General features: G+C 45.7%; 1 protein-coding gene across 1 annotated transcript; it reads left to right on the forward strand.

Annotated features, from left to right (window-relative positions):
- The first annotated feature begins 16,374 nt into the window (after positions 1–16,374).
- Positions 16,375–51,075, forward strand: ANKDD1A (ankyrin repeat and death domain containing 1A). Its single transcript, XM_007450712.1, is given in 18 exon segments — positions 16,375–16,408; positions 19,859–19,962; positions 22,626–22,754; positions 27,034–27,073; positions 27,076–27,131; positions 31,549–31,653; positions 32,323–32,421; positions 35,237–35,335; positions 35,877–35,975; positions 38,858–38,956; positions 42,052–42,078; positions 42,080–42,151; positions 43,567–43,662; positions 44,735–44,830; positions 47,791–47,995; positions 49,925–49,954; positions 49,957–50,028; positions 51,014–51,075. Coding segments are annotated over 18 exon segments (1,524 nt in total).
- Positions 51,076–61,308: the final 10,233 nt, after the last annotated feature.

Here is a 61,308-nt window from a genome sequence, read left to right on the forward strand (position 1 = left end):
GTTGAATAAGCCACATGCCTGGAGGACTCTGAGGCTGCAAAAGGAATAAGAAAGAGCTTGTACTACTGCAGAGAGATGGCTGAGGTGAGCTGTTCTGTAAATAAAGCAAGGTAGGTGTCCAGAATAGGTAAATCTGTAGAGACAGAAAGTAGATTAGTGGGTGCCTGGGGCTATGGGGGGATGGGAATACTGGGGAGGGAAAGGAAAACTGTAGGGTTATGTGGGTATGAGGTTTCTTTTTTTTGGGTAATGAAAATGTTCTAAAGTTTACTGGTGATGATTACACATGAAAACCATTGCATTGTACACTTAAATGAGTGAATTGTACAATATGTAGCTTATACCTCCATAAAGCTGTTACTAAAAAAAGACAATGTGAGAAAAGTGTGTATAGTGTGCTACTGTAGGAAAGGGAGAAAAAATTATATACATATGATTGAATTAAACAATATAAAGGGTAAGCAACAACAACAAAAAAGGTTTTATCAGTCAAGTGTCAGTCAGAATTCAGTTGGGGAACAGAATCACTTTGAGGTTGTGGTATGGAGGCTTTTTAAAAAAATTTAATTAATTAATTAATTTGGGCTGCGCTGGATCTTCATTGCTGCGCACAGGCTTCCTCTAGTTGCGGTGAGCGGGGGCTACTCTTCGTTGTGGAGCGCGGGCTTCTCTTGTTGTGGAGCACGGTCTCTAGGCGTGCATGCTTCAGTAGTTGCAGTGAGTGGGCTCAGTAGTTGTGGCTCACGGGCTCCAGAGCGCAGGCTCAGTAGTTGTGGCGCATGGACTTAGTTGCCCCATGGCATGTGGGATCTTCCTGGACCAGGGCTTGAACCCATCTCCCCTGTATTAGTAGGCAGATTCTTAACCACTGGACCACCAGGGAAGTCCAGGATGGAGGCTTTTTGATGGTAATTCGCTTTGCACAATTGTGGAAGGAGCTGGGAAAGACAGAGACCAGAAGGAGAGTAAGAGCATCAGAGGAGGCACTAGCCACTCTGAGAAACCAAGTTGGTCCAGCTGTGAAATGCAACCACAGGTGAAGCTGCAGGAGGTCTGTGGGAAGCTGTTTCCTCTGTGTAGAGGATGCCACTGGGTCTGCCGTTGAGCATCTATGGTGGCAGGAGGCCACTATTGGTCAACTGTGTCATCAGCTGGGAATAAAAGCTGGATATGGAGTGAAGGAGAGAGAGAATAAGGTGGAAGCTGCAGGTCTTAGACAACTGACTATGACAACCTTCAGAGACTTGACTTTGAAACTTGTAAACATTTTACATAATTCTAAAACGAAATTAATGTTAAAAAATATCTAAAGGGCTTCCCTCGTGGCGCAGTGGTTGAGAGTCCGCCTGCCGATGCAGGGGACACGGGTTCGTGCCGCGGTCTGGGAAGATCCCACATGCCGCGGAGCGGCTGGGCCCGTGAGCCATGGCCGCTGAGCCTGCGCGTCCGGAGCCTGTGCTCTGCAACAGGAGAGGCCACAACAGTGAGAGGCCCGTGTAACGCAAAAAAAAAAAAAAAAAAAACCTAAAGAGTCACTGCTGTATGTTATATATCCTAAGACTTCTCATCACATGGAAAAAAAATTTTTTTTCTATTTCTTTAATGTTGTATCTACTTGAGATGATGGATGTTCACTAAACTTATTATGGTGATCACTTCATAATGTATGTAAGTCACATCATTATGCCATACACCTTAAAGCTACACAGTGCTGTATGTCAATTATAGCACAATTATAGCTCAATAAAACTGGAAGGAAGAAAAATCTAAAAAGCAAAATGAAACAAATAAACCTATGCCTGTTGAGTTAGTAGCATAATCACATAGAGAGGAACTATTCCAAGTGGCTTTAAAACAGTAGTGTGACTATACAGTTATCCCTCGGTATCCTGGAAGGATTGGTTCCAGGACCCCTGATACCAAAATCTGCAGATGCTTAAGTTCCTTATAGAGTGGCATAGTGAAACAGGAGGGAAGGGGACAGGGCACAACCTTTAAAAGAATGACATAGCCATAGGACATGACAAAAACTTGTTAGAACCGATTAGGTCCAAGATGGCAGAAGATTCAACTTCCAGTGGACTTTGAGCCTCATTATATGCTCCTTGTAATACGTTAGCATCTAAATAACATACCCACCAGCAGCATGACAGTTCTGAGGCTAACCATAAAAGGCCAAGAAGTGGGCAGTGGTCCACTTTCTGGAAATCCCCGCCCCTTCCTCAAAATAGTTGTAATAATCCTCCCACTCATTAGCCTATGAAATTACCCAGTCCATAAAAACTAACCACGCCATATTTCAGGGCCTCTTGCCTTCTGAGATGGCCCACGCTGTCTGTGGAGTGTGTTTCTCTCTAAATAAATCCACTTCTTGTCTATCCCTTTGTCTCTCACTGAATTCTTTCTTCGAGGAGACATCAAGAAGCTGAGCTTCATTAAGTCCTGAAACCAGATGTGTGATCTCAATTAAAAGACCGTGGGTTCAAGCCCCAATCTGGGTTTTGGCAGGGTTCGAGTCCAGGTACATGGGTTCAAGTCCCAATATGAGTTGCACGGTTTCAATAGTATTTGCATATAGCCTACCCACATCCTCCCACATACTTTAAATCATCTCTAGATTACTTGTAATACCTAATACAGTGTAATGCTATGTAGATAGTTGCCAGTATGCAGCAAATTCAAGTTTTCTTTTTTGCTGGAATTTTTTTCCAAATATTTTCCATCTGGGGTTGATTGAATCCTTGGATGCAGGTCTTGCAGATATGAGGGCCAACTGTATGCCCCTAGTGGGATATATCCAAACGACCAGACAAACTTTAAAAACAGTTTTCAGGAATCATGTTATTGGTTATTATGTTGAAATTGTTATTCCGAGACTGCTGTGAGTAGATTACAGGGTAAAGTGAATGCAGGATTTCCAACATGGTCCCAGGTCCCAGAAATAAGACCGACCCAGTAGCAGTTATCATCCCTATGTTTACCAATGTATTATAAAAGGATATAACCCAGGAACAGCCAGAGGGAAGAGATGCACAGGGCAAGTATGGGAAGAGGGTGTGGAGCTTCCCCATCCACTCCGGGGTCGTTGCTCTCCTGGAATCTCCACGTGTTCACCAACCTGGAAGCTCTCCGAACACCCTCCTTTTGGATTTTTATGGAGGCTTCATTACATAGGAATGATTGATGAAATAACTGACTACTGTTGACTGATTCAAACTCCAGCCCCTCTCCCCTCCTCAGAGGTTGGGGAGGGGAGAGGACTGAAAGTTCCCACTGTCTAATCTCAATTGGTTCCCCAGGCAACCAGACCCCAATCTTAGGTCACCTAGAGGCTTCCCAAATCACCTCACTAGCATAACAAAAGACACCTTTCTCGCTCTCCACACGTGGGAGATTCCTAGGGTTTTAGGAGCTCTGCTTCAGGAACAGGGACAAAGACCAAATATATAGTTCTTATTATGAATCACAATATCAGAGTGGTTTAAAAAATGGATTTAGGAAATCATCAACGGCCGCTAACATCACACAAAGAGGGACAAGACGTTGTGTATTTTCTGATGGAAAGGAGCCTCTCCAAAACTCTGTTTACAAAGCTTTGATCAATCTACCAGTTTATAGGAGACACAGGCGACAGAGGAACGTGTTAAATGACATCCTAGGGAAGTCATCAGCAAAACAGAGACTGTGGGAATCTCTACAGGATATACGACCCAGTACAGTGAATCAACAAATAAATTGTGAGAGGGAGGGAGGGAGGGTGGGAAGGAGAGAGAAAGAGAGGGCGGGAGAGGGAGGGAGAGAGAGGGAGTAAGAGACAAATCAGCCAATTTCAGTGTATGGAGCTTGTTGGAATTCTGATTCGAATGAACTACAGTTGGAGAAAGTTGAACACCGACTGAATAGTTGATGATATTAAGGAATTACTGTTAATTTTTAGGTGTGAAAATGGTATTTTTATTACGTTTTAAAATGAGGCTTTACTTATAAAGATACTCACATTTATGAATAAAGTGGTATTTATGAATCTGCTTCAAAATAATTCAGGAGGAGGAGAAAGTTCATCATGGATTGTTAATTGTTGAAACTGGATGATAGATAGGTATGTGGGGTTCATTATATTATTCTCTCTATCTTTGAGTATATTTAAAAATTTCCGTAGTATTTACAAGACTCATATCTCTTAGATAAGATAAATATGGCAAAATATTAATATGTGGTACTATTCTTTCAACTTTTGTGTAGGTTTAAATTTTTCTAAACAAAACATTAGGAGAAAAGAAATAGTTGCTTTGTCTTGATCCTTTTGCCCCAGCAGGAGTCCTCACAACCCAGACCTTGCGCCCCCAGGGGCCCTTCTGAACAGTCCTTTGGGCTTGGAAGAAGTCTTATGGTCACCGGCTACCACCTGGAGCAGCCCCCAGACCCAGCAAGGTCAGAGCTAGGAATAAAATCCAGGCATTTCTGGACTCCTCCCAAATGTTGCCTGGGGCACCTGGAACTTCAGACCTTCTCCTTCAGGGCTCCCATGAACTTAGAGAGTCCTGTACAGTTGAGACTTGCCCTCCACCGTCCCTCCCTGTGATTTAATGGTGAACAAAAGTGCTTAAAGGGAAGTAGGGGAGGTAGCTAACAAGCCAGTAAACAAACATTCACGTGACATATTCAAAAGTATTAAGCTAGGAGTCTTCACAGCCTCTGAAGCAGGAGACTGGCTGCTTGGGGGCACCCCACAGGGCTGTTGGGGCAGTGGAGGAGATCCCAGTGGCAGGAAGAGGTGCGCGGTGCGCGGGCCTCTCTCGTTGCGGAGCACAGGCTCCAGACACGCAGGCTCAGAGCAGACAAAACTGTTCTATATGAAAAGCAAGGATGCGCAGAGAACATTCAGGTGTTACAAACAGTCTGGTTAAGGAGAAGAGCGGCAGAGGAGATTTGGAAGAAGTAGGGGCCCTACTGGGATGAGTGGACCTTTGGGGAAAGAGATATTGAAATACGGTTTTTAGGACATTTTTCAGTGTCTGAATTTCCCTGAAATCCTTGCCACTTGTGTATTGGTTTGATATGATTTCAAACCCACTTGTTTATGACTTACGTGCAGCTGTTTTAATCTACTTGTTTGTGTCAAAGACAAACAAAAGAGTTGTTTTTAGAAGTAAAGTTGTTTTGATATGAGTGAAGTAAGCTGTGTCAGGATGTCTTCATCTCATCTGTTGCTCTTGATAAGCACTTAGTAGCTCAGCTGCTGAGGGGCCCCAATGGGGGCTTATCAATAAGAATGTGTGGAGAAGCCACTATGGCAAGGGGCATTTAAACTATAAATACCGAGAGTTTTGGCGGGGGGGATATATGAGAGTTTCGGTCTGGGCAAAGCTACCTTTTGCTGACCTAGCTCTCCGAAGATCTTGGGGCATTAGCTCCTGCCCTGGTAAAGACTACTCCTTTATCAGCGGTGGTGACAAACCTTGCAGCCTAGAAGGACACCTGCCTGCCAGATAATACAGGTGCCATCGTTGCCTAGCAACATGCTCTAGCAACAAGGGACTTTTATTTTTGCGTTGATAGCTGAATGTAGCTGTCTGTTGGCAAAGATGTCTCTCCTGAGAAACCACAACTGGTAGAAAGGGTACACCTCAATTGAATTTGGGCTTTGTGCTCGACCTCTGCCCCTGCCTGGAACAATGGTGTAATTAATCTATCGTTTGTTTGGAGTATGTTATTTCTTTTTTTTTTTTTTGCGGTATGCGGGCCTCTCACTGTTGTGGCCTCTCCCATTACAGAGCACACGCTCAGCGGCCATGGCTCACGGGCCCAGCCGTTCCACGGCATGTGGGATCTTCCCTGACCGGGCCACGAACTGTGCCCCCTGCATCGGCAGGCGGACTCTCAACCACTGCACCACCAGGGAAGCCCTGTTATTTCTTTATTGGCTTTTTTTTCTAGAAGATGTTGGGGGTAGGAGTTTATTAATTAATTTATTTATTTTTGCTGTGTTGGGTCTTCGTTTCTGTGCGAGGGCTTTCTCTAGTTGTGGCAAGCGGGGGCCACTCTTCATAGCGGTGCGCTGGCCTCTCACTATCGCGGCCTCTCTTGTTGCGGAGCACAGGCTCCAAACGCGCAGGCTCAGTAGTTGTGGCTCACGGGCCTAGTTGCTCCGCGGCATGTGGGATCCTCCCAGACCAGGGCTCGAACCTGTGTCCCCTGCATTAGCAGGCAGACTCTCAACCACTGCGCCACCAGGGAAGCCCGGCTTTTTTTTTATAAAACATCTTTATTGGAGTATAATTGCTTTACAATGGTGTGTTACTTTCTGCTTTATAACAAAGTGAATCAGCTATACATATACATATATCCCCATATCTCCTCCCTCTTGCATCTCCCTCCCACCCTCCTTCCCACCCCTCTAGGGGGTCGCAAGACACTGAGCTGATCTCCCTGTGCTATGCGGCTGCTTCCCATTAGCTATCTATTTTACATTTGGTAGTATATATAAGTCCATGCTACTCTCTCACTTTGTCCCAGCTTACCCTTCCCCCTCCCTGGGTCCTCAAGTCCATTCTCTAGTAGGTCTGTGTCTTTTTTCCTGTCCTGCCCCTAGGTTCTTCAGAATCAATTTTTTTTTTTTTTAGATTCCATATATATGTGTTAGCGTACAGTATTTGTTTTTCTCTTTCTGACTTACTTCACTCTGTATGACAGACTCTAGGTCCATCCACCTCACTACAAATAACTCAATTTCGTTTCTTTTTATGGCTGGGTAATATTCCATTGTATATATGTGCCACATCTTCTTTATCCATTCATCTGTCAGTGGACACTTAGGTTACTTCCATGTCCTGGCTGTTGTAAATAGAGCTGCAATAAACACTTTGGTACATGACTCTTTTTGAATTATGGTTTTCTCAGGGTATATGCCCAGTAGTGGGATTGCTGGGTCATATGGTAGTTCTATTTTTAGTTGTTTAAGGAACCTCCATACTGTTCTACATAGTGGCTGTATCAATTTACATTCCCACCAGCGGTGCAAGAGGGTTCCCTTTTCTCTACACTCTCTCCAGCATTTATTGTTTGTAGAGTTTTTGATGATGGCCATTCTGATAGGTGTGAGATGGTACCTCATTGTAGTTTTGATTTGCATTTCTCTAATGATTAGTGAAGTTGAGCACTCTTTCATATGTGTGTTGGCTATCTGTTGTATATCTTCTTTGGAGAAATGTCTAGTTTTTCTACCCATTTTTGGATTAGGTTGTTTGTTTTTTTGATATTGAGCTGCATGAGCTGCTTGTAAATTTTGGAAATTAATCCTTTGTCAGTTGCTTCATTTACAAGTATTTTCTCCCATTCTGAGAGTTGTCTTTTCGCCTTGTTTATGGTTTCCTTTGCTGTGCAAAAGTTTTAAGTTTCATTAGGTCCCACTTGTTTATTTTTGTTTTTATTTCCATTACTCTAGGAGGTGGGTCAAAAAGGATCTTGCTGTGATTTATGTCATCGAGTGTTCTGCCTATGTTTTCCTCTAAGAGTTTTATAGTGTCTGGCCTTACATTTAGGTCTTTAATCCATTTTGATTTTATATTTGTGTATGGTGTTAGGGAGTGTTCTAATTTCATTCTTTTACATGTAGCTGTCCAGTTTCCTGCACCACTTATTGAAGAGGCTGTCTTTTCTCCATTGTATATTCTTGCCTCCTTTATCAAAGATAAGGTGACCATATGTGCATGGGTTTATCCCTGGGCTTTCTATCCTGTTCCATTGATCTCTCTTTCTGTTTTTGTGCCAGTACCATACTGTCTTGATTACTGTAGCTTTGTAGTATAGTCTGAAGTCAGGGAGCCTGACTCCTCCAGCTCTGTTTTTCTGTCTCAGGATTGCTTTGGCTTTTCGGGGTCTTTTGTGTCTCCATACAAATCTTAAGATTTTTTGTTCTAGTTCTGTAGAAAATGCCATTGGTAATTTGATAGGGATTGCACTGAATCCCTGTCAATTTAGGGATTAGCAATTTGTAGATTGCTTTGGGTAGTGTAGTCATTTTCACAATGTTGATTCTTCCAATCCAAGAACATGGTGTATCTCTCCATGTGTTTATATCATCTTTAATTTCTTTCATTGGTGTCTTATAGTTTTCTGCATACAGGTCTTTTGTCTCCTTAGGTAGGTTTATTCCTAGGTATTTTATTCTTTTTGTTGCAATGGTAAATGGGAGTGTTTTCTTAATTTCTCTTTCAGATTTTTCTTCATTAGTGTATAGAAATGCAAGAGATTTCTGTGCATTAATTTTGTATCCTGCTACTTTACCAAATTCATTGATTAGCTCTAGTAGTTTTCTGGTAGCATCTTTAGGATTCTCTATGTATAGTATCATGTCATCTGCAAACAGTGACAGCTTTACTTCTTCTTTTCCGATTTGGATTCCTTTTATTTCCTTTTCTTCTCTGATTGCTGTGGCTAAAACTTCCAAAACTATGTTGAATAAGAGTGGTGAGAGTGGGCAACCTTGTCTTGTTCCTGACCTTAGTGGAAATGCTTTCAGTTTTTCGCCATTGAGGATGATGTTGGCTGTGGGCTTGTCATATACGGCCTTTATTATATTGAGGAAAGTTCCCTCTACACCTACTTTCTGCAGGGTTTTTATCATAAATGGGTGTTGAATTTTGTCAAAAGCTTTCTCTGCATCTATTGAGATGATCATATGGTTTTTCTCCTTCAGTTTGTTAACATGGTGTATCACGTTGATTGATTTGCGTATATTGAAGAATTCTTGCATCCCTGGGATAAACCCCACTTGATCATAGTGTATGATCCTTTTAATGTGCTGTTTGATTCTGTTTGCTAGTATTTTCTTGAGGATTTTTGCATCTATGTTCATCAGTGATATTGGCCTGTAGTTTTCTTTCTTTGTGACATCTTTGTCTGGTTTTGGTATCAAGGTGATGGTGGCCTCGTAGAATGAGTTTGGGAGTGTTCCTCCCTCTGCTATATTTTGGAAGAGTTTGAGAAGGATAGGTGTTAGCTCTTCTCTAAATGTTTGATAGAATTCGCCTGTGAAGCCATCTGGTCCTGGGCTTTTGTTTGTTGGAAGATTTTTAATCACAGTTTCAATTTCAGTGCTTGTGATTGGTCTGTTCATATTTTCTATTTCTTCCTGATTCAGTCTTGGCAGTTTGTGCATTTCTAAGAATTTGTCCATTTCTTCCAGATTGTCCATTTTATTGGCATAGAGTTGCTTGTAGTAATCCCTCATGATTTTTTTTATTTCTGCAGTGTCAGTTGTTATAATGAATGTATTTATTTATTTATTTTTGGCTGCGTTGGGTCTTCATTGTTGTGCGCGGGCTTTCTCTAGTTGCAACAAGCAGGGGCAACTCTTTGTTGTGGTGTATGGGCTTCTCATTGTGGTGGCTTCTCTTTGCTGTGGAGCACGGGCTCTAGGCTCTCGGGCTTCAGTATTTGTGGCTCACGGGCTCTAGAGCACAGGCTCAGTAGTTGTGGCTCATGGGCTTAGTTGCTCCATGGCATGTGGGATCTTCTTGGACCAGGACTCGAGCCCGTGTCCCCTGCATTAGCAGGTGGATTCTTAACCACTATGCCACCAGGGAAGCCCCTGTTGGAAGATTTTTAATCACAATCTCAATTTCAGTGCTTGTGATTGGTCTGTTTATATTTTCTAGTTCTTCCTCGTTAGTCTCGGAAGGTTGTGTTTTTCTAAGAATGTGTCCATTTCTTCCAGGTTGTCCATTTTATCGGCATATAGTTGCTTGTAGTAATCTCTCATGATCCTTTGTATTTCTGCAGGGTCAGTTGTTACCTCTCCTTTTTCATTTCTAATTCTATTGATTTGAGTCTTCTCCCTTTTTTTCTTGATGAGTCTGGCTGATGGCTTATCAATTTTTTTTATCTTCTCAAAGAACCAGCTTTTAGTTTTATTGATCTTTGCTATTGTTTCCTTCATTTCTTTTTCATTTATTTCTGATCTGATCTTTATGATTTCTTTCCATCCGCTAACTTTCGGGGTTTTTTGTTCTTCTTTCTCTAACTGCTTTGGGTATAAGGTTAGGATTTTTATTTGAGATGTTTCTTGTTTCTTGAGGTAGGATTGTATTGCTATAAACTTCCCTCTTAGAACTCCTTTTGTTGCATTCCATAGGTTTTGGGTCGTCGTGTTTTCATTGTTTCTAGGTATTTTTTGATTTCCTCTTTGATTTCTTCCGTGATCTCTTGGTTATTAAATAGTGTATTGTTTAGCCTCCATGTATTTGTATTTTTAAAGATTTTTTCCTGTAATTGATATCCAGTCTCATAGCACTGTGGTCAGAAAAGATACTGGATATGATTTCAGTTTTCTTAAATTTACCAAGGCTTGATTTGTGACCCAAGATATGATCTATCCTGGAGAATGTTCATGAACACTTGAGAAGAAAGTGTATTCTGTTGTTTTTGGATGGAATGTCCTATAAATATCAGGTAAGTCCATCTTGTTTAAAGTATCACTTAAAGCTTGTGTTTCCTTATTTATTTTCATTCTGTATGGTCTGTCCATTGGTGAAAGTGGGGTGTTAAAGTCCCCTACTATGATTATGTTACTGTCGATTTCCCCTTTTATGGCTGTTAGAATTTGCCTTATGTATTGCTGTGCTCCTATGTTAGGTGCATAAATATTTACAATTGTTATATCTTCTTCTTGAATTGATCCCTTGATCATTATGTAGTGTCCTTCTTTGTCTCTTGTAATAGTCTTTATTTTAAAGTCTATTTTGTCTGATATGAGAATTACTACTCCAGCTTTCTTTTGATTTCCATTTGCATGGAATATCTTTTTCCATCCCCTTATTTTCAGTCTGTGTGTGTCCCTAGGTCTGAAGTGGGTCTCTTGTACACAGCATGTATACGGGTCTTGTTTTTGTATCCATTCAGCCAGTCTGTGTCTTTTGGTTGGAGCATTTAATCCATTTACATTTAAGGTTATTGATATGTATGTTCCTATTACCATTTTCTTAATTGTTTTGGGTTTGTTATTGTAGGTCTTTTCCTTCTCTTGTGTTTCTGCCTAGAGAAGTTCCTTTAGCATTTGTTGTAAAGCTGGTTTGGTGGTGCTGAATTCTTCTAGCTTTTGCTTCTCTGTAAAGGTTTTAATTTCTCCATTGAATCTGAATGAGACCCTTGCTGGATAGAGTAATCTTAGTTGTAGGTTTTTCCCTTTCATCACTTTAAATATGTCCTGCCACTCCCTTCTGCCTTGCAGAGTTTCTGCTGAAAGATCTGCTGTTAACCTTATGGGGATTCCCTTGTGTGTTATTTGTTGTTTTTCCCTTGCTGCTTTTTTTTGTTTGTTTTTTGCAGTACGTGGGCCTCTCGCTGTTGTGGCCTCTCCCATTGCAGAGCACAGGCTCTGGACGCGCAGGCCCAGCGGCCACAGCTCACGGGCCCTGCTGCTCCTTGGCATGTGGGACCTTCCCGGATCGGGGCACGAACCTGCGTCCCCTGCATCGGCAGGCGGACCCCCAACAACTGCGCCACCAGGGAAGCCCTCCCTTGCTGCATTTAATATTTTTTCTTTGTATTTAATTTTTGATAGTTTGATTAATATGTGTCTTGGTGTGTTTCTCCTTGGATTTATCCTGTATGGGACTCTTTGTGCTTCCTGGACTTGATTGACTATTTCCTTTCCCATAGTGGAGAAATTCTCAACTATAATCTCTTTAAATATTTTCTCAGTCCCTTTCTTTCTCTCTTCTTCTTCTGGGACTTGTATAGTTCGAATGTTGGTGTGTTTAATGTTGTCCCAGAGGTCTCTGAGACAGTCCTCAATTCTTTTCATTCTTTTTCCTTTATTCTACTCTGCAGTAGTTATTTCCACTGTTTTATCTTCCAGGTCACTTATCCATTCTTCTGCCTCAGTTATTCTGCTATTGATTCCTTCTAGAATTTTTAATTTCGTGTATTGTGTTGTTCATCATTGTTTGCTGTTTAATTCTTCTAGGTCCTTGTTAAACGTTTCTTGTATTTTCTCCATTCTATTTCTAAGATTTTGGATCATCTTTACTACCATTACTCTGAATTCTTTTTCAGGTAGACTGCCTATTTCCTCTTCATTTGTTTGGTCTGGTGAGTTTTTACCTTACTCCTTCATCTGCTGTGTGTTTCTCTGTCTTCTCATTTTGCTTAACTTACTGTGTTTGGGGTCTCCTTTTCTCAGGCTGCAAGTTTGTAGTTCCCATTGTTTTTGGTGTCTGCTCCCAGTGTCTAAGGTTGGTTCAGTGGGTTGTGTAAGCTTCTTGGTGGAGGGGACTGGTGCCTGTGTTCTGGAGGATGAGGCTGGATCTTGTCTTTCTGGTGGGCAGAACCATGTCCGGTGGTGTGTTTTGGGGTGTCTGTGACCTTATTATGAGTTTAGGCAGCCTCTCTGCTAATGGGTGGGGTTGTGTTCTTGTCTTGCTAGTTGTTTGGCATAGGGTGTCCAACACTGTAGCTTGCTGGTCGTTGAGTGGAGCTGGGTCTTAGCGTTGAGATGGAGATCTCTGGGAGAACTTTTGCTGTTTAATATTACGTGGAGCTGCGAGGTCTCTGGTGGACAAATGTCCTGAAGTCGGCTCTCCCACCTCAGAGGTACAGGCCTGACACCTGGTCAGAGCACCAAGACCCTTTTAGCCACACGGCTGGAACAGGAAACTGTTTCTGTTCAATTCTGGAACAAAGTGGGGCTGGAAAGGGGACTTGATTGGGGTTTTCTTTTCAAAATCCTCTTTAATGAAGCAGGAGTGGGTGAACTAATCCAAGGTGAAGTCTGTTATCTCTTGCTGGGGCTCAGAGCTGACATCCTCAGGCTTCTCTTGGTGCCTGCAGAACCGGTAGATCTCTGCACCCGCCCACGAGATTCTTAAGAATTTATATAGAGGCCTGACTGGGTTCATGTAGACCATCCAGATGGTCTCAACAATGCACTTCTCTCTCAATGCTGTGTTCTTGAAAATGGCTCCCTCTTTATTGGCTTTTTAAGAGACATTATCCTGTATGCTAATAGCTCGTGAAATTTTTATAATTTCTGCAGTGAGCCTATGTTAAATAAACTGTTGACAAAGATAATATCACTTGTATTCTTTTTCTTTTTCTTTCTTTAAAAAATATTTATTTATTTATTTATTTATTTATTTTGGCTGTTCCAGGTCTTAGTTGAGGCACACGGGATCTTCGTTGTGGCATGTGGGATATTTAGTTGCGGCATGTGGACTCTTAGTTACAGCATGCATGGGGGATCTAGTTCTCTGGCCAGGGATCGAACCCGAGACCCCTGCATTGGGAGCACAGAGTCTTACCCACTGGATCAACAGGGAAGTCCCCTGCAGTATTTTTCAAGGCTTTGGACCATGCTAGTGATTCTTTTGAGTATGAAATGAAAGGGCATTGGGCTCTGAGTGGGAATAGGTGGACCCAGTGTTATTTGTGTGTTCCCAAATTACAAATTGTGACCTCTCTCTGGAAGAAAAGGCATCATAGGGAGTTTGGGAAGAGTACAGGAAATAATGCTGATAAAGAACTGTTACAGTGGCTGGTACACAGCTGTTGCTCAAGAAATGACGACAGCTCAAAGAGATTAATTAGACCTGCTTGGGAAAATAGGCATAAAAGCCCAAAAATGATGGACTGGAATGAAGCAGCGTTGACAGCTTAGAGCAGTGCTTCTCATATTTTGATGTACACAGGAATCACCAGAGGTCTTGTGGAAATGCAGGTTCTGATTCAGTCAGTCTGGGGTGGGGCCTGGGATTCTGTCTTTCTACCAGAATGTCACCCAAATAACAAAGGAGCATGAAATCAACTAGGTAGATTGTGAAACACAAGTCACAGTTCTATTTTGTAAAACAAAGAAACCCTCTCTAATTTCTTAAGATATGAGGTAAGAACAAAGAAAAACCAGGAGGGCCATCTTGTGGAGAAACCTGTCACCAGTGCTAGAGGCCCTCAACCCACTTGAGTGATCTTAGGAAAGATCACTGTGCCTTGTCCAACCATGGACCATCAGGGCTGGATGGCTCACAGGCCCCACCTCCAACCCAGTGGTTTTAGGAGACCGAGGCCCACAGAGGGGAAGGGACTGACCTAGGTCACCAGCTATTTATGGCATCTACAAGGGAGCCTTCCTGGGAGGCTGGAGGCTAGGGGTGGGTGCTGTGGAGTTGAACTTGAAGGATGAAAAGGGGTTGGATAATGGGCCAGTTTGGTCCAGACCGAAATGGCAGTGTGGTACAGTGAGTTTGAATCCAGCCTCTACCACTGTTTGTTGCTGTGACCTTGAAAAGTTATTGGATCCTTCTGAGCCTCAGTTTCCTCATCCATTAAATAGGGGTGACAATGTCTGTTTTGCAGAATTGCTGTGAGGATTAAGTGGGATAATGAATTTAAAATTCCCTGGCCAGAATGTGGGATCATTGAAGGCTGGGGAGGCCTCCTAGAGGAAGCCCGTAGAAACTTCTGGGTTTACCTGGAAGCACTGGATGGGTGTGGCCTAGCCTGGGTCAGGGCGGCTGGTCTGGTGGGGACAGCCAGGCTTCTGTCAGTCACCCACTTCCCAAGGATTTCTCTAATGCTGACTCATGGTCACTTGGGTCTCACCTCCAGGTGCCCCAGGGAAAGTGTGGAGACACAGACTATCTCTAGACAGTAGTGGCTGCAGGAGGAAGATGATAAAGCAGCAGTCACTTCATTCTGCTGGTTCAAGACCATGGACATCAAGGATGGCAGCTGGGCAGCTGTGCCAGCCAACTGTTCCCTGGCACCTCTGCATCCATCAGGGAGGCCAGGGCTTCAAGAGTGACCAACCACCAGCTGTCTGCAGGTTTGGCTCCATCAATGTCCTTTCCACCTACCAGATGTTCATGCTGTGGCTCTTAAATCAGACCAGCTGGGTTAGAACCCTGGCTTCACCACTTACTGTGGGGGGTAGGAAGAGTTATTTACCCTCTGTGCTTCAGTTCCTCCCCCATAATCTGGTGGTAATAATGTCCATTTCATAGGGTGGTATGGGGGACAAAATGAGATAATCCACACAAAGTCTTACAGTGCGGCTCATTAACTGTTAGCTATTATCATTATGTTATTTTTCAAAGGCCATTCCAAGTACTTCCTCCTCCAGGAAGCCTTTCTGATCCACACTAATGACTGAAAGATATTTGTCCTCCTCTGATCCCGCAAGAAATAGCAATGACTTCTTGCCTTGGGATAGAGATGCGTGGGACCCCACTATCCCCAAATCTAAAGAGGCTGTAAATGCCTAAAAGGCAAAGAAGAGAAGACATGGGCATCCCCCAGGGTCTGAAGTACAACCCATTCTGATATGTTTAATGTGTATCGTTTTGTTTGTACTGTATGTACCTTTGCAAATCTGTGTTTTGTGTGCAAGCATTTTTATTGGTATTGTGTTTTAGGTCTCATTTGGTTGTTTTACTCTCTGCTCAGCACTTGGTGTTTCAATCCATGTTGCTGTAAATACACGTGGTCCTTGCATCTGTAGTTGCATAGTAATACCACATTTTACCTATCCATCTACTCCCCCAGTGTGGACACTTAGGTTGTTTCCAGCTCCCAGTAACCACAAAACAACCCAGCAACAAAATCCTCTTACATGTCCCCTGATGAGCCTGTAAGAGAAGGAACTGGCTTTTAGGGTCAGAGTTCGCTGTGTTTAGTTTCCCTCATTACTGCCAAGACTCTTTGCCGGAATGGCTGCCCCAGGCTACCCCCACCAGCAGTGCACCTGGCCATGACACCCCTCATTCCCCACCACCATTTGGCATCATCCGGTTTTTCTAATTTTTGCCAGTCTAATCGGTGTAAGTGGTATCTCACTGTCATTTTAATTTGTATTTTTCTGATCATGAACAAATCCGACCATCTCTTCATATGCCTGCAGGCTTGCTGAGGTTACTGTTCCTTAAATGCCCACCCAAGTGCTTGGGGTCTGACTTTCAGCGCCTGGGGGCGCCAGACCAGGCTTCCGAGTCGCGAGCCAGGGGCCTGCGGCAGGTCATGCATCCGGGACCCGGGAGGCTGGGACAGCTCGCAGAGGAGACATTCCCAGGGGGACCTGCGGAGCCCCAAGTGGCTCCGAAACGCTGGGCCGTGGGCTGGTCGAGGCAGCCCGTAGAGAGACCCGCAGTCTGGCCCGGGATGGGAGGCGGTCGGGAGGTCGGAGCAGCTGCGCCCTCATCATACCCAAGAGCCGAGGAGGGGCGAGGGCTCTGGAGGAGTGGCTGCCCCCTGCACTCCGACGCTCCCGGGAGCCTCGTCCTCACCCCCAGCTCAGCTCCTCCTCCCTCAGCTCCTGGGCCCAGTCGGGCGGACGGGTCGCTCGCGACCAGGCAGGACACAGAGGAGCTCCGGAGCGGCGGCATGGAGGAGGAGCTGGCGTGGGAGACCCAGGGCCGTGAGTCCGCGGGGTGGGGGCCGGGACAGGGGCGGGTAGAGGCCGAGAGGATGCGCCGCAACCCAGCGGGGACGACCGAGCCTGAGATCTGCGCGGTCCGCGTGGCCACCTGCGTCTTGGGCTTCTTTGTGGCCCCGAGAGGAACTCGCACCTGGCCGAGGGGACATTGGCTGCTCACCTGGGACTGGGGGTACTCCCCGCCCTGGAGCGGGGAGCTTGGGTGGAGGAGACGTTAGATCGAAAGAAGATGGGAATACGATCTTTTACTGGATACTTACTTTGTGTGCCAGACTGAGCCGGGGCTGGCACTTTATTTGATCTCCACAGCAGCTTTCTGGGTAGGACCTACTGTTATCTCCATTTTGCGGAAGAGAAAGCTGAGGCACAAAGTGGTTACACAAGTTGCCCAAGGTCACACAGCCTTAAAGTGGTAGAAATGCTGAGGGTCCCAGCTCCCTTAGAATGTCGGGGCTGGATGGGGAGTGCAGGAGGTATGGTGTGCTGCAGGGGGGATGAGGGCACCTCAGAGCCCCCTCCAGGAGTGTGCCTGGCTGCTAGGGCTTCTGGGCCAGGCAGTGGCATCCCTGTGGACATCAGCCAGCTTGGGGGACCTTTGGCTGCACTGCCTGGTAAAGGGAGAGAAGGACTGTGCCATTTTCCTCAGTGGGATGCAGATGGGAGTGGGGGTTCTATCAGGTGCTAAGCCTTTCAAACAGGTACAGGGTTCTGCTTGGGGCAGACATCACTTGAGCAGGCCCTTAAAGCATGTGCAGCAGTGGATCATTGGGGTGCGCGGGAGGGAATTCTGCGCAGAGGACCCAGCATAGGCAGAAGCTCAGAGGCCAGAGTGCAGTGTGTGTCTGTTGTGGCCAGAAAGAGGATGCATGGATTGAGGATGCATGGAAGAGATGAGACTGAATTTCATTTCACTGGCGCTCTCCAGGATCTCCATGTGCTCCTTCAGGCTCTTGGCTGTTTGCCAACACAAACCTGGCCACTCTCCCAGGCTTCCGTCCAGAGAAAGGGAGTCAGAGCTGGTAGGGATCTCTACAGATCGCTTTTTCACCCTCCCCTGATTCTGCAGTGGAACTGAGGCCCCCAAGGGGGATGTTTCCTGCTGTTAGAAAGTGGCAGTGTGGGTACTAAACCCCAGCTTCCCTAAGCTTACGCCTGAACTGCCAGATCTTTTGCTGAACCTGGATCATGGTGGTTTTCGTCCAAGAGTTTAAGGAAAGGAATGCTCAGGACACAGTTACTTCCCGCAGGTGTTTGAGATCTGAGAGGGATTCTTCCAGAAGGACCCTCTCCTCTCCTATAGGAAAGGCAGACCCTTTTAGGGGTGAGGAAGGGTGGCGCCATCAATGGGGACCACACTTGGAAGGAGCTGTTTTCCCCTTTCCCCTGAAGTATTGACATGAAGCTCCCCCTGTCCCCATACACCTCTTTCCTGCCATTTACCTGAGCTTGTGGTTTGGTTTCCCAGGGAACAAATGAGTCTCAACTGGGGCAACATCTTATATAGTTCAAAAGCCCTGAAGAGACTTAATGATTTGTGTGTCACTTATTCATTCAGCAAATATATGCCAGGGCCTGAATTTAGGGATATAGCAGTTAACAAGTCAGACAAAAATCTCTCCCTTCATGGGCTTATATTATAATGGGGGAAGCAGACAATAAAGCTAATAAATATGTAAATATAGCGTAGGCCAGTGGTGAGGGGTGGTGTGGAGAAAAGCAGTGCAGGGAGGTGGGTAGGGAGGGTGTTTCCTTGGTTGGGGCTTCACTGGCTCAGAGAGCCCTGAACAAAGGAAGCCCCACCACCCCCAGGTCTTTGGCCACCAGAATTTATTCTCTGACCCCTTTGTTTTGGAGGGATAGTAGTGATGATGACGATGGTACTATTTGCCAGATACCATGCTAGGAGCTTTTCACATACTTATATCCAATCATTACAATAACCCTGCAGGGCAGCTCATGTCCCCATTTTGCAGATGAGGAAACTGAGGCACAGAAAAATTAAGTAACCTAAGTCACACAGCCAGGAAATGGCTCAGCCACAGGGCAGCAGCTCTGAGGTCCATAGGTTGCATCTATGAGGCCCCAGAAAGCCCCAAACCCTCTCCTGTATTTGGAAAGCCACGTGGAATTTATCTGGAAAAAACAAATCGATGGCAGGCTTCTCTGTCACTTTAATGCATCCCAGCCTTCCCTGCCAAGACACTGGCGACCTGTCCCTGGATACACAGAGGGGCTGGGTCTGGACATTTGCCGTGGACCAAATGTGCAGGATGTAGGCTCAGCAGCAATAAAACCTCAAGTTACATGCCCTGTACTGATTGTGCAAAGGGCCAGCCAATATTGGGTTGGCCAAAAAGTTCATTTGAGTTTTTCTGTAAGATGTTATGGGGAAACCCAAACGAACTTTTTTGGCCAGCCCAATATTTGTCCCTTGTGCTTGTGTATCTAAGCCTTTCTGAAGGGGGGACAGGCATCTGTCAGCTTGGGGATTTTCAGTGTCACTCATGGAAGCAGAGTTTTGTGGATTCCTCCATGTGTTCAGCTTTGGGCCCACTGTGAAGTGTGGGTGGGTTGGCAAGTGTCAGGTGTGGCCAGAGCCCCCAAGGAGCTTGAGGTCCAGCCAAAGAGACCGGACATGCTTATAAGCCAAGAGCAGTCAGGATGATGGCAGCATGGGGTTCTGGTGAGATGAGCCCTGGACCATGTCATCAGGCCTGAGTCCCCCTGGCCTGGCCACCAACCCTCTGAGCCCACTGCTGGCCATGGCAAGGGGCTGGAAGCGGGGCTTGGAGGTTCCTTCTAATCTGAGACTGAGATGAAGGTGCAGCGACAAGGATGAGAGGAGTGCAGAGACCACAGAGAAGGCAATCAGAGAGGGCCCCACAACCAGGAGGCGAAAGCTGGTTAGGATTAGGGGATGAGGAGAGAAGAGGTGGAGGGACGAGGACAAAGAAGCCGGGTGAACACGCGCGTCGGGCCTCACCCAGGCCTGATGCAGTGGGTGGCTCAGTAAATCCTGGCTGCCTTCTTCACTGATGGAGCCATGGGAAAGGCGGTTATCGACTCCAGTGGGAATGAATTGCATTCCCTTCCTCAAGAACAGCGATAGCAGTCAGGCAAACTGGATGACGGGGCGCCTCTGAGAGGGGAGGGGCACACACCTGGCTCCTGTGGATGGTCTTGTCCACGGTCTCCCAGCTTCAGGGTTCTGCTGAGTCCTGGTCACGTGGACATGAGGTGCGCTGGAAGGAGAAGCAGCCTGTCTGGGGAAGTCTCCAACATTAAGAAAGAGAAGCATCCACCCACCATTCTGAGCTGGAAGACCCCCTGCCTAGGAGATACTCAAGCCAGGAAGAGGCTGTTCCCCGATCCTCCTTACACAGTGTCGGGGGTCCTCCGCCCTCATCCTGCACCCCTTTTTTGTCCCCACAGTGCTTGCTCTGGAGAGGCAGCTCCATGAGGCTGCCCGCCGGAACCACGCTGGGAGGATGAAGGAGCTGATCGGGAGGAGAGTACACATCAGGGCCAGAAATCGCGTGTGTAAGGGAGCTCTGGCTGGGAATAATGCTCTAGTGTCACCTCCACACAGGAGGGGCAGTTCCCGGAGCCTGGGGCAGGCACATCGGCACGTGTTAACTTGGGGGAGGCTCAGGCCCTGGCCTCCTTGTCCACTTTGTCTCAAAATCTCTGAGGCCCAAAGTCAGGGCCAGGATTCCAGCGCTCTTAACTCTTAATCCTCGTGACCCATCCAGAAGGCTCCTCCAAGAAACAGATTTAGAGTCAGGAGGGCAGGGGGTCAAAGGTCAGCAGTCGGAGGCTGGCAGATAGGGACAGGCACCTGGAGAGACAAAGGTGGCCTGGTGCCTCTGGTCAGAAGTCCAGGGGTTCTGGACCAAGGGAGGCTGATGTGTCAGTTGCAATTTTTTTTTTTTTTTTTTTTTTTTTAGTGTTTTTTTATGTATGGGAAGATGCAAGAGCCTGGGCTCATTGAAAATATTCCTTTGATATGTATCTTTTTAAAAATAAATAAATAAATAAATAAATTTATTTATTTTTGGCTGTGTTGGGTCTTCGTTGCTGCGTGTGGGCTTTATCCGGTCGCAGTGAGCAGGGGCTACTCTTCATTGCGGTGCGCAAGTTGCAATTTTTTTTTTTTTTTTTTTTTACAGTGTTTTGTTTTAAAATCTTTATTGAATTTGTTACAATATGGCTTCTGTTTTATGCTTTGGTCTTTTGGCCACAAGGCATGTGAGATCTGAACTCCCCGACCAGGGATCCAACCTGCACCCCCTGCACTGGAAGGCGAAGTCTTAACCACTGGACCGCTAGGTCCCTGAGGCATCCTCCCAACGTGGTTCCGGCGGGCAGCCTCATGGAGCTGCCTCTCCAGAGGAAGCACTGTGTGGACAAAAAGTGGTGCAAGATGAGGGCGGAGGACCCCTGACACTGTGTAAGGAGGATCGGGGAACAGCCCCTCCCTGGCCTGAATGTCTCCTAGGCAGTTCAGTTCTCTGAGGGCCCGCTGTGCCTACTGAGTGTGTAAAACTGTTGTGGGCCCAGGCCTGCCCTTGGCCTGGTGGGGAGGCCGACCAGGCCTCAGGGAAGGGTGCAGGTGGGGTGGTTCACAGCCCTGCTGGAGAAGGGGGCAGAGGGAAAAGCCATTCTTCTGGTTGGGCACACTGGGGATGGGCCTGGGTACCACGTGGGGTAGCCTCTCCATGTGTTGGGGCTTCTAGCTGTCAGGAGCATCTTAGAGGAGATGCCAGGGCCTGGGTGAGAGGTCAGTGGAGGCTGAAAGGGTTGGATGCAGGATTCCTGACTGCAGCAGTTATCCTCTGTCTGGTTTGATGTGACAGGGGTACAACTTGGGTCTTCACAGCCTGCCTAGGGCTCAGTAATAGTAGCAGGAATTCTAGGGTGTGTCTGGTGTATTTTGGTTTTCAGAGCACTCATCTACCTGTTTCCTGGTGGTTCTCACTCACCCCTGGAGAGGGGAGGAGAGCAGGGAGGATTGGTCCCATTTACAGATGGAGGCAGGTGCAGAGGAGGGCAGCAAGTGACCCTAGGTCACACAGCACATTATTGGTGACTGGAGCCTTGGTCTCATCTCCTGGACAAGCACTTGCAAGGAAACATGGACTTGCAAGTTGGACTTGCATCTTATGGATGATAGGATGCTAATGCCAGATTCATTCATTCATTTACTTGTTGAATGATTCATTTGTTCAATAAGTATTAAGGGCTTACTCTGTGCTGGCACTGTGCTAGGTGATGGGGACAGCAGAACCCATGGCAGACATGGTCCCAGCCCTCTTGGAGCTGATAGTCTGGTGGGGGAAAACAGACATTAAATAGATTATCTCACAAATAGTTCATTCCCACTGTCACAATTTGAAAGCATGTGGGCGTCAGAGGGGCCCTCTCGGCCAGAAGTCCTCCCAAGGAAGTGGCATTTTTGTGGGAGCCAGTGAAAAAGGGCAGTGTTTTCAGGCTCTAGAGGGGACAGAATGGGAAAGGAAGGGACAGCTCATCCCCAGAGAGACCACACAGAAAATTAGTGTTTTCTTTTGTTGCCCCATCACATGCTGAAAACTGTGGAGGGAAGTGGGTTCATGGGTTGGAGGCTGGCTTCCCCCAGGCCTGCTCTGACGTGCTGAGGGCCAGAGACCAGGGTGAACTGCCAGGGTGGTCTGACAGTGAGTTTGGGGGTGGGGGGTAGGTCAGAACCCTTCAACCCTGTTCTGAAGGAAGGAGGGGACAGAACCCAGGCACTCAGGATTCCTCAGGGACTTGGAAAATAATCCTCAGACACAGGTGGCTGCCCAGCAGAGGGAGCAACAGGAACAGACTTAGAGACAGGATGTTGTCTGGCATTTCTGAGAAGCTGTGCCAGGCCATGCAGGGCCTCATAGGCCCAAGGTTTAGGCGTTTGATCCAAGAGCAGTGGGAAGCTGGGAAGAGTTTTAGGTGGGGGACAGACGGATCTAGACATGGTGTTCTACTACGTTCATTTCAGCAGCTGCAGAGTGGAAGAGGAGGGGGTCAGAGGGGGGCTGTGGCCCCAGCCAACTGGTCACCAGAGCCAGCAAAGGTCCTTCCACCCCGCAGACCAGCTGTCCTGGCCGGGAGGTAGGGAGGCTGTGCAAGGTGGGCCGGGCAGCCAGCTGGTGCCTCACAGGTTTCCTCTCCCTCCTGGCAGGTGGGCAGGGTGGCCCTGCACCGGGCTGCGGGCGCAGGGCACGAGCAGGCTGTGCGGCTGCTCTTGGAACACGAGGCTGCTGTGGATGATGAGGATCCGGTACGGGTCCCCTCACGCAGGCATGTCTGTGTGTGCATGTCCGTCTTCCTGTCTGTCTTAGGGTGGGGCAGGGGCATCAGAACTCATTCTGGGTCTATGAGCCAGCTGTCATTGCCGAGGTTGTCGCTGATACACAGACGAACAGGTGCAGGCTGGGCAGTGGGTGAGTCTTCAGGGGCCAGTGACACTGTACCAATCCTACTTTCCCTTTGCACAGTCATAAAGATCTCTTCATTTTCAAGGGCCTTTCAGTTCTCAGCCTTTTCAGTCCCTCGTGATGTCATGTGAACAGGGAGAAATATGAGCTGTAGAACAGGTAATTTGGTGGGTTGACAAAGGCCTCATTAGTAAAGTCATCGGGAGGGAGGTCTCTCATGATATGCCACAGGGCTCTGCCCTGGCAAACACTAACCCACAACCTGGATAAAGACTAACAGTCTTACTTAACAAATTGGGAGGGAGCACACTGCTAAGAGAGAGAGCAGAATAATAACAAGGTCTACAAATTTATCTCTACGGGTTTGGATAAAATGCTGAATCTGACAACGGCATTTGACAGGGATACATTTTTAAAAAATTATAAACTTCTCTGCAGAAACTTAGCTTCCATGGAAATACTTTTCTTTGTCCTGACTTCTCTTTGCTCTGAGGCCCCACCATGAAGGGGGCTTGATTACAAGTCAGGGCTGGGGGTGGGGCAGCAACACCTACCTCCCCGCTCCCTCACCCCATCTCCTCCCTGCTCCTGCTTAGGCCTCATTTAGAGATGACCCTGGAAGGAGAGTGTCTGGTTTCCTTAGTCTGAGTGTCCCAATAAACCACTGGAACTTCTTGCATTAGGCTTTTGCCCACAAAGACCCTCACTGTTGGGACTTCCCTGGTGGCATAGTGGTTAAGGGTCCACCTGCCAATGCAGGGGACGCGGGTTCGAGCCCTGGTCCGGGAAGATCCCACATGCCGCGGAGCAACTAAGCCCATGCGCCACAGCTACTGAGCCTGCGCTCTGTAGCCCGTGAGCCACAACTACTGAGCCTATGTGCCACAACTACTGAAGCCCATGCGCCTGGAGCCTGTGCTCCACAACAAGAGAAGCCACAGCAATGAGAAGCCCGTGCTCCGCAACGAAGAGTAGCCCCCTCTCGCCGCAACCAGAAAAAGCCCGCGTGCAGCAAGGAAGACCCAACGCAGCCAAAAATAAGTAAATGAATAAAAATTTTAAAAAAGACCCTTACTATCACCACCATGCTCTGTTATTTCTTCCTTGAGGGACTGAGTGAGAAAAGAAGATATGACGGAGAATAGTAAGAGAGGGTGCTTACAAATCTTCTCTGTTTCCTTTGCAAACAGCAATAAATACGTTTTGAAAAACAAGAAGGCTGGTAAGCGTGCCTACTTTAATAACAGGAGGGTAGAGGAGACACTGGAGAAGGGAAATCCTGTTGTTGGGGGGAAGGTCTCTAGTGACAATCCACAGGGCTCTGTCCTAGATAGTTCTTGGAACTAGGACAGTGGGGTATCTTGGGGTTCCCACTGGCAAGAGGCTCTGTCTCCCATGACTCTCCTCCCCCAGCCTTAAGCCTTGACCCTTTTCATTCCCAAGCTCCTGTGGGCTTCTCCCCTTGGACTCTGTCCTTCGTCATCCAGCCAGCCTACAGTTACTGATATTCTACCAGTGGCTGAGCTCTGAGCCAGTGCTGGGTCTCCTGGCCTCTTTGGTTCTAGCTGAGACCAAAGTCCCCATTTGAGGTGCTATGGTGGGTCCAGCACCTTCCCAAGGTTTCAGGAGGAAGGGCTTAAATTCTTGTGGTCACTCTTGGCTCTTACTTCCAGCTTCTGCTCGGTTTTTGCCGTCCTCTTGAAATTTTGCACATAGTCCTTTGTCTCTACCTTGGCATCACCCCTAACATGGATCACAGTCCTCCCCACTTTCCATAGAGGCCCCATTCACACACTTTGATGTGGGGCAGGCTTTCCAAAATAAGAGATGGAGGGGACTTACATTACACACAAAAACAATGTAAAAATCCTAAAATCCTGCCTTTGACATTCCTGTTCTTTATTATTTTCTTTCCTTTACCATATGCTTTCTTTTTTTCTTTATTTTAAATTTACTTTTTAAATTGAAGTATATTTGATTTACAATGTTGTGTTAATTTCTGCTGTACAGCAACGTGACTCAGTTATACGTATACACACATTCTTTTTTATACTATTTTCCATTATGGTTTATCCCAGGACACTATAGTTCCCTGTGCTATACAGTAGGACCTTGTCCATCTATTCTGTATGTAACAGTTTGCATCTACTAATCCCAAACTCCCAGCCCATCCCTCCCTCCTTCCCCCTCCCCCTTGGCAACCACAATTTTGTTCTCTGTGCCATTCCTCTTCTTTAAAGTCCCTTGGTCCTTTCCTTGTCTTGGGCTTGGCCTCTTCCCCTGCCCCACTTTCAATGCTGTCATTGTCTGCACCGTCCTCTCCCTGCCTCCAAATTCCTGCCTCGATGCCCAGTCAGTTCTTTCTGGGTTTCACCTTTCATCCCAACCACTTGTCACAGCTTTTACCCAAAGCCAGTTCTGTCCCTAAGAGGGATTCTGGTGCCAACCACTAAGACCCCTTTTCCTGGTACCCCCCGCAGAAGCTCTTTATGGAGCCAAGTGGGGAAGTGGTTGTGACTAGGGTGCTCTGTGCAGGTGCTGGGGTGAGGCACCCTTTCCCCCAGAGGTCCAGACTGTGAAATTGAGGCTGATTCAGGACTAGGCCAACCCTGTTCTTCTGGCAGCTTAGAGTGTGCTGGGGATGAGAACACATCAGGGGACACTGATCCCTTAGCCCTTCCTGAGGTGGGCTCTGCATTTCTGCTCCCAGCTGGACTTGGCAGCATTTTCCCACTGCAAGCCTGCTTACGCTTGTGGGGAGATTCTGTGGCCCATCAGTACCAGGTCACCCTGTGGGCTCATTCTATGAGTGACAGGCCGTTGGCCTCACCAGGGGACCCAGAGCCACACATGACCCTGTTTCTGTGGGAAAATATGTTCTGGTCTTTGAACGCCCAACTTAGAGACAAACTTTGGGGCTGCCCAAAGCTGAGGGAGGCCAGTGTGGCCTGTAGGCAGAAGGTGGTGATGATCTCCCAGGCCTCTGTTCTGCTCAGACCCTGCCACATCCCACCACACTCAAGGAAAGACAGAGAAAAACCACTTCTAAGAGGGTGGCTGGCTGTCAGTGCATCCTGGGAGGTGAGTTTGGAGGCCTGGGGGAGTTCTTCACAGAGAAGGAAAGACTCCGTAGAGGTGGGGATGAAGCCTGCCCTCAGATGCAGAACCCCACGAAGGTGGAGGGCAGTGCAGGGGCTCTGGTGACCTGGAAACACTTCGCAGATGTTGAGGAAGAGCATCCTGCAAATAGGATCTGGGCTGCCATCGGAAGAAGGCCTAGATGTATTTTCAGTTGCTCCAAAGGGCCAGTAGGGTAAAAAGCACAGGGATGCAGATTTCAGTTCCGCATGAGGAGGGACTTTTCACGGTGAGAAGTGTTTGACGGTGCAGTGGTTGTCTTGTGCAGCGGCGAGATGCCATCCCTTCATGTACGCAGACCTAAGCCATCTGCCTGGAGGATGTTCCGCAGGAGATTGAAACAGTTGATTCTCAAACGCCAGTCCAGGATGAGGTCTTCACCAGTCACAGCAAATCAGAAAATTAGAACAATGCAGTGTATGTTTCATGAAGCTGTATTTGGAAAGAGTATACTCTGAGATCAGCTCCTTCCAAACTTTTTGTGGTAAAACGGTCCATCTTTATGAACTGGTGGTGAGAGGAGATGGCAGCTCTTTTATTTTTAAGGTTTATTTGGTATCCCCACTGAAGTTTGCAGTTGTTGGGAGAGTAAATCCTCAGAGTTATCACAGGGAGAAAATCTTTTTCCCTTTTTTTTTCCCTTTCTTTTTATTGTATCTATGTGAGAAGATGGCTGTTAGCTGAACCTACTGTGGTGATCATTTCACAATATATGTAAATCAAACGATCATGCTGTATGCCTTAAACTTATACTGTGATGTATGTCAATTATTTGTCAATAAAACTGGTGGGGGGGGAATGTTTGCAATAGTATATCAGCCTCTGTTTAAAACAATTTCCTGGACTCTAAATTCCTAAAGCCCAGAGCTCCCCGGCCTGGGTGGCACTTAAGGTCCCTTATGGTTGCACGATTGTGCAAAGCACACTTGGGCCCAGGTGGCACAGCCACATCCCCTCATAGTCTCCTCCCTCCCCCACCCCCATGTCCTCTCCCCGAGTTTGGGATGAATGCAGTTTGGCATGAATGCGCTTCTCCTGTCTGCCTGGTTCAGCCACTACGGATCTTCCAGATCCTGGTCAACTCCGGGGTCAAGATCCAGTGTAAGAACAAGGTAAGGCCTCAGCTGGCAGCCCACTTGCCCCTTCTCTACCTCCTGCTGCACAGGGCTGCCCCCACCTCTGCTGCCTGTCCGCATCACTGCCCTCTCTGTCCCCTCATGTGCCTCTGCCTGCCCCAGCTTGCCTCGACCCTCTGAGAAGCATCCTGAACCCCCACCTGAGCTCAGCCTTGTGAAGCTGGGACCCTCACTACTTCCACTGGGGCTGGGAGAAGGGCCTGGGGACGCCTCTTTCATCAGCATTGAAAGCCCCTGGCTTCTGATCCCCCCACTCTTTACCACTCTGTGGTGTTGAGACAGTCCCCAGTCCCCTGGCCAGCCTCTTGTTCACAAAGGGGAATTAAAGAAACACCCTCAGAAGATTAAATGAGAAGGAGGCAGGGCCTTCTCCCTCCCACGGGGCCCCGGCTCCCTTGTGGTCAGTATGGCCAGGTAGAAGGAGCAAAGCACCATTCACCAAACTCTGGGACCTTGGGCAAATCATTTTACCACCCTGAGCCTCAGTTTTCCCATTTGGAAATAGGGCTGCTAGTACCCATCTCTGAGCTGAGGCAGAAGTAATTGCAGTGCTGTGTCTAAAGTACCTGGCCCAGTGCCTGGCACGTTAGCGACCCTGGCAGCCCCCCGTTGCTCACTGGTGTGTGCTATGGTTTGAGGGAGGAGAGCCCCAGGGAGTCAAGAGTGCCCAGAATCCCTGAACTGGTGTCTCAACTTTTACGGGGTTGGTGGCCCTTATGAAAATGCAAACATTTCTGGGCCAAATACCTTCAGCCAGGAGTTCTCAACCTTGGTCCTTAGAGAGACAGAATTTGGGGATCCATGCACTTTGAAGGGAAAACAAGGACCTTTTTTTTTTTTAAACTGCCCTCTGCTTAAAATTTTAGCATTTCTTTCCATGATGAATGCAGGTAGAATTAATATTACCTGTGACATTGTCTCTAAGACAAAATGTAGCTCTTTTCATATCACATTACAGTTTTTGCAGTTATCTCAAAATACTGTTTACGCTCATCATTACTTTGAAATCATGGCGGTAGTTATTAGACCTTTCACTAGATCTTGTTTAATGGATCAATAAAGCACATATGCTACTAGATAAAAAATTGGGGTTTGAATATTTTGATAGTTCTATTTTAATATCATTGTTTTTCTTTTCTGGTAGACAGAATACTGTCCGCCCCAAGATGTCCATATCCCTATCCCTAGAACCTGTGAACTCTAGAACCTAACATGGCAAAAGGAATTTTTCTGATGTGATTAAGTTAAGGACCTTGAGATGGGGAGACTATTCTGGATTATCCACATGTGCCCACATGTCCTTTTAGGGGAAAGAAGGAGGGAGGCAGGAGAGTCAGAGAAGGAGATGTGATTGAAGGAAGCAGAGGTTGGAGTAATGTGACCCACAAGCCAAGGAATGCAGGTGGCCTCTAGAAGCTGGAAAGGTCAGGAAATGGATTCTCCTAGAAACTCTAGAAGAGAAGCAGCCCTCCCAGCCCATTTTAGACTTTTGACCTCCAGAACTGTAAGATAATAGATGGGTGTTCACCAGACACCACAAAGGGCCATGGCACACAGGAGGTCTGCCCTATACCATTGTTCGGATCTTGTTGGCAGTGGTAGAAATGTCTGACAGCTCTCAGTGAAGGATACCCCTAGGCTGTGGGCCACAGGATCCAAGCCCAGAGTGTGGGATCCAAGCCCAGTTTCAAGTTGAGGGCCCTCCTGTACAGTCCTGCCTGTCTGGCTTAGCCTTAGAGAGAGTCTCCGTGGTCTTGGAGAATCCAGTAGCTGTTGCGATGAAATTTGCTATCAACACAGAATGAGCCTCAGTGTTCTAGAATGAGGGAAGTGAGGTCTTAAGTGTGTGTGGAGGGCAGGGCTCTGAGTAGTGGATCTTCTAGTTAAGCAGGTCTACTCCATATTAGTTTTCTGTTTTTGGTAACAAACCACTCTAAAATGTAGTGGCTTAAAGTAACACTGATTTATGATTTTTCATAGTATCATTGGCTGGTCAGTTCCTCCGGCCTTGCCTGGGCTCACTTATGAGGACACATTCAGCACATGTCTGGGGCCTCTGCAGGAAGAGGGAACGTCACGGATGGTGTGGCCAGTGTCTCCAGGTGGTAGCTGACATTCATGGAGACTTCCTTCTGTGACAGCCCCAGGACATCAAAAGAGCAAGTTTTGTCTGATGTTTTTCTCATGATTAGATTGGGGTTATGGAATTTGGGGAAGAAGACCCCACAGGTCAAATGCCCTTCTCATTACCTCCTATCAGGGGGCATGTGATACCATTGTGATTCGTCACTGGTGATGGTCTCTTGATCCAGTTCTGACACCAATTCCGATGTGTGTTTTTTCCACATCACCAAGCAGTTAACTCAGTTCCCCGTGGACACTGACCGGGAGTCCACAAATTTAACTCATTTCTGACACTACTTGGAGATAGTGTCAGATTCTGCCGGTTAAGGGTTCAGTCCTACAAGACTGCCCACACTTTGGATGTCAATCACAAGCCCAGGTGGTTGCCTGGCCATAAAATTGCCTGTAAATCAGAAGTTCCCACGACCCCCTCCCCAGGTTCGATTAATTGCTAGAGCGGCTCTCAGAACTCAGGTAACCGGTTTACTTACTATATTTCTGGTTTATTACAAAGGATATTAAGGATATGAATCATCAATGGCCAGATGAAGAGATGCATAGGGCAAGGTCCTGAACGCAGGTGCTTGTGTCCCCATGGAGTTTGGGACCCGGCACATGGATGTGATCTGATTCACCAACCTGGAAGTTCTCCAAGCCCTGTCCTTTTGGGTTTTTAATGGAGGCTTCATTACATAGACTTGATAAATTCTCAGCCCTTGGTCATTGACTTAACCTCCATCCCCTCTCCTCTCCTCAGAGGTGAGGAGGTGGGACTGGAAGTTCCAACCCTCTAATCACTGTTGGTTCCCCTGGCAACCAGCCCCCCATCCTTTATTTACTTAGGGGCTTCAAGTCACCTCGTTAACATCATAAAAGACACCTTTATCACTGTTACCATTTAGGAGATTCCTAGCGTTGTAGGAGCTCTGTGCCAGGAGCCAGGACAAAGACCAAATATATATTTCTTATTATAAATCACAATATCAAGCTTGATCACTTGGTTAAAGTGGTTTCTCCACTGGAATGTTAGCATTTTTCCCTTTCCATACTCTATTGTTAGAAACTCTTTGTCGTTTTAATTTGCATTTCAGTAATGACTAGATGATGTCATATAGTTTTTCATGTGCTTATTTGCCATTCCATATATCTTCTTTGGTGTGCAGATTTTTTAATTGGGGTAATTTCTTATTGATGAGTTTTTAGAGTTCTTTGTAGATTTTGGATGCATTTCAAAATAAATTGCAGACATCAATGTACTTCCCTCTAAATATGTCAGCATGCATATTATTAACTAGAGTTCAGATTCTTTGTATACAATGAAATACAAGCTGAGTTTTTTTTTTTTTTTTTTTTGCCTAGCCGCTCTGCGGCATGTGGGATCTCCCCGGACCGGGACACGAACCCGTGTCCCCTGTATCGGCAGGCGGACTCTCAACCACTGCGCCACCAGGGAAGCCCAAGCTGAGTCTTTAAAAAAACATTTATTTATTTATTTATTTTTTATTTGGTTGCACCAGGTCTTCATTGTGGCTTGCGGGCTCCTTAGTTGCGGCTCCAGGGCTCCTCATTTTAGCTGCGGCTTGCCAGCTCCTTAGTTGTGGCATGTGAACTCTTAGTTGCGGCGTGCATGTGGGATCTAGTTCCCTGACCAGGGATGGAATCTAGGCCCCCTGCATTGGGAGTGTGGAGTCTTATCCACTGCGCCACCAGGGAGGTCCCTACACACTGAAATTTGACAAGTGCTACTTCTCTGTAACCCAAACCACTGTCAATCCATTGATTTTTATGACCCATTGATAGTTACAATCTATTTGGAAAAGTACTCCAAATAATCTAGCTGTAATGCAAGGCCAGGGTAGAAGCTCTGGACTATAAGCATAGGATTTGCAAACCTCCCTCACTTAAATATTGCTTCTGAGACTAAGAGACCTTCAATAAAGCGAAGCACAATAAGCCTGTATTATCCTAACTTGACCTATGAGGAAATGGGGGCTCAGAGAGGTATAGGTAATTTGCCGAAGACCACAGAGCTGATAAATGCTGGAGCTGGGATTTGAACTCTGGCATCCTGAGTCCCACCAGCCCCCGTGAGGCTAAGTGGGTCCTGTGGATGTCCCAGGGGCCTATCCCCATTTTCAGTGTGGTTTCCTTTGGAAAGCTGTTCTGATCTCAAACACTCATTGTTTGGGAGACAGCCTCCCAAACAATGGAGGCCCTCTGCAGGGCCTCCCTTCGCAGACTGCAGGGACCACCCTGGGCTTGTTTCCAGGACAGCCTGACCTTACTGCACTGCTCAGCCCAAAAAGGCCATGTGCCAGTGCTGGCGTTCATAACAGAGGACCTGGAGGACGTGGCCCTGGACCACGCTGACAAGGTGAGTGTGGCCTCAAGGCTGTGTGTCCTTCCCATCGGGCTTGGGATTCCTGGGGCCTCTCCTGTACATTCCTTGAGTGCATCCCTTGAGCCATGGGTAGTGCAGACTGGACCCTACCTCAGGGAGTTGCTAGTCTAGAAGGGGCATTAGGGCACAAATGAGCAGGACGCCAGCAGCACATGGTCATTTCCCTCAGAGAGACTCTGATATGGACTAGACAGGTTAGAGAAGGGAGACAGTGCTTTCTGCTTCCTGGAGGAGGTGGAATTTGGTAAATGAATAGATTTCATCAGTAAGATTAGAAAGCAAGGGTCATTCCAGATGGAGGAGAGACAATTGCTAGAGCTTTAGAGGAAAAGGGCTTTTGGTGTGTGAGTTCAGATGGGTTAGAATCTTGGGAATGAAGGCCTGAGAGGTTGTTAGGGGCCTTCATGGAGATCTCAACCCCCAGCCTCAGGAATGGGTCCTTTATTCAGGAGCCACAGGAGGATTTCAGTGGGGGAGGGACCCACCAAGTGGGGTCTTGTTGGGAAGATGGTCTGGGCTTTCCAGGCAGGGTGTATAGGACAAGGAGGGGGAGAGTGTCTGGAGTGCTGCAAGCCCAGTGTGGTTGGGGAAACTGAGGCCAGGTGGCCAGGGCGAGGAAGATTCACTTTCTTCTCCCGCCAGCTGGGAAGGACAGCATTTCATCGGGCTGCAGAGCACGGGCAGCTGGATTCTCTGGACTTCCTTGTGGGCTCTGGCTGTGACCACAGTGTCAAAGACAAGGTACTGTGACCATGGGTCCCAGGGAGAGGGCCGGGCTCTGGGCTCCTGACCGGGGTGGTCACGGGCAGCTCACCTGTGTCTACTGCCAACTGCAGCGTGCTAGAGGGGCTGGTGGCCTGAAGACCAGCGTGTGTCTGATGCTCATGCAGCAGGCATTTTTCGAGCACACACTATGGGCCAGCCGTGTGCTATGGGTGAAGAGCACGAAGATGCCCAAGACACAGTTTCTTAATCAAGGAATTCAACCACAATCCTAGGAAAGAGCTGTGAGCCAATGTGGGGAGCCAGGATGGCAAATCTGATTGGTTGGTAGTGATGCCTGGAGTGGGTTTGAGCAGGGCTGTGATTCCACTGGGGATGTCTGTTGCTGGGGAGAATGGGGAGAAGTTGGGGGACAGTAGCCACATGCCTGCTGGTTATTTGCTTTCTTTGTGTTTTAGTAATCTACTATGATTATGGCCAAAGTAGGATGAGACTGCTGAGGAGGGAGCAGTTCATTCAGGGTGGAGAGCTTATAAGCAGGAATTCACCTATCTGAGAATAGATGAGGGGTTGGGACCCAAGGGGACTACCCTACAAATGACTTGTATCAATGGACCATTGCAAATCATTAGGCAAATGTGTTGCAGCAAATTCTAAACAGTGCTTCCAACAAAGGGAAGAATTCCACTGTTAATTTTCTGATTAATATGCTTGGCTAGGATACAAGGAGTTCTGTTTACAAAGCTAGTGACCGAGCTCACAGACCAATGGATCACAGGATCTTAGATCAAGGGCCAGTTCAACCTTCTCATTTTACAGATGTGGAAGCTGAGGCCCAGAGAAGGGGATACTGTAGCCAAGGTCACACAGCAAGACAAAGGTCAAGCTGGGTTTGGAGCCAGCATCCTGATGCCCCCCTGTGCTCCTCCTTCATCAGGCTGCCTCCTGCGGCCCTGAGCCCTGGGGGTCTGCACGAAATCTGTCCACCCACACTCAGCCTTTCAGGATGAAAAGGCTAAGTCAGGTTCTGAGATTCAGATCAGGCTGATTTCCTTCATTTCAGAAACATGGGCGGAGCAGGTTGTGCTCTGTGCCAGGCCCTGAGCCAGGAACTAGGAGTACAGACCGGGGTAAAGGATGACCCTTGCCAGGACATATCTACCCAGGAGGCAAAAAAAAAAAAAAAAAAAAATGATGTACTCAGGGCCCCAAGAGAGCAGAAGCACCAAACTAGAAAGCAAGAAAAGTTCAGCTTTGGTGAACTTACCCAGAATCTTGCAATCAGAAATTCTAGGAGGAAGCTTTTAAAATTACATGTCCCTGTTAAGTGTTGTATTTTCCAATGAGAAATGTTTTCATTTTGAATTTCACTTGGGGAGAGGGCACAGTATGCTTTTCAAGGCTTTGGGCCACTGAAGGTCTGACTCATGCTAGGACCCGCCAGCCCGTGTAGGGGGACAGACCTGTCAGAACAGATGACAACATACCTCACGCTGCAGGTGCTGTGGTAGGGAGGCATTGAGAGCCCGGAGAGAGTGATTAATTCCTCCGGAAATGTCAAGGAGAGGCTGACAGGGCCCCACAGAGGTGGAGAGGCTGAATGTCCCTACAGGTGGAGGGGAGAGGCCAGGCCCAAGGCCAAGGTCTCCTTCCACCCAGCCCCCTGTCCTGCCTGGGCAGAGTGTGAGGGCCCTGGCAGGGGGTCCATGCCATCTGCAGCTTCAAAGGGCAGGAAGTAGATATTTATAATCCAGAAGGAAGAGGGAAGCCCTGCCCTGTTTCCACAGCTCTGCTAACTGGGGGCACGTGCCAGACCCCAATGTTCACACACTTCCTTCCGGTCTCTTTGAACACAGAGACTTCAGGCTGTGGCTACACCGCCCGCAGCCTGACCGTTGCTTGCTGTGGTGAGCCGACCACGGATCGGGTGGGAGAAGAGCTGAAAAAAGCTGTTGAGGGGATTTTTTAAACTTAATTTTATTAATTAATATAATATAATGATGATCATAAAGGAAATGTAGATGTTTCCTCCTTGACCCTGTAAGATAGTTAGAGCTGTTTATGTGTGTGTGTTTATCTGTCATGGGGGCAGGGTATGTTTTTAACTACTTTAAGTACTGCTTTGGCTTCTGTTTGTGTTCACATCCTCATTGGGCCCTTTACAGATATCTGTGCCTCAACTGAATGTCTCCTGGGGAAGGTACTGAGACAGGCCAGGGCAGAGGAAAGCACTGGTTCAGCTCGGTCGTCCCCGTGGCCTTCTGGGCATGATGCATGGCTGAAGCTGGGTCCTCCCTTCTGGGTGCTTTTGTGGGTCCCTCCAGGGTCCTTGTCCTGGTCCCCCATCTGTGGTTCCTCTGTAGGAACATACCTTTTCTCGGGCCGGCCACGTCCAGCTGCCTTTTCTTCCCTGGGGCCCCTTACCCTCCTGCAGCAAGATCCCTTTAAGGACGATCCCAAATAGGCTGCCCTCTGTGGGACCACTTCCAACACAAAGAACACCGTGCCCTTTACCCGCCCAGTGGAGCCACCTCTCTTGGCTCAGTCACTGTCACCTTTAGACCTCTCAAGGGTGAGGCTAATATGTCCGTCTTAAAGTGCACGAAAAGAGACCAGAACTTGGCCCTTGAAAGTGCGCCTGGTTTTTGGTAGTTTTTGGCACAGTTCTCAGAGCAGGGTGGCAATGGCCCAGCGTGCAGGGCTGCAGCTCGTCCCCAACTTGCTCTATAACCCTGGACATATCTCCCCTCTCTGGATCTCAGCTCCAGCGGGTCCCCAGGGCCTGCAAGGGTCTGTGATTCCACTGACCCCTCAGGAGCCCTTCTCCCTGCAGGAGGGGAACACAGCCCTTCACCCGGCTGCCCACTGGGGCCACCTGGCTGTGCTGCAGTGACTCATGGATGTCAGGCTGGACCTGGAGGAGAGGAATGTGGTGAGTCACCACCTGGAGGATGCAGAGATGTGTGACACTGGCTTGCCCCCTGCCTTCCAGGAGCCCGCGGCCTGTGGTGCAGCCTGATTTCCCCTGGTAGGGGCTCTGAAGCCAGGAGCAAGGACGTGTTCTCAAACAGCCCACGAGGAAAAGATGAGCAGCAGCACAAAACTCCAGGCTCAGAGGGGCACCGGGCCTGAGGGATCACGGAGAAGTCATACACGCAGTGTGCGTTCAAAGAAGGGAGAGGTCACTGTGGCCAGGATGGAGTAGGAGGGAATAGACAGAGCAGGGATGAGGCAGCTTGGAGGGCGAGGAGAACACGAGCAGAGCTGTGGCGGAGGGAGTGAATGCACCATATGTCCCTCAAGGTGAGAATCAGGTGCGGGGCTCAGGGAACCACAGATCACCAGGTCGTGTCTGCAGTAGCAGGGAGGGGAGAGCTCAAAGAGCCCTGGAGCCCTGGCAGAAGGGGTGTCCTCCGGTCTCGGGCTCTGGCCTCAGCCTCCTGCCATACTCACACCGCTCCCCTGGGTTTCAGGAAGATCTGACTGCCCTGCACGCAGCTGCTGAAGGGATCCATCCCAACTGTGTGCAGCTCCTCCTCAGGGCCGGGAGTAACGCGAACGCCCTCACCCAGGTAGCCGGGCCTCCTCACGACTGGTGTGTGCCCTCCTCGGCTGCCTGCAGAGACGTGACTGTGTCAACTGTAGGAGCCACGATGATTCCTGAACATTGTGTGAACAAGGCTGTGAGGGAACAGGCTCAGGTTCTGGACTTGACTTCTCTACTGCTGAGCTCTGTGACTTTGGGCAAGTTACTTAATCTCTCTGAGCCTCGTTTCTCAACTATAAATTGGAGGTGATATATACTTACTATTTTATATTGCTATGAAGGCTGAATACCTAGCATATTGCCTGGGACATAATAGGAGCTCAGTACCCATTAGTGTCTTATCGCTGGGCACGTGACAGTTCACAAAGCCCTTTCATAACTATTACCTCAGAAAAATTCCCCCCATTTTACAGATGAGAGAGGTTCAGTGACTTTCCCAGGTCACAAGTTGGTAAGAAGCAAAGCTGAGTCTGAAAAGCCTATTCCCCTGACTCCAGAGTTCATGGCCTGAAACGTTTGCCTTGCCCAGCGGGGGTAGGGGTGGGGTGTCCGCAACATGAGGCCCACACCGCAATTAGAGCTGGAGCCTGGGTGTGACTCTGGGACAGGCCTCTTTCTCCCTTACCATTGCACTCTGTGAGTTGGCCATTAGAAATTCTCTGTGTCCTTTCTTTAGGTAGGAAGTTGGTGTTTTTGTTTTGTTTTGCTTTTTATTTTTAGATCAGTGACAAATACTCTTTCTTGGCTGGTTGAACAGCTGCAGAGTCTGGAATTCTCTTTTTGTTCAATAATGTAGCAAAAATAATATTAATAGTGAATAATATAAATAATAGCAAAAATAGTTTAAAAACAGGAATGAAAATGATATGCTAAAAATATTTAACACAAAAGAAGGCAGTCAAGGGGAAACAGAACAAGAAAAAACAAGAGACATTCAGAAAAAACATAGCAAAGGGAATTCCCTGGTGGTTCAGTGGTTAGGACTTTGCACTTTCACTGCCGAGTTGGGGAACTAAGATTGACAAGCTGTGCAGCTCGGCCGGAAAAAAAAAAAGAAAAGAAAAAAAAAAAGAAATAGCAAAATTGCAAATGTAAATATAATAATAATATAAATCGTAAATTCCCTTAAATGTGAATAACGCTTTGTAAACCACAAAACATTTAATTTGCTCCCCTGGAAGGTGTGGAGACTACTACCCCAGGGGCATAGCGGGGGACATTACAGCCAAGAGGGGGAAAGTAGCTGTCCCAGGGCACCAGCCATGTCCTTCTGTTGCTGGTGAATTTAAGGTTCTTTCTTCATTGCAAAAGAATTTGGAGACGAAGTGGTAGGTAAGAATCAGATTTATTTAGAGAGAAACACACTCCACAGACAGAGTGTGGGCTCTCTCGGAAGGCAAGAGGCAAGAGGCTTCAAAATATGGCGTGGTTAGTTTTTATGGACTGGGTAATTTCATACGCTAATGAGTGGGAGGATTATTCCAACTATTTTGAGGAAGGGGCGGGGATTTCCAGAAATTGGGCCACTGCCCACTTTTTGGCCTTTTACGGTTAGCCTCAGAACCGTCATGGCGCTGGTGGGTGTGTCATTTAGCATGCTAAGGTATTACAGTGAGCATATAATGAGGCTCAAGGTCCACTGGAGGTCGAATCTTCTGCCATCTTGGACCTAGTTGGTTCTCATTAGTTTTCATCATGTACTGTGGCTATGTCATTCTTTTTTTTTTTTTTTTTTTTTTTGCTGTACGCGGGCCTCTCACTGTTGTGGCCTCTCCCATTGCAGAGCGCAGGCTCAGTGGCCGTGGCTCACGAGCCCAGCCGCCCCGCGGCATGTGGGATCCTCCGGACCCGGGCACGAACCCGTGTCCCCTGCATCGGCAGGCGGACTCTCAACCATTGCGCCACCAGGGAAGCCCATATGTCATTCTTTTAAAGGTTGTGCCCTGCCCCCTTCACTCCTGTTTCACTTCCATGAGCAAGGTGCTGCTCCTTAGTCAGAAAGGCCCTTTCTCTGTGCCCAGCACTAGGTACTGGGAGGGGGCACAGACAGGTCATGCCATGGCCACCTCCCCAGCAGTAACAGCACAGGAGCTTAGAGACTCAGGGGGTTAGAGCCAGCTGGTGGTCGTTGGTGGCTTGGCCCACCTCACCGGCTCTCATGCTCCAGCCTTGAGTTGAGGTTTCTGGCAGAGGCCACGGTCTATTCTGACACTCCCACCTCTGGCAGTGTCGTGCAGCAGGGTCTCTGAGGAGGGGGCAAACCCAAAGTGATTGCATTTCCCACAGGGAGGTGGATGGATTACCACCCACCCTGTAAACTTGCTCAGACTCGACTTTGGGAGGGTGACCATCTCATCCTGGTCTGCCCATACTGTCCTGATTTTAAAACAGAAAGTCTCGCATCCAGGGAACCTTCAGTCCCAGGCAATCTGGGACAGTTGGTTAGCTAGTGGATCCTTCCTGAGATGAAGTCTCATCCAGGAAGAAGCCCTCCCTCTGGCCCTGCCAGGCTCCTCTGCGGATGTGCTTAGACCAGCTCCAGCTGGACAGTACATGCTGGGTGGGATTTGACCTGTACAGGTAAATCTTATTGGTCCCCCTCCTTGAAAACCATCTCCTCAGCATCTATACTCCACGTGTCTTTACTGGCTAAGGAGCTGTGAAGGCTTTGGCCTTTGTTCCGGAGTCTGTGACTGGAGGTGAGGAAAATCCTGAGACCATAGTGAACTCCTTTTTCTAGTCACCAGACCTGGGCAAGTCATTGATTTCTCCTGCCTCGGGGTTTAATGGGGATAATAGTCCCAGGGGGGTTGTGAGCTGTGGATGGGATAATGAATCTCAAAGTGCTTTGTAAACCCAGCTGTGAGTGGTCCTTAGGATGCTGCATTGATGCCTGTTTCCCTCTAGAAAAAGCAGAGCTGCTTCCACTACGCAGCCCTCGGTGGCTCTGAGGACATGGTCTGGGCCCTCGTCCATGCAGGAGGCAGCACTGACGTGGCTGATCATGTACGTGTGGGGCCTGGATGGAAGGTGGGGAGGCAGGGGATACACTGCCGAGTCTCCCAGGACCTCACTTCTCAAAATAGAAATGGAGAACAGATTAGTGGCGGCGGGGGGCTAGGGATGGGGGCGTGGGGCAGAGAAGGGAGGAGGGTGTGGTTATAAAAGGACTACACAAGGGACCCTTATGGTGATGGAACTGTGCTGCATCTTGACTATGTAAGGGATACACGAACCTACATGTGTGATAAAATTACATAGAACACACATGTATATAAATGACTACAAGTGGAACTGGGGACATCTGGGTAAGATGGTGGGCATTATCAATGTCAGTGTTCTGGTTGGGATATTGTACTGTGGCTTTGTAAGATGTTGCCATTGGAGTGGGGAGAACAGAGCAGATGGGTGTTGAGGGTGGGAAGAAGGCTTTTCACCAGATGCCTTTTGTTCTCTCTGGTTCTTTAGGTTCTATAAATAAAATGTAAAACAATGAAAAGCAACACTTGCTCTCTTTCCGCTCCCCTTTCCTACCACATTCCCACAGACCTATTTCCAGGACGATGGAGGCCATATCCAGCATCCTTGGTTATTTTATCTCCGTGGCCTGCTGCTTCCTGGAGAGCCACCATTAGAGCTCTGAAAAGTTTCCTAGCTCATCCGAGTTGTGCACTTGAGCCAGTTTCCAGTGTCTGCTCATTCACTCTCACAGGAGACCTTCTTTTGGCCTGATTTTGATTTCACAGTTATCTAGCAATGATCTGAGGACACTGCTGAAATTCTGTGGTAGTTTTACCTAGGTTTTTAAATTTTTCTCTAGATGTGTTTCAGAATACTTTTTGTCGTTTATTGCTATTTGGGTTTGGGATTACATTAAGCCTGTAAATAATATAAAAGAAAATGGTCATCTTTGTAATATTTTATTTTTTCACTACAAACATGTCTTGCTATTTCTTTATGTCTTCTTTTGTATACCTCAGTGATGTTCTGTGGTTTTAGTTTGCCTTTGTAATAGCCATTTCCAATTATACTCTTCATAGGTACTTTATATATTTTGACTGTCATTGCAAATAGGCTATCTTTTTAAAATATGTCATTTCTTGTGGGCATTCAATACAGGAATGCTACTGACTTTGGTATTTTTATCTTCTATATGACTTTTCATTGATTTTGCTGGAGGTTTTTTTTTTTTTTTTTTTTTTTTGGTGGGGGTATAATAACTATTTTGACCTGTGTAGATATACAGTCACGTTGCCTACAAGTAATCATATAGTTTAAATCTTCTTTTCCAATATCCATAAACTGTTTTTTTCTGGCCTAAACTAGTAATGGCAGTCATGGGCATTTTTGTTGTATGTGTGTGTGTTCTGTTCTGTCACCTTTTGGTGCTCAACATGTGAGGGTGTTTTTCCACAGTAAGTATAGATCTATCCCATTGATTTTTCTGGCTTTGTACTATTCTACTAGATGTGTGTCACCATACACCTAGACAGAAGGATGCTGTGGCAGTATCTCCACTTTGTCATGTAGTCAGTGCTCACAGGGAACCACTGGAGATGAAGTCCTCCAGCCTTGAGTGAGGCCTTGGGTGAATGTTGGGTTTGGGTGAGACCTCTGTTCTGGTCCCAGCTGGCTCTCTCATTCATTCATTTCATACATAAATAGTTGTTGAGCACCTACCTAGATGCCGGGGGTAGAAAGTCCGGTAACACAGGGTCTCTATTAGTTACGTGTCCTTGAGTGTGTCATGTAAGTTTTATGAACTTATTAAGTGTTCTCATTTGTAAGATGAAAGTACGAATAAGAATACCATTCCTATATACTTGCTAGGTTCATGTGTGGAGTAAATGAGATAGCAGAGAATCTTAAGGTGTTGCTAGAAGGGACCTCAGCAAGCATCACTTGCCAGATGAAGATGACTTGCCCAAAGTCACGTAGTGTGTTCCTGGCATGGCAAGGTCTCAAACTTGGGATTTCAGGCCCCCGCCCACCACGAGGATCAGTTGTGGCCCAAGGGATTCAGGCTGTGGGCTGTCAATTCCTCCGGCCACTCATGTCATCCGAGAAGTGAGAAGGTCCAAACTCAGAAGTACTCTCTATACAGTAAGTCCCCTACACATGAACCAGTTCCGTTCCGAGAGCACATTTGTAAGTCCAATTTGTTCAGAAGTCCAACAATGTTTGCCTAGATACCCAAGTAACACAATTGGCTATACAGTACTGTACTGTAATATGTTTATAATACTTTTCACACAAATAATATATAAAAAACAAACACAAAAAATAAAGAAAACATTTTAAATCTTACAGTACAATACCTTGAAAAGTACAGTAGTACAGTACAACAGCTGGCATACAGGGGCTGGCATTGAGTGGACAGGCAAGAAGAGTTACTGACTGGAGCGGGGAGAGGAGGTGGGACATGGTAGAGCCGAAGGATTATCAGCAATAGGAGACGGAGGGCAAGCTGCAATTTCACTCATGCCTGACTTTGACGGCAGAGGTTCTGGTTCCTTGCTGGATTCAATTCTATCTACCCTCTTTAAAAAATGATTCCGTGCTGTCTGGGTAGTAGCTTTTTTTTTCTCGTCATAGATGACACGGTAGCCCTGGACTGCATTCTGAACGGCTGCTGCAACTTTCGTGTACCGTTCTGTGTTCGGGTCCTGTGCCTCAAAAACTAACAGTGCCTCCTCAAATGAAGAAAATCCCCTTTCATTTCCTGCGTCGTGAATCGCTTCGGTTCTTCAGTTACTCCTTCTTCCTCTTGGCTCTCTTCGGCCTTTCTCTGGGCCTCCAGTTCCATCAGGTCTTCATCAGTAAGCTCCTCGTGTTGCACAGCAACAGTACTGTACAGTAAAGTACACAAAAGCATGACTAGTAGAGGATGCACGCATGTGACAATGTACGCCAGACATATGAATTAATTTATGTGATCGGACACACGCACGCACGCGCGCATCTTTGAAAGTTTGCAACTTGAAGGTTCGTACGTAGGGGACTTAGTGTACTCCTCCCAACTCCCATCTTCTAGCACCAGCCTGCAGCTGGGCAGTCCTGGGAGGGACCCATCAACTGATCTGTGCCTCTCCACCCCCCAGCAGGGCGCCTCTCCTGTGCACATCGCCCGTGAGGCACGACTTCCCCGTCCTGGTGCAGCTCCTCATCGACACCGGCAGTGACCTGGACGCCATTGACAATGTAAGTGGCTGCAGAAAGCATCTGGGCCCCATGGAGCCTCTGGGCGCCGTCCCAGGTTGGCAGGGCTTGACTGTGGTCTACTAGCCTGGCCCAGAATTGAGGAATCGCTCTTTCAGCTTTTGTCAAAAGTTGTTTGAATATTTGTTGAAGGTAGCATTATTTTATCAACCATTCCTCTATTTTGAACATTTGAGTATTTCCAAGTTTCTGCCATGATGTATAGAACGCTGTGGTAAACATTTTGCTACCTGCAACCTTTTCCTTTCATTGATTTTTTTTTTTCCCTTAGGGAAAATTCCCAGGGCAGGGGTGACTGGGTTAATCTTGTATAACAAGAAGCCTCTGAGTCCTGAAGTTGTGATCAATCAGGAGCGTTTTAAAATCCCCATCCCCACAATCCACCCCGCAACCATACAATCCTCAGGGCCGCCACACACAACCACTAGTGGTGGAAAGCAATTTGACAGAATATAACATATACCTTTAAAATGGTCAGTATTTGCACATCTGAGAATTGAGCCTCATGAACTATATTAAGAGCTCATGCACCAAGATATTTGTTGTAGCAGTCTATCAGTTTTCATTTCAAAAAGGGCCCCGAATACTTAATAAGAGAGAAGTGCTTGGTTAAATTATGGTATAGGCATAGATAGGCTCTTACGGAGTTATAAAAAATGGTGTTTATAGAGTTTATAATATGCAGGAAGTTATACAGATGCAAAATGTATGTACAGGATGATCTCAAATATGTAAAACCATAAAACTAAAAACGTTCTGCATTAAAGAAAATACTAGAAGAAATGTACTAAGACTGTTAACAGAGGTTGACTTAGGTGGGATAGCGAGTGGTATTTTTTCTTTGTTCTTTCTACTTTTTTGTTATTTACTAAGTTTGCCGAGTATTATGTTTATGATTAAATCCAGTTTACCCTCCCACATAACTTCTTTTTTTTATATAAATTTATTTTATTATTATTATTTTTGACTGCGTTGGGTCTTCGTTGCTGCACACGGGCTTTTCTCTGGTTGTGGCAAGGGGGGGCTACTCTTCTTTGTGGTGCGCAGCCTTCTCACTGCGGTGGCTTCTCTTGTTGGGATCATGGGCTCTAGGCACCTGGGCTTCAGTAGTTGCGGCTCATGGGCTCTAGAGCACAGGCTCAGTAGTTGTGGCACATGGGCTTAGTTGCTCTGCAGCATGTGGGATCTTCCCGGACCAGGGCTCGAACCTGTGTCTCCTACATTGGCAGGTGGATTCTTAACCAGTGCGCCACTGGGGAAGCCCCACATAACTTCTTAGAGAAACTCTGTTAAGGCCCAGTTGGGAGTGTACCCACCTTGGTCCTGTCCTGGCTTTGAGCCACAGGCCATCTCTACATGCTTTTCTGCTCTCCATCCTCTTGGCTTCTTTTCCAGAGGCAGCAGACACCCCTCACCTTGCCGCCGAGCACGCCTGGCAGGACATAGCGGATATTCTCCTCATTGCTGGGGTTAACTTAAACCTGAGAGATAAGGTACCTCTGCTCACAACCAGCCTCCCTTGCAAGCTTTCATGACTCCCTCTTTGCCAGAGATCCTGATGCAAATGCCTCCTGCTCCCAGAATGTTCAAGGCTTCCCATCTCTTATATATCAGCTCAAAGGCAACCTCCTCCAGGAAGCCTTCCTGCCCCTCCATCACCTTCCCCTGCCTCCTCTGAGGTCCCTCAGCACTTGGCCCACCCCTCTCCTGGTCCTTGCCTGTGATATGTTTGTCTTCTGTTTCATGGCCCCCATCAGACTTTGAGCTCCTTGAGTCATCTGCTGGGGAGAGGGGAAGAGAGCTAGAGGAACAGCATGTCACCACCCCACAACTCCGTACGTGTGAAACAGCATTGGGGGAAGCTTCCTGGGTCACTGTGCTTCTGGGGTGGCCACCTCCTCAGGTGGCCAGAAGTTTGAGAAGAGCTGAAGGCTTAGTATGAGGCTGACGAGGTCACAGGCTCATGAGGGGAAGGGCCCTTGCACACGTGGCCCAGCCCTTGGGATGGTGTGGAAAAGAGATGGGGGCAGGGAACAGGCCCTGAGGCTGGACCTGGGAAGGGCTTCCTGCTTCCTGGGAGGGAAGCTGGGGCCCGGGGAAGCTGGCCAAGCTTGAAGAGGAGCTTCCCATCTCCCCGCAGGTCCCTGGAGGTGGTTGGAGGCCAGTACTGTGCCAGAGGCCTGGAGCAAAGGGCTGGAAACCTGAGGGGAGGCAGCAAACTTGACACAGGAGCCCAAGCCCCTTCTCTGGGTTCTGGTTTCATCTGAGACATGAGGCTGGTAACATCTATCTCACAGATGACCTTGAAGACTTATGCAGGCTGAGTTTTATAAGCTTTAAGTCCTCCCATTCTAGAAGAACACAAGAGGTGGTTGCTGGAATTATTGCCTTATTCTACCTGTGACTTTTCCACATCCAGAATTACTCCCAGAAAACCCTTCTGCTCTCCATTGTAGACTGCTGGAAACCACTTTCTTTGGACAGGAGGGTCTGTAGTCAGTGCTAGAGGCCACCCTACACCCTCTTATAGGAACTCTGGCTTCCCTTCTCCCTTCTTACCCGCAGCAAGGAAAAACCGCCTTGCCAGTGGCCACCCACATCAACCATGTCAGCCTGGTGGACATGATCATAAAAGCCGATCGCTTCTACAGGTGGGAGAAGGTATTGAGACCCTGTGCCTGGTCTCTCCGTGTTGGAAAGGGAGTGGCCATGGCTTCAGGTGGAGTTGGCTTTGAACCCCAGCCCTGACCAATTCAGGGGCCCCTCAGTTTCCAAGCGAGTGATAATCCCTGCCTTACCTAACGCTAGGGTTCTTTGAGGGCATCAAGAGATGGGTGAACACCCAAACCACACTGAAATAAGGCTGACTGAGGTCCGTGCCAGTGTGGAGATACTAGTAGACCCTGCTCTAGCTCCTGGTTGATGGATGAATGCATTCATGCATGAATAAAGAAATGGCAAATTGGTTCCAGCTCACTGTGAGCTCCAGGTGATTGGAATTGTGGCTTGGGGTGTTCTATTCAGGCAACTTTCTGAGCCCAGAAGGAAAGTGTGCTGGGATTGATTAGTGATATCTGCTGTGGATTTGGGAAAGAGGAGTGGCAGATGTAAGGTCCTGCATTTACAGCTCCAGTGTCAGCAAATGGGGGTAGGTTGAGAGATATTTTGTTGTCCTTAATGGTTGCTTTTATACACAGAAAATAAATTTTTGCATTTATTTCAGTTTTAGAAATTAATACTAAATTGTTTACAAAATTTAAATCCTACTTTTCCTCAAACTTTTAAATTTATTTTTACAATCTTATTATTATATTTATACAACTGGTAAATTTTAACAGTCATTTTCAAGGAAGCCTTTTGATTAAAGTTTGGTCCCATGTTTAAGCTTAATTAAACTACCTTAAAGGTTTTAAACTGAAAGAATAAATTTAATATAATAGGTTTTCTTTTTAATCACTTCAAATGCTTCCTAAATTCTTAAATTATCCCATTAAATGCAATAAATTAAACCTATAAAGTGAATCTCGAATATCATAAACATTCTGATATTGTTTACAAATTTAGTAAATTTCTCTTACACTTCTAAAAAAAAATCACTGTTCAAAAATCAATCAATTGGGGCTTCCCTGGTGGCGCAGTGGTTGAGAGTCCGCCTGCCGATGCAGGGGACATGGGTTCGTGCCCCGGTCTGGGAAGATCCCACATGCCGCAGAGCGGCTGTGCCCGTGAGCCACGGCCGCTGGGCCTGCGCGTCCGGAGCCTGTTGCTCCGCAACGGGAGAGGCCACACAGTGAGAAGTCCCGTACCGCAAAAAAAAAAAAAAAAAAAAAAAAAAATCAATCAATTGATAAATTTCCATAGGAATCATAAGATTTTCTTTCACTGACATGCTGGATTCTCGTAAATATTACAACCCCTTTGCATACAACAGATTACTCCTAAATATTAATACCAGTGATTTGATGAACTGATTCATCTCTATGCTTAATTTTAAACCACCTGAGGCTTTAAAAGTTTTCAACACTAAGGCAGTGGTGCAGTTAGAATCACAAATCCCTCCTTCCTACCCCTAGACCAATTCAATCAGAATCTAGGGGGTAAGGGCCAAGCTTCTGTGGTTCTTAAAGCTCCCAGATGATCCCAATGTAAGATGCAGCTGAGAACACTGCTCGAAAGAAACAGTTTTTACCACCCAAGGAGAGAGCCAAGCTCCCAGGTCGTCACCTCCCAGGTGACTGGCCAGACACAGTTAACCAGGATGTAAGATTCAGAGCTGCAGATGCCAGAACTCACCTGAGCTTTTTTTTTTTTTCACACACACACACACACTGTATTTTATTTTTACAAGAGATAAATAAACTGACACCAAGCATTGTAAATGGATGACCACAACAAAAGCAACGATGATTGCAATTACCCAACACGAAACACACTCATACTATGTGATAATATTGACATTCCGTCCAGTAATCCTCCACGGTAACAGCTGCTTTACTTTGCAGTGATCACCTGAGCTTTTTAACAACTAGAAATCTGCATCTACATCCTTTTGAGGGGATTTTGTGGCTTTTTTTTTTTGAATTTTTGAATTTTATTTATTTTTTATACAGCAGGTTCTTTTTTTTTTACATCTTTATTGGAGTATAATTGCTTTACATTGGTGTGCTAGTTTCTGCTTTATAACAAAGTGAATCAGTTATACATATACATATGTTCCCATCTCTCTTCCCTCTTGCGTCTCCCTCCCTCACACACTCCCTATCCCACCCCTCTAGGTGGTCACAAAGCACCGAGCTGATCTCCCTGTGCTATGTGGCTGCTTCCCACTAGCTATCTATTTTACGTTTGGTAGTGTATATATGTCCATGCCACTCTCTCGCTTTGTCACAACTTACCCTTCCCCCTCCCCATATCCTCAAGTCCATTCTCTAGTAGATCTGTGTCTTTATTCCTGTCTTACTCCTAGGTTCTTCATGACATTTTTTTTTTCTTAAATTCCATATATATGTGTTAGCATATGGTATTTGTCTTTCTCTTTCTGACTTACTTCACTCTGTATGACAGACTCTAGGTCCATCCACCTCATTACAAACAGCTCAATTTCGTTTCTTTTTATGGTTGAGTAATACTTTTGTGGGTTTAACTTAAGCTATTACATAATTTTTGGTAACGTCTCATTTTATCACCTGCTTTGCATAGAAAGAATTCTGTAATCCAGACCTTCTCTACTTGTCATTTGGCAAGTTTAGTTAGTGCCTGATTCTTGGCTTGCCTGGTTTTAGCCACAGCTGCTGAGTCATTCTACTGACACTCGTGCTATAAGAACGCAAAGAAAAGAGAGAAATGGGAAGGCTTCCTGGAAGAGGTGGCACCCAGGTGGTCTTTTGACTGTGGCAATGTGATTGAGAGACAGGGAGGTGAGAAAAGGAATTCTGGATGGAGAAACAGTGTAAGCAACTCAGTTTCCAGCACTCAAAGCAAGGCACAGAGTCAGAAACCAGAGTAATGGACACTATGCCCCAGGCCTGTGATGACACCAGTTCTGTGTCCAGGCTCACGAGGGAGAGCCTGGCAGGGATTTCCCCCAGACAAATGCTGCACTTCTGGGATCTGCCCCACAGGACCAGCTCTCATGCAGGGACCTCTGTGACCCCTCTGGGAAGAGCTTGACCTTTAAGCAGGACCATCGTCAGGAAACACAGCAGCTCTGCTCTGTGCTGTGGTGACTGGCCTCCAGGTACCTGCAGCCCCACGAGTGGAAGAAGCTGGAGTATTGCTGGGAATTCACCGAGGCCCACGTCCACGCCATCGAGCAACAGTGGACAGGTACCACCTTGCCTTGGTGCCCCAGAGCAACCGGGTGGAAGGGTGGGGGCACGTGGGGTGTGTTCAGTTTTCTGTGCTTCTGGGGGAAAAGCCTCAGCAAGCCACAGGCCACTTCCAACACATCACGTGCTCTTCCCCACTCCAGGCCTTTACACAGACTGGGCCCTCTGCCCCTCCCTCCACATTGACCTGTGAACTTCACATTCTTCATGAATCAGCTTGAGCAGAAACCCATCATTCACACATGAAACTAAAGGTGCTCCCTGTAAAAAGGAGAGGAGCTGCTGTTGCCACTATTATTTAACATCTATTTGGAAATTCTGGCCCTGGTGTTAAGGCATGAAACAGAAATAGAAATTGAGTGTAAATACTGGAAAGGAAGAGAGAGATTTATTAATTTCAGATGAGATACACACACATACACAGGAAGTCCAGAAGAATCAACGGAGAAACTCTTAGAGTAAAATAATTCAATGAAATGGCTAAACATGATTAAATATACGAACACCATAGTATTCCTCTGTACCATCAATAGGTGGGCAAAATATATAGAGGTATATATATGTAAAATATATATATATATGTAAAAATATGTATATTTAAAATATATTTTTTTTTAAAAATATATAATATATATTAAAAATATATGTAAAAATATACTCCATTTACAATAGTGTATGTTTCTAAGAAGAAATATGAATGACATATGAGTAAGACAATACAAATTATTTGAACTATAAAAGAAGACTTGGGTAAGTAGAATGACATTTTGTATTTCCAGCTAAAAGAAGTGTCATGTAGATATTGATTTTCCCCATATTAAAGCTTTGATCCAATTTTAATCAAATCAAAATAGGAGGTTTTTGAAACTTGACTAAAGGATTCTACAGTTCATCTGAAAGAAGAAACAGGGAATATATAAATGAATATTCTGGAGGAAAAAAGCGAAGAGGGTCTAACTCAACCAGACTCAACTTTAGAAAGGTAAAATATTTAACACAGAGAGATACCTGACAGAAACATATGCAAATCAGGTAGTGGAATAGAGTTCCACAAGCGAACTCTATTACCGATGCGGATTTCATAGACGATAAAGGAGCACTGGTAAATTACAGGGCTGGGGACAAGGGGTAGTGAATAAACGGGTCAAATGAAACGGCTACATCACGAGCAGCACCAGGAGGAAGTGCCTGCTGGGGGCCCACGGACACCAGAACATCAGGGATGCAGTGGCTGACTGACTTGGACCTGATGGCTGTGCCCCCATGGCTGTGCCAGACCATCTGTCCCCAGCTGGGAGAGCTGACCTGGTCACAGTTGAATAACAAGTTAACCCCACCACCGGCACTGAAGAGCATGGGCACTTATTTTCCAAACATTGGAATCACGTGGGAAGGCTTAACACTGATCTGTTGCCTAGGCCACACCCAGACCCAAGTACTAGGAATCTCAGAAAGGGGAGGGGGACCCAGGTGTCAGTGTTTGCTAAAGCCTCCCAGTTGTCTCCAATGAGCACTTATGGCTGAGAACCACTGGTTCAGGGGAAAGAAGAGGGCCACTAGCTTGCACGTCACAGGTTATTGTGAGCCGCCAGAGAGATGAACTGTACAGTCTTGTGTGCATCGTGGTACCACACTGAATGCCAATTCTTTCTCTCTTCCCAGTGACACCAATAGGATACATGGTGGATGCTCAGGGGAAAGCCTGGCACTGGGTAGATCCAGGTGTCCCTGACACGAAACTCCACCCCCATCCCATCTGAGGCTGCTCCTCCCCTTCCTCCCATGCCCTCCCCATATCTGGGCTGAGTTCTGCTGGCACTTCAAGAAGGGTCTGATGTTCTGGTGGCGGGAAGCTCAGGCCTGGCTCTGGTAAGGCAGGCGGGGTTGGCGCCTTCTCTCTCTCTCTTTCTCCCCTCATGATCCTCAGGCACCAAGAGCTACCGGGAGCACGGGCACCGGTCACAGCCAGTGAGAACCCCAGCAGAGTGCTATTTAAAGGCCTCGTCGCCATTGGCAGGAGGGAGCTGGCTGGTAAGTGTCCCCCCTGTCCGGCTGCTGCTTAGGGCAGCGCCGGGCGCAGAGTCAGAGTTGCATGGCCCCGTTGGAATGCAGCAGGGCCCTCCAAGGCTGCTCAGACCACGGCGCTGTGGCGCTGGCTCTGAACCTTTCAGATTGATGGTCCTAGCCCTGCCTCCTCCTGGAACCCAGACAGAGCCTTGGGTAATTCACAGTACCTCCTGGCCCCAGTCTCCCCATCTGTGCCATGAGGGTGACCCAGACGATCCCTATCACCTTCACAGCCCCAAGGCCACTGAAGCTACAATCTCTTCCTGTCCAGCTCTCTATACTACACCGATTTTTTTTTCTTCTCCAGTTTGGAATAAGGTGGGAGCAGCCTGCAGGGTTGTTTTTCACAAACATTAAGACCTATGGGCCAAAACTGGCTTAAGAGGAGTTGAACCAGTAAGATCTGGTCAAATAAAATTTCTGAGGCCGTCACAACCTATTTGAGTCTGTCAATCCCAAAAGCGTTTTTTGGGATTTGCGATTCAGGGCACCATGTAGAACCATCAGGCAAGTGGAGTAACAGGTTCTAGTAATGATCCCTCATTAAAAACAAAATTGGCTAATGATGAAAAAGGCTTAAACTCTGTAACCTCCATTGCCATGGTGCATTACAGGGCAACCACAGGATGGGGTACTAGGCAGCCATCCACAGTAATGAAGGTACATCTGTCACTTGGCAACAAGGAAAAGCGTCCATAGCATGTTATCAAGGGGCAAGAGGAAAGTCCCCTGTGTGATCGGTCTCCCCCAGCTGCCACACACAAGGTGCGAAAACAGTTATTTCAGAGGAGAGGAATTAGGGGTGACTTGGTTCTTCTTCCAGCATGTTCTTAAATACTATTCTGCATCTTCTTTTAACACAAACTCTTGCAGGCAATTAAAACATCAAACTAGCCTTGTGAGGCAGCACTCAGGCAACAAGAGACAACAGGATTCTTGTCTTTGGCAGAAAGCATCAGGAAGAAAGCAAACGATGACTCTAGCACCCCAAGGAGGTGCACAGCCATGTAACTGGAGAGACTGGACCTTCAGGAGCATGGGACCTCAGAGTGGGGGCCACTGAACAGAGGAGGACCACCGATTAAGGGCTTAAAAATCAATTACTGTAAACAGACTTCCAGCTGCTTCCACTGAAACCCGTATTAGGCAGGACCAGCAGGCAAATGTTTGTGATCTTTTTCACGGGGGCCTGTCTCAGGTTTTGCAGGTAATCCCTTCCCAGAGGTATGATCCTTTGCAGCTCTCAGCTTACTTTCACCTCCTGCATCTCACTGGAGCCTCACAGCAGCCCCCTGTGGTGCAAGGGATGTCTTTTCAGAGAGGACTCTGGGCACAGGGTGGATAAGCAGCTCATCAGGTGGTGAGGTCAGGGGCCAAACTCAGCACTCCTGTCTCCCCAACCTGGCGAAGGGCTCCATCCATCCCTTACGAGAAGGTCCACCCTTAATTCAATCCCTGACTTTTATGAATGCTGTGCTTACTCCACAACTGTTTCTATTCTCAGCTTATTTGTACATTTTGAGGCACACAATCGCATTTTTTCCCTCTTTTTCAAAATACCTTTTAAAGTTTTAAACTCTTAATTTTAAAATCATTTCAGACTTACGAAAAAGCTGCAGAAATAGTTCAAAGAATTTCCAAATACTCTTCGCTCAGCTTCCCCAAATGTTAACATCTTATATAACCAGGAAATTAACACTGCTAGGATACTATTTTTTTTTAAACCTTTTTTTTTAGATGTTGGGGGTAGGAGTTTATTAATTAATTAATTTATTTTTGCTGTGTTGGGTCTTTGTTTCTGTGCGAGGGCTTTCTCTAGTTGTGGCAAGTGGGGGCCACTCTTTATCACGGTGCACGGGCCTCTCACTATCGCGGCCTCTCTTTTTGCGGAGCACAGGCTCCAGACGCCCAGGCTCAGTACTTGTGGCTTACGGGCCTAGCTGCTCCGTGGCATGTGGGATCCTCCCAGACCAGGGCTCGAACCCATGTCCCCTGCATTAGCAGGCAGACTCTCAACCACTGTGCCACCAGGGAAGCCTGCTAGGATACTATTAACTCACCTTCACACCTTATTCAAATTTTGTCGTTTGAGCCTGGAAGTTCTGCCTGAAAGCTGTTTCTGTCTAATGTGAACTCTCCTGCATGTGGCACAGCTGGCTGTGGCCAATTTCGGAGCCCACATCTTAGAAAAACTCCCCACAAAGTTAGCCTTTGGGCCTGCGTCCTGGGAAGAAGATAGAATAAAAACTGCTAGAGCTGAAAGGGGCTCCAGTTCTCACACATGGCTGGTGGGAGTTCACAGTGGTACAATCCTCTGAAAGGCAATTTGGCATTATCCACCGAAACTACAAATACATTTACCCTTTGACCTAGCAGTCCCACATCTAGGCATTTATCCTACAGAGAAACCTGCAAACATTATATAATACTAACACACATGCAGGCGAACAAAGGTGAAACTATGCTGTGAGATGGATGTATGGGAACTGTGTACTATCTGCTCAGTTTTCTTTAACCGTTTTTTTAAAAAAAAGTCTATTTTTAAAAATAACTGAAACTAAAACTTACAAAAAGAAAGAAAATGAGGCTTTGAAACCAACCCATCAGGTTGATGATTTGAGAGGTGTGTCTGGCCTGAGGCCTCACAGTTTGCAGTGGAATTCAGTCCCCAGCACAGCACACAGCCTCCCTGCCATTGTGGCACCCTTCATCCACACATGCTGTGTTGAGATGGAGAAACTTTTTCTACCATCTGTTCCATATGAGAAAGGTATTTCATACCACATGGAACTTGGATCACTTACCTGGATGAATTTTGTTTTTTATTTTTTATTTGGTTTTGGCTGCATTGGGTCTTTGTTGCTGCACACGGGCTTTCTCTAGTTGCGGCGAGTGGGGGCTGCTCTTTGTTGCAGTGCATGGGCTTCTCATTGTGGTGGCTTCTCGTTGCAGAGCACAGGCTCTAGGCACAAGGGCTTCAGTAGTTGTGGCACGCAGGCTCGGTAGTTGTGGCTCATGGGCTCTAGAGCACAGGCTCAGTAGTTGTGGTGCACAGGCTTAGGTGCTCTGTGGCATGTGGGATCTTCCCAGGCCAGGGCTCGAACCCATGTCCCCTGCATTGGCAGGCAGATTCTTAACCACTGCGCCACCAGGGAAGCCCTGTTGTTTGTTTTTTGAGATAAAAAAGCAAGTCCATAAATAAAGTTTAAACGTTGAAATATATCTCTCAAGTTCAATACTTATTTCTTTTGTTTGGGAAATCAATAGCAAAATTTCAAACAAGCTATTGTGGATTTTTTTTTTTTTAAACAGGATTTACAAGATTGATTTATAGGGTTCTCATGAATGACCTCTTGTTGCCTACTCAATCAACCTGTAAACAATTTTTTTAAACTTAAAAAAAACTTTTTTAACTTTTAAAAATATTTAGATCAATAATTTTTTATTGAATTATAGTTGATTTACAATATTGTGTTAGCTTCAAGTGTACATCATAGTGATTCTGTTTTTTTTCTGATTATATTCCATTATAGGTATTTATTAGATACTAAATGTAGTTCCCTGTGCTATACAGTAAACCCTTGTTGGTTATCTATTTTATGTATAGTACTTTATACATGTTAATCCCATATTCCTAATTTGTCCCTCCCCACCTCCCTCACTCCTTTGGTAACCAGAGGTTTGTTTTCTATGTCTGTAAGTCTTTCTGTTTTGTAAATAAGTTCATTTGTACTATTTTTTAGATTCCACATATAAGTGATATTATATAGTATTTCTCTGTTTGACTTACTTCACTGAATATAATATTCTCTAGGTCTATCCATGTTGCTGCAAATGGCAATATTTCATTATTTTTTATGGCTGAGTAATATTCCATTGTATATATATACCACATCTTCTTAAGCCGCTCACCTGTTGATGGACATTTGGGTTATTTCCATGTCCTGGCTATTGTAAATATTGTTGCTGTGAACAGCACTATTCATAGTGCATGTGTCTTTTTGAATTAGAATTTTCATCTTTTCTGGATACATACTCAGGAGTGGATTGCTGGATCATATAGCTGCTCTGTTTTTAGTTTCTAAAAAATATTTATTTGTTTATTTTTATTTATTTGGGCTGTGCCAGGGATCTTAGCTGCAGCATGTAGGATCTAATTCCCTGACCAGGGATTGAACCCAGGCCGCCTGCCTTGGGAGCCCAGAGTCTTCACCACTGGACCACCAGGGAAGTCCCTATTTTTAGTTTTTAAAGGAACCTCCATACTGTTTTCCATAGTGGCTGAACAATTTACATTCCCAACAGTGTATTAGGGTTCACTTTTCTCCACATCCTCTCCAACATTTGCTATTTGTGGACTTTTTGATGATAGCTATTATAACAGGTGTAAGGTGATATCTCACTGTGGTTTTGATTTGCATTTCTCTAATCATTAATGATGTTGGGCATCTTTTCATGTGCCTATTGGTCATCTATATGTCTTCTTTGGAGAAATGTCTATTTAGATCTACTGCCCGTTTTCTGGTTGGGTTGTTTGTTTTTTGATATTGAGTTGTATGAGCTGTTTGTATATTTTGGATATTAACCCCTTGTATGTTGCATCATTTGCAAATATTTTCTCCCATTCTGTAGGTTGTCCTTTTGTTTTGTCAATGGTTTCCTTTTTTTTTTTCACACATACACACTGTATTTTATTTTTACAAGAGATAAATAAACGGACACCAAGCATTGTAAATGGATGACCACAACAAAAGCAACAATGATTGCAATTACCAAACACGAGACACACTCATACTATGTCATAATATTGACGTTCAGTCCAGTAATCCTCCACTGTAACAGCTCCTTTACTTTGCAGTGAAAATTGATTTGTATATTTTTTGCCTCTGAGTCCTTGTGGGATTTTTTTTATTCAAACAAAGTCACAAAAATTATAATCATCCTCATCAGTTCACTCAGTCCCATGTAATAAATTTTTTTTTCATTTTGATCTTTTGTTAGCACTTTTATGAATTCATCAGTTTTCCATTAGGGTTCTGAAAATGCTTATTCATTCAGTTCAGCAGTACAGTCAGTTACCAGAAACCTGTACTGTCAGTCTTTTCCATGAATTCCTTGAAGATGAAACCCTTTTATAGGAACATTTTTGAAAAAGCATCAGAGTACACCCAGAACTGTCTGTAAATGACAAAAGACATAAAAATTACCACGGTTAAAGATTTGATGAAAGTTCATAATAATGCAAATGACAAGGAAATTTAGTTATTTCTGAGATACCCATTTTAAGGTAATAACTAGAATTATAACTTATAACATTATACTAGAACATACAAGATTTTTAGAAATTTCATGTAATGTCTGAAACATTTATATTAACATATTTCCATACAAATAAACCAAAGAAAGTTTAGTATTAGTTTTGTTTGTTTGGTTTTTTATACTGCAGGTTCTTATTAGTGATCAATCTTATACACATCAGTGTATACATGTCAGTCCCAATCGCCCAGTTCAGCACACCACTATCCCCACCCCACCGTGGTTTTCCCCGCTTGGTGTCCATACGTTTGTTCTCTACATCTGTGTCTCAACTTCTGCCCTGCAGACCGGTTCATCTGTACCATTTTTCTAGGTTCCACATACATGCGTTAATATACGATATTTGTTTTTCTCTTTCTGACTTACTTCACTGTATGACAGTCTCTAGGTCCATCCATGTCTCAACAAATGACTCAATTTCGTTCCGTTTTATGGTTGAGTAATATTCCATTGTATATATGTACCACATCTTCTTTATCCATTCGTCTGTCGATGGGCATTTAGGTTGCTTCCATGGCTATTGTAAATAGCGCTGCAATGAAAATTGGGGTGCATGTGTCTTTTTGAATTATGATTTTCTCTGGGTATACACCCAGTAGTGGGATTGCTGAATCATATGGTAATTCTATTTTTAGTTTTTTAAGGAACCTCCATACTGTTCTCCATAGTGGCTGTATCAATTTACATTCCCACCAACAGTGCAAGAGGGTTCCCTTTTCTCCACACCCTCTCCAGCATTTGTTGTTTTCTGATAGATTTTCTGATGATACCCATTCTAACTGGTGTGAGGTGATACCTTATTGTAGTTTTGATTTGCATTTCTCTAATAATTAGTGATGTTGAGCAGCTTTTCATGTGCTTCTTGGCCATCTGTATGTCTTCTTTGGAGAAATGTCTATTTAGGTCTTCTGCCCGTTTTTGGATTGGGTTGCTTGTTTCTTTAATATTGAGCTGCATGAGCTGTTTAGATATTTTGGAGATTAATCCTTTATCCATTGATTCGTTTGCAAATATTTTCTCCCATGCTGAGGGCTGTCTTTTCGTCTTGTTTATGGTTTCCTTTGCTGTGCAAAAGCTTTGAAGTTTCATTAGGTCCCATTTGTTTATTTTTGTTTTTATTTCCATTACTCCAGGAGGTGGATCAAAAAAGATCTTGATGTGATTTATGTCAAAGAGTGTTCTTCCTGTTTTCCTCTAGAGTTTTATAGTGTCCGGTCTTACATTTAGGTCTCTAATCCATTTTAAGTTTATTTTTGTGTATGGTGTTAGGGAGTGTTCTAATTTCATTCTTTTACATGTAGCTGTCCAGTTTTCCCAGCGCCACTTACTGAAGAGACTGTCTTTTCTCGACTGTATATCTTTGCCTCCTTTGTCATAGATTAGTTGACCATAGGTGTGTGGGTTTATATCTGGACTTTCTATCCTGTTCCATTGATCTATATTTCTGTTTTTGTGCCAGTACCATATCGTCTTGATGACTCTAGCTTTGTATATAGTATGAAGTCAGGGAGTCTGATTCCTCCAGCTCCATTTTTTTCCCTCAAGACTGCTTTGGCTATTCGGAGTCTTTTGTGTCTCCATACAAATTTTAAGATGATTTGTCCTAGTTCCGTAAAAAATGCCATTGGTAATTTGATAGGGATTGCACTGAATCTGTAGATTGCTTTGGGTAGTATAGTCATTTTCACAATATTGATTCTTCTAATCCAAGAACATGGTATATCTCTCCATCTGTTGGTATCATCTTTAATTTCTTTCATCAGTGTCTTATAGTTTTCTGCATACAGGTCTTTTATCTCCCTAGGTAGGTTTATTCCTAGGTATTTTATTCTTTCTGTTGCAATGGTAAATGGGAATGTTTCCATAATTTCTCCTTCAGATTTTTCATCATTAGGGTATAAGAATGCAGGAAATTTCTGTGCATTAATTTTGTATCCTGAAACTTTACCAAATTCATTGATTAGCGCTAGTAGTTTTCTGGTGGCATTTTTAGAATTCTCTATGTATAGTATCATGTCATCTGCAAACAGTGACAGTTTTACTTCTTTTCCAATTTGTATTCCTTTCATTTATTTTTCTTCTGTGGTTGCCAGGGCTAGGACTTCCAAAACTATGTTGAATAATAGTGGTGAGAGTGGACATCCTTCTCTCATTCCTGATCTTAGAGGGAATCCTTCAGTTTTTCACCATTGAGAATGATGTTTGTGTGGGTTTGTCGTATATGGCCTTTATTATGTTGAGGTAGGTTCGCTCTATGCCCACTTTCTGGAGAGTTTTTTTTATAATAAATGGATGTTGAATTTTGTCAAAAGCTTTTTCTGCATCTATTGAGATGATCATATGGTTTTTCTTCAATTTGTTAATATGGTGTATCACATTAATTGATTTGCGTATATTGAAGAATCCTTGCATCCCTGGGATAAATCCCACTTGATCATGGTGTATGGTCCTTTTAATGTGTTGTTGGATTCTGTTTGCTAGTATTTTGTTGAGGATTTTTGCCTCTATATTCATCAGTGATATTGGTCTGTAATTTTCTTTTTTGGTAGTATCTTTGTCTGGTTTTGGTATCAGGGTGATGGTGGCCTCATAGGATGAGCTTGGGAGTGTTCCTTCCTCTGCAATTTTTTGGAAGAGTTTGAGAAGGATGGGTGTTAGCTCTTGTCTAAATGTTTGATAGAAATCACCTGTGAAGCCATCTGGTCCTGGACTTTTGTTTGTTGGAAGATTTTTAATCACAGTTTCAATTTCATTACTTGTGATTGGTCCGTTCATATTTTCTGTTTCTTCCTGGTTCAGTGTTGGAAGGTTATACCTTTTTAAGAATTTGTCCATTTCTTCCAGGTTGTCCATTTTATTGGCATAGAGTTGCCTGTAGTAGTCTCTTAGGATGCTTTGCATTTCTGTGGTGTCTGTTGTAACTTCTCCTTTTTCATTTCTAATTTTATTGATTTGAGTCCTCTCTCTCTTTTTCTTGATGAGTCTGGCTAATGGTTTATCAATTTTGTTTATTTTCTCAAAGAACCAGCTTTTAGTTTTATTGATCTTTGTTGTTTTCTTTGTTTCTATTTCATTTATTTCTGCTCTGATCTTTATGATTTCTTTCCTTCTGCTAACTTTGGGTTTTGTTTGTTCTTCCTTCTCTAGTGCCTTTAGGTGTAAGTTTAGATTGTTTACTTGAGATTTTTCTTGTTTCTTCAGGTAGGCTTGTATAGCTATAAACTTCCCTCTTAGAACTGCTTTTGCTGCATCCCATAGGTTTTGGATCATCGTGTTTTCATTGTCATTTGTCTCTAGGTATTTTTTGATTTCCTCTTTGATTTCTTCAGTGATCTCTTGGTTGTTTAGTAACGTATTGTTTAGCCTCCATGTGTTTGTGTTTTTTATGTTTTTTTCTCTGTAATTCATTTCTAATCTCATAGCATTGTGGTCAGAAAAGATGCTTCATATGATTTCAGTTTTCTTAAATTTACTGAGGCTTGATTTGTGACCCAAGATGTGATCCATCATGGAGATTGTTCCATGCGCACTTGAGAAGAAAGTGTAATCTGTTTTTGGATGGAATGTCCTATAAATATCAATTAAATCTATCTCGTTTATTGTGTCATTTAAAGCTTCTGTTATTTATTTTCATTTTGGATGATCTGTCCATTGGTCCATTGGTAAGTGAGGTGTTAAAGTCCCCTACTATGATTGTGTTACTGTCGATTTCCTCTTTTATAGCTGTTAGCAGTTGCCTTATGTATTGAGGTGCTCCTATGTTGGGTGCATATATATTTACAATTGTTATATTTTCTTCTTGGATTGATCCCTTGATCATTATGTAGTGTCCTGCCTTGTCTCTTGTAACATTCTTTATTTTAGATTCTATTTTATCTGATGAGTATTGCTACTCTAGCTTTCTTTTGATTTCCATTCACATGGAATATCTTTTTCCATCCCCTCACTTTCAGTCTATATGTGTCCCTAGTTCTGAAGTGGGTCTCTTGTAGATAGCATATATATGGGTCTTGTTTTTGTATTCATTCAGCAAGCCTGTGTCTTTTGGTTGGAGCATTTAATCCATTCACGTTTAAGATAATTATCAATCGGTATGTTCCTATGACCATTTTCTTAATTGTTTTGGGTTTGTTGTTGTAGATCCTTTTCTTCTCTTGTGTTTCCCATTTAGAGAAGTTCCTTTAGCATTTGTTGTACAGCTGGTTTGGTGGTGCTGAATTCTCGTAGCTTTTGCTTGTCTCTAAAGCTTCTGATTTCTCCATGGAATCTGAATGAGATCCTTGCTGGGTAGAGTAATCTTGGTTGTAAGTTCTTCCCTTTCATCACTTTAAGTATATCATGCCACTCCCTTCTGGCTTGTAGAGTTTCTGCTGAGAAATCAGCTGTTAACCTTAAGGGAGTTCCCTTGTATGTTATTTTTCGTTTTTCCCTTGCTGCTCTCAATAATTTTTCTGTGTCTTTAATTTTTGCCTATTTGGTTACTATGTGTGTCGGCGTGTTTCTCCTTGGGTTTATCCTGTATGGGACTCTCTGCACTTCCTGAACTTGGGTGGCTATTTCCTTTCCCATGTTAGGGAAGTTTTTGACTATAATCTCTTCAAGTATTTTCTCAGGTCCTTTTTCTCTCTCTTCTCCTTCTGGGACCCCTATAATGAATGTTGTTGTGAATGTGAATGTTGTTGTGTTTAATATTGTCCGAGAGGTCTCTTAGGCTGTCTTCATTTCTTTTCATTCTTTTTTCTTTATTCTGTTCAACAGCAGTGATTTCCACCATCCTGTCTTCCAGATCATTTATCCATTCTTCTGCCTCAGTTATTCTGCTGTTGATTCCTTCTACTGTGTTTTTCATTTCAGTTATTGTATTGTTCATCTCTGTTTGTTTGTTCTTTAATTCTTCTAAGTCTTTGTTAAACATTGCTTGCATCTTCTCGATCTTTGCCTCCATTCTTTTTCCGAGGTCCTGTATCATTTTCACTGTCATTATTCTGAATTCTTTTTCTGGAAGGTTGCCTATCTCCACTTCATTTAGTTGTTGTTCTGGGGTTTTATCTTGTTCCTTCATCTGGTACATAGCCTTCTGCCTTTTCCTCTTGTCTATCTTTCTGCGAATGTGGTTTTTGTTCCACACGCTGCAGGATTGTAGTCCTTCTTGCTTCTGCTGTCTGCCCTCTGGTGGATGAGGCTATCTAAGAGGCTTGTGTAAGTTTCCTAATGGGAGGGACTGGTGGTGGGTAGAGCTGACTGTTGCTCTGGTGGACAGTGCTCAATAAAACTTTAATCCGTTTGACTGTTGATGGGTGGGGCTGGGTTCCCTCCCAGTTGGTTGTTTTGCCTGAGGCAACCCAACACTGGAGTCTACCTGGGCTCTTTGGTGGGGCTAATGACAAACTCTGGGAGGGCTCACGCCAAGGAGTACTTCCCAGAGCTTCTGCTGCCAGTGTCTTTGTCCCCATGGTGAGCCACAGCCACCCCCCGCCTCTGCAGGAGACCCTCCAACACTAGCAGGTAGGTCTGGGTCAGTCTCCTATGGGGTCACTGCTCTTTCCCCTGGGTCCCAATGTGCACACTACTTTGTGTGTGCCCTCCAATAGTGGAGTCTCTGTTTCCCCCAGTTCTGTCGAAGTCCTGGAATCAATTCCCACTAGGCTTCAAAGTCTGATTCTCTAGGAATTCCTCCTCCCATTGCCAGACCCCCAGGTTGGGAAGCCTGACGTGGGGCTCAGAACCTTCACTCCACTGGGTGGACTTATGTGGTATAAGAGTTCTCCAGTCTGTGAGCCACCCACTCAGCAGTTATGGGATTTGATTTTACTGTGATTGTGCCCCTCCTACCCTCTCATTGTGGCTTCTCCTTTTTTTTTTGATGTGAGGGATTTTTTTTCTTTTTTTTTTTTTTTTTTTTGATACAAGGGCACCTCACTGCCTTGG

The sequence above is a fragment of the Lipotes vexillifer genome, unplaced genomic scaffold (assembly GCF_000442215.2).
Source record: "Lipotes vexillifer unplaced genomic scaffold, Lipotes_vexillifer_v1.1 scaffold1019, whole genome shotgun sequence".
NCBI lineage: Eukaryota > Metazoa > Chordata > Mammalia > Artiodactyla > Lipotidae > Lipotes > Lipotes vexillifer.